Genomic DNA, 72,089 nt, shown 5'->3' with positions numbered 1-72,089 from the left:
GTATAAATGGCAGGGGTTCTCAACCGTATCCAATATTTACGTATTTAAATTGAAAAAAAAAAACTTTTTAATCGTATTGCAGATGTCATTGAATTATATGTATATATATGTATATATATATATATATATATATATATATATATATATATATATACATACACCACCAGCAGCATAAAACGGAACGCTTGTGAATTTTGCGACATACGTGTTTGTTCTAATCATCACTTCGTTATTTGTAAATTTATCTTAGTTATTTCTTCTGTATATTGGTAAAAAAACGTAATTCTCTAAACGTAACTATGTACAAAATACAGTTATCTTGTATGTATGCAAAATAAAACAGACTTTGGTACAAAAAACCCGTAATATACCTGCTAAGGGTACGCCTTTGTTCATTGTGCGTCAAATGCTTTCAAACATTGAAAAGATCATGCTCAGCTGAGACCTTTTGCTGTATGATTGTTCTAAGGGTAATTATGGGTTTAATAGTTTTTTTTTTATAAAATTGATGGATTTAATATTTAATTTTGAATTTTTAAATTAACAATATCGATTCTTCAGAAATTGGTCGCTGCAGGGATATTTACGCCGAAAAAAAACTTTGATATTTGAAAGCGAAGAAGGTGTCCATGCGAAAAATTGCCAGAACAGAGTGTTTCGGTAAACACAGTTTCGAGAATAACTCCGGAGTTTAGTTCTTGTACTAACTTCTCGGTTTTGGCTTGGAGACCTTGAAGGGCTTTCAAGAACTTCCACAGGTTTGGAAATTGGGCTCCAATTGTATAGCCAACTTTCATATGGAAGCCTTCCACTTCGTTGTCCGTTTTTCCATAATTATGTAATATTCGGTCTCGAACATTCCATATGTCTATGGAAGCTACACGAGGTTCACGTCTGACATATGGCCAAATGCGCAAGTAACGGGTTGCTTTTTCCATCTGTCCCAAAGTACCTACAGAAAAATCCAGGAATTGGGATTATCTGAATTTTACGATAATCAGGAAAATGCAATTAAATTTAAAATGGTATTGGCATTAGCATTTGTTCCTCCAGAAAATGTAGTCGAAAGCTGGGAGGAACTCCTCCAAATTCTCAACCCATGGCTATTGGCACAAGAACGAGAAATCCAACAGAAGGTCGATGATTTCCTCATGTATTTTGAGGTTAATTACATTGGGAAAATCATTTAACCATCCCTAACTACATAAAAAATGTTAAGATTCCTAGAAAAAGATTTGGTCGAAGCATATGCGCTTCAATACTTCGAAGACAATAGGTTCTTTTGAGCTGAAAAATAAAATTCGATTTACAATCATTTTATTTTAACCATGCATTTTTTTTCTCAACGTGTGAATTTGATTAGCAAAAAGTTGAATTTGATTTACAAAGGAGTGAATACGTAATAAATAATAAATGTAATTATTTAAAAATTCATCATTATCAGTATATAATAAAAAGAAGACAGTAGACATTTCCATGTTTTAATATTCATATAAATTATTGATATATTAATTATCTATTAACATATGTACAGTCCATCCTAAAATGCCGATGTAACACAAAACCGGACTACGGAATGACCTTAAAAACAAAATTAATTATGGTTGAAAATTATAATACATTGCTTGAAAGATAGTCTTCTTGATAAATATTGTGGTTCTAGCTTATTTGCCATAATTTTAAAGCCTATAAAATAATTTTTCGTAAACTGGTCAAGTACGGTTTGCATATTGCAAGATAAGGTTTTTTCTATATTCATTGAAGCTCAGGGTGCTGTTAGTGCTAAATTAAAAAGAACCAGGTCGGTGTTTAATTTTTACGACCCCCCCCCTCGGTTTTTTTTTTACTAAAAAAAATTCGGGTGTGACCAACCCATGACTTTATCTATGTATTTGAGGAATATAAGAAGGTAACAAAACAAAATTCGATATTGAACTGATGACTATGATAGCGATACAAATTGAGCGCAAATGTATGGAAACTTGCACAAAACAAAAAAAGTTCTACTTCCGGTTGTCAGATTTTGTTCAAATTTTTTTTATTACTAAAAATCACTATCAGTATTATACTCATTAAATATCAAGAAAATAAAAATAATTTTAAGGGTCAAAATAAAATAATGAAATATTGTTTTAAAAAAAAATACTACTTCCGGTTTACAAATTCTGACCAAAACCCTACCAGCTCTAAGTTAGTACATAAAGGATAGAAATATAAATTTTCAGCTTAATACGTTCAGGGGTGTGGACAGAGTAGTAGCAACATTTTCAACCTTTCTAAGAGGAAAAAACCCACTTCCGGTTTATAAAATTTAATAATTTTTTTTTCTTTTCATCAAATTGCTACAAGAATTATACTTGAATTTTTTGTGACGAAAACACATGTTAAAGGGGTCGAAAAAAATAGTGGAAGAAAAATCGTACAAGAGTAAACTGCCACTTCCGGTTGACAGATACTTATTAAATTTTATATATAACTTGGTATTAAGCTTAAACTTTTAGATATGAAATTTCAGTTCAATAAACCAAAAGGTTTCTGAGAAAAACATAAAAAGCCTCGATTCTCTAGAGTAAAAGTACTACTTCCGGTTCAGATAGAAATATTTAAAAAATATAAGGTTATAAAAATTATTATTTCTATCATATTTAAAAAAAAATCAGTCTGATTCAGTTAGTGGTTTGGGAGATAATTGAATTCAAAAACTTAAAAAAAGAGGACACCTATAAGGGGAGGTACCATTTCCGGTCAACTTAAAAATTTGAAAAAAAATTACGACGTGTCGATAAGAATTTCATTAACCGATACTAAGTTTCATTTCGATAGGACTAACGGTGCTAAAAATATCCCCAAAATACACACACACACACACACATTTTTTCTAGATCATGAATACCTGATCAGCGATCGATTGAGTTCGAATCAGTCAAAATCTCGAGTTCGAATTTTCGTATGATCACAAAACTTCATCTATTATTACTAAGTACATAGATAAAGTAATAAGTTGTATCCTAATATTGGTAGTTCAAATATTTATAAAAAAAATCAAATAATAATAAATATTCTCACTTGAACTAATCTCTTCAACATCTTTGATTTTGCCTAATCCTCTTCAACATCTTTGATTTTGCAAAACCCGTGTTTGTGTGTCAACAGTAACATTTCCTTTTAGCAATTCTAAATCCATGTACATATGTCAAAAAACTATCAAATTTTAACATGTGAATTTAGAGATCAGTATTCATTTAAGCTGAGTTCCCTCATTTTATGTATCCTCAAGTGTGTATGGTCAATAGTTTAAAGAATGTTTTCTTTCGAAGTTTTGGGTGGTTTTAGATAAAAAAGCCAATAAATTTCACTAAACGTCTTTTAAGTTTTGAATGTGCTCAGATTACTATTCGAGTGTTAGAACGAGATTCTGCTCACAATATTTGGAATACAAAATTTTATGTGAAATTTTAGTCAAAATATTTTTTAATTGTACTCGAAAAACAATGTTTATATCAATCAAAGTGCCAGGGTGGCGATTTGATTTAAAAGTTATATTATTAAACTTTCTAGCCATAACAATAAAACAATAACAACAAAATATTTCTTAACAATAACAATAAAACTTGACTCTTATATATAGTTCAATGCACGACATTTTATAATACATACACTTTTTTTTAACACGCTTTTCACTGTGTCAATAGAATGCGAATTGCGAAATGCGAATAGAATGCGAATGCGCTCATCTATCCACTGAGGTTTATGTAATTAATGAGAACACACGTTCAACATAGGCATTTTGCGGTGGGATGGTGAACAAGTATTGTTAACTTGATAACCTTATTAGAACTTTATAATACCAGAGTAATTATAAATTAATTATATACATATATGTATATTTTTCTATAATAAATGTGATCGAGCTTATCAACTGTGAATAGCTAAAAATTATTATTCCATTGCTACAAACCGACGTTGAAGAGGACATTGAAGAGATTTCGAACCCACCATTTGCCTATTGTCCTAGGGTTTTACGCAAAGAAAAAAATGCATTCAATAGCCTCTAACATGAGGGTAGTAAAATTTTATAACCCATTTGTCTTTTTACATATTTTCGTCCATTTGTGTAGACAATTCATCTGTCAATCATAGAACTAATTTCAAAATATATTATTGTTTTGCCATCTCTATTCAACGCGCGTGATTTTTTTTACATTTACATTTTAATTGTCTTTTACATGTCAAAATTAAATTTTGTATGCAACCCTTACGCATAATAGTTAGTTGTAAATGATGCAATATTAATGTGAAACATAAAGGAGGTATGTAAAAATAATTTTAGCTGTAAATTTCTAATGTCTGCCTTTTTTACATACCTCCTTTTTTCTACAATACAATGTCCGATTCATACATTTGTTTTTTGCTAAACACTAAGTAAAATCTCTCCATCGTTAATCCGAATAGTCGTAATTCGAGACTTGACTGTAAAATAATACATTAAATTTATCTAAATTAATATTTGATATTCTTGCCTTATAATTGTATAATGAAATATTAAGTTTAAAAAAAACTTTCATTATACATATAGCTTGCGAATGTACACTAGAAGACTTATTTGCAGAAGAAATAAAATAATTGCATTTTTAAACAAAATTTTGGAAAAAAATTATGTGAATTTGATTTAGAGACGCCGTAAAGGTCACATTCAATGTTAAAACTCGAAGTACACGTGACCGCTGGCTGGGAACTGTTTTATCAAAATAAAACGTGGCGTTCAACGTTTATTTATTTATATATTATCTTAGCTATAAAGCTAATTTTAAAAATACATCTTAATTACTTAACTCTAAATAACTCTAAAATTTATAATTATCTTATATGTACTGTCCCTCACAGAGGTCTTCGCACCTCTGTGAGGGTGTTAAACTAATTCAATGACATACGCTTAAAAAGTAATTTTTTCAATTTAAATAAGTAAACATTGGATACGGTTTAGAACCCCTGACATTTAAACTAATTCATTGACATCTGCAATACGCATAAAAACTTTTTTTTTTCAATTTAAATAAGAAAAAATTGGATACGGTTGAGAGCCAATGTCATTCATACTAATTTAATAACGCCCGCGATGTGTACGATAAAAAGTAAATTATTTATTTGAAATAAAGTAAATTTTGGAGACGGTTGAGAAGCCCTGCCATATAAACTAATTCAATGTAATCTGCAGTTCATACGCTTAGAAAGTTTTTTTTTTTCAATTTAAATACGTAAATATTGGATACGGTTGAGAACCCCTGTCATTTATACGAATTTAATAACGCCCGCGATGTGTACGATAAAAAGTAAATTATTCAATTGAAATAAAGAAAATTTTGGAGACGGTTGAGAAGCCCTGCCATATAAACTAATGCAATGTAATCTGGAGTTCATACGCTTAGAAAGTTTTTTTTTTCAATTTAAATAAGAAAATATTGGATACGGTTGAGAACCCCTGACATTTATACTAATTCAATGACATCTTAAAATGATATTCAATGAGTCACAATGACATTCGCTTAAAATGTAATTGTTCAATTTAAATAAGAATATGTTGGTACGGTTGAGAACACCTTTAATTTATAATAATTTAATAACATCCGCGATCTATACGATAAAAAGTACCATATACATCGATAAATATAATACAATAAAAAGTTACTTTTGCCATTAAAATAGGATAATTTAGGATTTTTGAACATTTTGTCGCTTGAACATTTTTTCCGTTTACATTTTGTCGCGGGTACATTTTGTCGCGGGTACATTTTGTCGCGGGTACATTTTGTCAGTGCACTAATTTTCGGGTACATTTTGTCGTTGAACATTTTGGACTTGCACCAATTGTCGCGTCCCCCCTCGCGCCCCCCCTTCGCCCACTTGAGCAATTAGTCGAGAAATTAGAAGCTCTAGTCTCAATTCGTCAATATATTATATGTATATATGTATAATATGTATGACAGTTTGGCTTGCCTATATATTTCATAAAATTCTCGGATTTTTTATAATTAAAGTACAGATAATCACAAATTACAAATATTAGTTGCGAGCGTGTCGCGATTTGAATAGGAGTTTCAGGAAAAAGTGGCAACTTTGAATTCTTATTCGCTGTGAAGAAACCAAAATTAATTTCTAGCCATAGCCTAAATACGAAGGAGCGCGCACCGGTGGGCTTATGATAAACAATCCAATTTCACTGCAATAGTTGACTATTGGGCGATCTTTTTAAATTTATTAATCGCCGAATTTGTTTGCGTCTGATTTTGAGCTAACTCTGGTTCATATGACTTTGTTTAACTATCAATACAAGTAATATTTTCCGGCTCTTGTAATATTTTCCGAAAGCAACTCTCACTGTTTTTTTTTCTTGCATTTTTTAGAACTTTGGAGTGGATGAGCGCTGCAACCGAGTCCTGCAAATGAGCCTCGACCTTGCACTCAGTTGAATAAAGTAAGTTCTACATTCAGCATAAAATTAAAATGAACTTTAAGGGGTTATTCTAAGAGTCTAGAGGCATGAATTGTAGGTATTTTATTTATAAATGTTTGAAGAGTACATAAAAAAAAATTCAAAATTCAAAAAGTTACAGGCTGATGAAGTGGCGCGTCAAAAGGGCGCGTCAAAAAAATGGCGCGCCCTGGTTTACACGATTCCAACGTTCATAGTTATCTGATATAAAAAAAAAATGAATTCTTAATCCAAACAAATGCTGCAATCGAAATAATTTTTTTCGCAAAATAATGGCTGTTTGAAATGAAAAGACCATTTTTAACCAGTTTTTTTGACTTTTCTGAATTTTTTAAAAATAGTAAAAATTTTAATTTTGTTATGGTTCTAGTTCGTGCGATAGAGTAATGTATAGAGAAGCCTCACACCAAATTTCAAGTAAAACTTGAGATACCATGTCAACCGTCTCGAAAAAAGTACTTTCGAGAAAAACGCGTTTAAAGTTTCGGGTAAGGTTACGCGCCGGTTAGATGCCACGTCACTGAAGCAGCGATATCTCCGAAAATAATTTGGATTTTAAAAATCCGCTTAAACATATTCTTAAAGGTTTAAGCTCTGAAAATATGAAAGAAAAAAAAATCGATTTTTTCAAATTTCTAAACTAGAATACCCCCTTAAAAAAACTAAGACTGACTATAAATATATGTATTACATGTATACTTGTTTTTTTTATATACAGTATCCGAGTCAATCAATAACAGTAAATATTTTTTTAAATATGGAAAGCAGCTTGTCGTGTTTAGAAGAATTAAGAGTCTTCGCATCTTCAAAAAGCAGATCAAATGTTGCATAATACAAAACGAGCGCATTTAAAAGGTAGTCAAGATTTCTCGTCATTTCTTTAATCGTGATTTTTCGAATGCCTCATTGTTATCGGATGATTTCTACATGTGTGCGAGTCGATTCAATTTTGTCAACCAGAAATTTAGCTAAAATGTCTCATAACACTACATATGTGTTTACCGGTTCGGTGATTACTGGTCACAAAGACACTAAAATCTCTAAAACGCAACATCTGGCAGCCGAAAAGTCCATCATACTAACGATAACTATAATACTAACGAGAACTTGAGTGCCAAATATTGTGTATTCGCGATTTTAATGGCAAAAATTGTCTTTGTGACCACCGCAATGTGACTAATAATCCAATTACCATGTGTTGACCGTACATGTACGGACAGTTTCTGTTGCAGAAACTTCAACGAATGATCTCTTTCCATTACTCATTATTACAATGAATGAATATATGTACATATGTATGTGTGTATGCTGTAACATTGTAAAAAAACGTAGTTTTAACTAATATTCGATGACAGTCAAGAAGTATCATGTGTTAAAACATGTGTGTATATACTTATGCAGTTTCAAATTATGAAAGTCACCAAGTTGTCTTAGATGTGTAAATACATATTTTCGCTGTCTGTATGTATGTATGTAAATCTACAAAATATTAAGGATAGAAAAAAATGCCTTTGTGCATCCATATATTCTATACCCATACATATATTCTCAATAACGAGTTCATCATCAGTAAAACATGCTATGTAAAGTTTAATGACAATAGTTTAGTGTATACATAAAGAGTAAGGTCACAGAAATCCTGAATGTATGTAAGAATTGCATAATATATTTTACTTTAATCTATGTAAATATAAACATATGTATCTACATACTTATTATGTATAATATAGAAAAAAGTTTCAATCACAAATTCGATCTTGTTGCTCTCAAACTCTTCTTTGTCTTTGGAGCTGCAGCTTCGGATACAGAATACAATCTCGATTTAGAATCACTTCGTTCTACGAAAAGATTGCGTTAATTTTTAAACATTGGTGGTTAATTGTGAGTAAACTTTCAAATTCTGAAAGACACTGTCTGTCATTGAATGAAATTAATCAAAATATGTATGGTCAAATGTCCGGTTTACACTCAATTCTCAATCGGTTAATGTATATAGTATTTTTTCTTAATCGTATAAAACAATACTGCGAGTAATATCGGCATCCGGCGTTATCATGACTTATCGTTATCACCATCGAATGTACATACTAAGGTGATGTCACGATATCATAATTGCTCTCGATATTGGAGGTGTCTAGACTTAAAGCTGACGTAGTCATATTCTGCTCTCGAAACATTCTAGTCGTTCTCACTGTATTATAATGTGATGTGCGATTTACTATTTATTTAGTGCGTCTTTCGTTTTGATGCTAGTAATATAATGAATAATATGGGATGTACATGTATGTATGTGATTTGATAAAATACATAACATGAAAGCACTAAGATCGGCACCTCTGGCCGATCACATTTGTATGCTTTTATCTTAACATGCAATTTTTTATTTAAGCTTACTTGGGACAGTATTTGTACACCATTTTTGTAATTAAATTTCGACTTTTCGATGATAGATAAGTCCAAATCGATACATAGAAAGACAAGTCCAATCAAGTAAACGAAGCGTTGTAGTTGAATTATACTTATGCAACTACAAAAATAAATCGAGTAGATGATTTTAGACAAATTTCACATTTTTGTACTTTTATCCTGGCATGCAATTTTTTATATTTCTCGAGTATAGGTTTTTGAGTAAATGATTTCACACTTGTAATGCTTTTCACAGTTTTGTTGTGGATAATTTTCTGTGCGAAGATTCCCTTAGGAGTGTGTGTTTATCTAAAAACATATCCAAGACGAGGAGTGCCTCCATTTCAAAGAGGCTATGCAAAGAGGCTATGCATAATGTTATCACATGAATATTATTTACGTTTCCAATAGATTCAATACATATTTGAATCTAGTCGATGGAAGCTTCGCTCTATATAGCCTCCATAACGAAGAAGCTGTCTGGGCTTCAAGCTCACTTAAGACAGTATTTGTACACCATTTATGTAATTAAATTTCGACTTTTTGATGATAGAAAAGTCCAAATCGATACATAGATAGACAAGTCCAATCAAGTAATCGAAGCGTTGTAGTTAAATTATACGTATGCAACTACAAAAATAATCTGACGAAAACAAACGTCATCGTCGAACGTTCAAATCGGACAATTATCGACATAACAATGAATCTCTTCTGCTAAAAGTAGATTCTGTAGCCCTATTGTTGTGATATTTACTACAAGGGCAATCAGCCAATCCTTAAAGGTCACTTTCTTTTTCTCTTTTGATACGATTGGATATGCAATGTCCTTAAAAATGGAGCAAAGTGTAACGGGTTTACGTGCACTCGTGTCTCTGTCTCCTCGCTTGTTGAAATATGCGTACAAGCTTGATCAAATCGTGATCTGTGAAATTCCATAGATTCCAAATATTTCAAAGTGATCCATTATTGAAACAAGCCAGAGAAACGTTAGCTGTTTACATTTCTTCGAGTTTTTCGTTACAAGATGAATCAAAATTGAATAAATCGTCCACAAAACGGACAATTTTCAATCTTTAAACTTGAAACGTACTCTCGTTCTCAGTTTAATGGATACGTGTCGTCCTCATTCGTGTAAACAATACTGCGAGTTGTTTCGACATCATCTGTTTTCATGACTTATAAACATCTGATGCAGGTGATATCACGACATACCAATTGCTCTGGATACTGGAGTTGTCCAGAGTTATCAAGTCGACGTTGTCTTGTTCTCCTCTAGAAACTTTATAGTCGTTCTCATTTAATTATAATGTGACATGCAATTTACTATTAATTTAGTGCGTCTTTCGTTTTGATGCTAGTAATAAAATGAATAATATGGGGTGTACATGTATGTATGTGATTTGATAAAATACATAACATGAAAGCACTAAGATCGGCACCTCTGGCCGATCACATTTGTATGCTTTTATCTTAACATGCAATTTTTTATTCAAGCTTACTTGGGACAGTATTTGTACACCATTTTTGTAATTAAATTTCGACTTTTCGATGATAGATAAGTCAAAATCGATACATAGAAAGACAAGTCCAATCAAGTAAACGAAGCGTTTTAGTTGAATTATACTTATGCAACTACAAAAATAATTCGAGTAGATGATTTTAGACAAATTTCACATTTATGTGCTTTTATCCCGGCATGCAATTTTTTATATTTCTCGAGTATAGGTTTTTGAGTAAATGATTTTACACATGAAATGCTTTTCACAGTTTTGTTGTGGATAATTTTCTATGCGAAGATTCCCTTAGGAGTGTGTGTTTATCTAAAAACATATCCAAGACGAGGAGTGCCTCCATTTCAAAGAGGCTATGCAAAGAGGCTATGCATAATGTTATCACATGAATATTATTTACGTTTACAATAGATTCAATACATATTTGAATCTAGTCGATGGAAGCTTCGCTCTATATAGCCTCCATAACGAAGAAGCTGTCTGGGCTTCAAGCTCACTTAAGACAGTATTTGTACACCATTTATGTAATTAAATTTCGACTTTTTGATGATAGAAAAGTCCAAATCGATACATAGATAGACAAGTCCAATCAAGTAATCGAAACGTTGTAGTTGAATTATACGTATGCAACTACAAAAATAATCTGACGAAAACAAACGTCATCGTCGAACGTTCAAATCGGACAATTATCGACATAACAATGAATCTCTTCTGCTAAAAGTAGATTCTGTAGCCCTATTGTTGTGATATTTACTACAAGGGCAATCAGCCAATCCTTAAAGGTCACTTTCTTTTTCTCTTTTGTTACGATTGGATACGCAATGTCCTTAAAAATGGAGCAAAGTGTAACGGGTTTACGTGCACACGTGTCTCTGTCTCCTCTCTTGTTGAAATATGCGTACAAGCTTGATCAAATCGTGATCTGTGAAATTCCATAGATTCCAAATATTTCAAAGTGATCCATTATTGAAACAAGCCAGAGAAACGTTAGCTGTTTACATTTCTTCGGGTTTTTCATTACAAGATGAATCAAAATTGAATAAATCGTCCACAAAACGGACAATTTTCAATCTTTAAACTTGAAACGTACTCTCGTTCTCAGTTTAATGGATACGTGTCGTCCTCATTCGTGTAAACAATACTGCGAGTTGTTTCGACATCATCTGTTTTCATGACTTATAAACATCTGATGCAGGTGATATCACGACATACCAATTGCTCTGGATACTGGAGTTGTCCAGAGTTATCAAGTCGACGTTGTCTTGTTCTCCTCTAGAAACTTTATAGTCGTTCTCATTTAATTATAATGTGACATGCAATTTACTATTAATTTAGTGCGTCTTTCGTTTTGATGCTAGTAATAAAATGAATAATATGGGGTGTACATGTATGTATGTGATTTGATAAAATACATAACATGAAAGCACTAAGATCGGCACCTCTGGCCGATCACATTTGTATGCTTTTATCTTAACATGCAATTTTTTATTCAAGCTTACTTGGGACAGTATTTGTACACCATTTTTGTAATTAAATTTCGACTTTTCGATGATAGATAAGTCAAAATCGATACATAGAAAGACAAGTCCAATCAAGTAAACGAAGCGTTTTAGTTGAATTATACTTATGCAACTACAAAAATAATTCGAGTAGATGATTTTAGACAAATTTCACATTTATGTGCTTTTATCCCGGCATGCAATTTTTTATATTTCTCGAGTATAGGTTTTTGAGTAAATGATTTTACACATGAAATGCTTTTCACAGTTTTGTTGTGGATAATTTTCTATGCGAAGATTCCCTTAGGAGTGTGTGTTTATCTAAAAACATATCCAAGACGAGGAGTGCCTCCATTTCAAAGAGGCTATGCAAAGAGGCTATGCATAATGTTATCACATGAATATTATTTACGTTTACAATAGATTCAATACATATTTGAATCTAGTCGATGGAAGCTTCGCTCTATATAGCCTCCATAACGAAGAAGCTGTCTGGGCTTCAAGCTCACTTAAGACAGTATTTGTACACCATTTATGTAATTAAATTTCGACTTTTTGATGATAGAAAAGTCCAAATCGATACATAGATAGACAAGTCCAATCAAGTAATCGAAACGTTGTAGTTGAATTATACGTATGCAACTACAAAAATAATCTGACGAAAACAAACGTCATCGTCGAACGTTCAAATCGGACAATTATCGACATAACAATGAATCTCTTCTGCTAAAAGTAGATTCTGTAGCCCTATTGTTGTGATATTTACTACAAGGGCAATCAGCCAATCCTTAAAGGTCACTTTCTTTTTCTCTTTTGTTACGATTGGATATGCAATGTCCTTAAAAATGGAGCAAAGTGTAACGGGTTTACGTGCACACGTGTCTCTGTCTCCTCTCTTGTTGAAATATGCGTACAAGCTTGATCAAATCGTGATCTGTGAAATTCCATAGATTCCAAATATTTCAAAGTGATCCATTATTGAAACAAGCCAGAGAAACGTTAGCTGTTTACATTTCTTCGGGTTTTTCATTACAAGATGAATCAAAATTGAATAAATCGTCCACAAAACGGACAATTTTCAATCTTTAAACTTGAAACGTACTCTCGTTCTCAGTTTAATGGATACGTGTCGTCCTCATTCGTGTAAACAATACTGCGAGTTGTTTCGACATCATCTGTTTTCATGACTTATAAACATCTGATGCAGGTGATATCACGACATACCAATTGCTCTGGATACTGGAGTTGTCCAGAGTTATCAAGTCGACGTTGTCTTGTTCTCCTCTAGAAACTTTATAGTCGTTCTCATTTAATTATAATGTGACATGCAATTTACTATTAATTTAGTGCGTCTTTCGTTTTGATGCTAGTAATAAAATGAATAATATGGGGTGTACATGTATGTATGTGATTTGATAAAATACATAACATGAAAGCACTAAGATCGGCACCTCTGGCCGATCACATTTGTATGCTTTTATCTTAACATGCAATTTTTTATTCAAGCTTACTTGGGATAGTATTTGTACACCATTTTTGTAATTAAATTTCGACTTTTCGATGATAGATAAGTCAAAATCGATACATAGAAAGACAAGTCCAATCAAGTAAACGAAGCGTTTTAGTTGAATTATACTTATGCAACTACAAAAATAATTCGAGTAGATGATTTTAGACAAATTTCACATTTATGTGCTTTTATCCCGGCATGCAATTTTTTATATTTCTCGAGTATAGGTTTTTGAGTAAATGATTTTACACATGAAATGCTTTTCACAGTTTTGTTGTGGATAATTTTCTATGCGAAGATTCCCTTAGGAGTGTGTGTTTATCTAAAAACATATCCAAGACGAGGAGTGCCTCCATTTCAAAGAGGCTATGCAAAGAGGCTATGCATAATGTTATCACATGAATATTATTTACGTTTACAATAGATTCAATACATATTTGAATCTAGTCGATGGAAGCTTCGCTCTATATAGCCTCCATAACGAAGAAGCTGTCTGGGCTTCAAGCTCACTTAAGACAGTATTTGTACACCATTTATGTAATTAAATTTCGACTTTTTGATGATAGAAAAGTCCAAATCGATACATAGATAGACAAGTCCAATCAAGTAATCGAAACGTTGTAGTTGAATTATACGTATGCAACTACAAAAATAATCTGACGAAAACAAACGTCATCGTCGAACGTTCAAATCGGACAATTATCGACATAACAATGAATCTCTTCTGCTAAAAGTAGATTCTGTAGCCCTATTGTTGTGATATTTACTACAAGGGCAATCAGCCAATTCTTAAAGGTCACTTTCTTTTTCTCTTTTGATACGATTGGATATGCAATGTCCTTAAAAATGGAGCAAAGTGTAACGGGTTTACGTGCACACGTGTCTCTGTCTCCCCTCTTGTTGAAATATGCGTACACGCTTGATCAAATCGTGATCTGTGAAATTCCATAGATTCCAAATATTTCAAAGTGATCCATTATTGAAACAAGCCAGAGAAACGTTAGCTGTTTACATTTCTTCGAGTTTTTCATTACAAGATGAATCAAAATTGAATAAATCGTCCACAAAACGGACAATTTTCAATCTTTATACTTGAAACGTACTCTCCTTCTCAGTTTAATGGATACGTGTCGTCCTCTTTCGTGTAAAACAATACTGCGAGTTGTTTCGACATCATCTGTTTTCATGACTTAATAAACATCCGATGCAGGTGATATCACGACATACCAATTGCTCTGGATACTGGAGTTTTCCAGAGTTATGAAGTCGACGTTGTCTTGTTCTCCTCTTGAAAATGGGCAAAGTGTAACGAGTATATGTGCACACGTCTCCCTGTCTTCTTTTTAGTTGAAAAGTAGATATATCGCCATATTTGCGAATGTTGCCGTTTCGGTTACATCAAATGTGATCAATTAATGCATTTCTCGATTGCAGAATTCTCATTTTCCAACATGTATTGCATGATATACATATACATATGTATAATAATATTGCATGATATATCACCAATCTGTTATATCAGAAGTTGAGCCTTTTGGTCCTATATAATTGAATTAGTTTTTAAAGATGCACTAAAATTTGGTTGTAAAAATTTTGCGCGGTTCGCTGTCTATTCGATTTATCAAAAATTTAATAAAAACATGTAACTTTCCATACGTAGGTACATATATATAATTGTACGCATTTGTTTTAGTATTTTGCTCACATTGATTTTCATAAAAATAATGTCACCAATTAATTTTATTAATTTAATCTTCGTGCTTCTTTACATAAGTAAATTTATTTTAATCAGTGAATACCAATGTACTGCTATACAGTTTGTTAATATTTTTCCTATATGTTTAATACAAATGTGAAATGCTGATGATAAATTGTATTGTCTGGAGTATGTTTGTAAGTTAACCATAGTGTTGGTAACCAATAGAGAGGTCATGGGTTCAATTCCCGGCCGGAATTGAGAAATATGACTTACAGACTTATGTACATACAATTTTCCATTTTCATTTAATTTAATATTTTGTGTCCGATAAAAATCGATATCCTCTGTTTCCTGCAAATTCGTAGCTATCGAATTTTTTGGTTGTTAAATATGCTTACCTACATACATATATTGTAGAATTTGTTAAGTACAACTTTGCCCTTATATTGTTATGCGTTTAGAATTACTTAGTACTTACATATGTATGTATAAGGTTTGGCCATAGGTGTCGCTTTGTGGCAACTTATCATGGCACATATGGTAAACATGTAGAAATAAAATAGATAATAAGATTTTAATATATTTAATGTATCTATGGATGTATGCGTATGCATTTTCACTGTGAGATTTTGGATATGTGGGTAATAAATTAATTACAAAAAAATATATTATGGATTTTATTTTACCTTATAAGCTTGGTGTCGCAATGTGTGGCCGTTTGCACAACTCCGTGCTCTAATCCGTGCACAAATCCGTGCTCTAATCCGTGCACAAATCCGTGCTCTACTAATACGAATTTTTTGCTCGTAAATTTACAGATTTAAAATTCAGCACACATCCAATTAACCTTTTAAACGAAAACAAAAAATAATTTGGCCAGAACACTATCCTAATAAACATGTTTCAATAGAAAATAATCAATATAATATAGTATTAACAGTGGGAAAAAATCCCAAGTGAAAATACGTAATTTTGACTTTTGATTTAAAATGGACGACTACTTAGAGAGATTTGAAAACTGAAAAGTACTACAAATGAAAGATAAAATACTCGACTATAGATTCTGATATTCATTTTGAAAAGGAAATTAACAGATTTTGAGAAATCGACCGAACAGCACCAAGATAAAGAAAAATCGCGCGATTTAAAAAACACATACATATATGTATGTATGTATCTCCGAATCTCGAGCCAATCAACACTTTTTATTACCAGATTCGTATTTACTGGGCATAGATCTATAAGAAAAGTTATATCTCGTCTCTGAACCAAATAAAAAGTCGTCATTTGTCGAACAGTGTATTCAGTGGGAAGAAATATATCATAAAATTAAATAGAAAAAATAAAAATATATAAGTTTCAATGATGATAAAAAAGAGGTCAAAATTTGTTTATTGGTGTCGTAATAATTATCAAAATAATGTTAAACGTAAAAAATTAAGGCAATTTGTGGTAGCAAATATTTTACAGATTCTTATAGATAAATAATTAATTAAAATCGAGTAGAAACTCAGGGGTGGATATTCCAATCAAAAAAGCAATTATATTTTTGGTAAAATTTTGATTAAATATATTAGAAGCTACTTTTTTGAGTACTACTTGATCAAACAACATTTGGGCGAATGTTGAGCATATTAAGAACTACACGAACACAGTAAGTATATCACAAGAAATTTTTAATTATTCATAGGTGTTGAAAGTAAAAAAAAATACTAACCCAGGCGAAGCCGATCACTCTCACTTACATTTCGTGGATGACATCAATTATCATTATTAAGCTCCATGCATCATTCTTCAGCTTCGGATTCCACTAACATACATATGTACATAAATAGTTATAAGTGCATATCTATACATATATTAGTCTTTACATATGTATAGATATGTAGGTAAGTATTGAACTTGATACAAATTAATGTTACAGATGTTATCTCAAAATTATTCGATTGGAGTCGTACGATTGTTTCTGAGATCGAAAGATTTATTATATGTATTCGAATTTCAGATATTCTCGCTACTACAAGTATACAAATATATAGCTACATAGATACTCATAATAAAATAATAGAGAAATAAGTTCCTTATTAATTAAAAACCACAAAACTCAAGAGTAAAGATTGTTTCATGGTGGAAAAAAATATGCATAAAAACCTTTTAAAATTATATTAAAGTTACATAACGATTTTAAGAAATACCCTAATGCAGTGGTCACCAACCTACAGGTCCATGGAAAAAATTGATCCAATTTTCCCCCAATCTTTCGATTGAAAAAATTGATCCAATCCCTCAATTTTCATCCGGCCCAAGGAAAAAATTGGCCTGATTTTTAAAAACTAATTCAAATTCCTTCACAATCAGGTCTGATGAAAGTTTTATATATTTTTGATAAAATAGTTACGTTCAGAAAATTGAATACACGCTTTATAACATACAGAATATGAATAACATTTGTTGACAATTTGATAAATATGAGAGGACCATTTTAGGTCGCAAGTGGTGATGATACTTACATAGGTCTAATTGATGTTGGACGCAATTGAGGAACTGAATAACATTATTATTATATTCGGAAAATAATAAAAACAATTTAAACCCGGTTGACCACACCTGATTCCAAATTCGATTCACTCACCAAATATTCAATCGAGTATCGAGTATTCACCGAGTATTCAATCGAATATCGAGTCAAATTGACTCGATATCCGATTTATTATAAATATGGAGCGTTTTATCAACCATTATTACTTTTTTATATTTTGTTTTCGGACTTTTTGTGGCTGGACCTTTAACCGGTTAGACGATTTCGGTCGGACGTTTTATCATCTGGGTTTTTTATCGTCTGGATCACTTATCTGGTGGACATTCTATCGGGAGGATTCTTTTTCGTGGTACCTTTGTGGTTGGATCTTATATCATTGGACCTTATGTTGTGATACGGTATATACATACATATACACGGTTACACGACAACTCGTTCATAGATTTTGTGATACGGTATATACATATACACCTGTATGTAAAAATAATTAAATAAATAAATGTTTTAATTTTAATGATTTTTTAATAGCTACCAACCTTTTTATTTTCGAATTTGTACATAATAACAACACATACATATGTACATAAACATGTGTGCATAATTTAGGTATAAAATCCGTGTTTACACTTTATAAAAATATGCAAGAAATAAATTTACCTCTTTTATTTTTTAAAAAATGTATTCAAGTTTGTTTGAATTGGATTCCAATAAGATTTTGTTTATCCAGGCCCTCCATACATTTCAAAATTCTGAACCGGCCTATTTCTCAAAGGTTGGAGGCCCCTGCCCTAATACATAAAGGTCAATGTCTTGAAGTCGAAATTTCCCTAGCCCTAACCAAACCTTAACAATTTTGAGATAGTACATACATACATAATCATCATCATTAGAGCCACGTATTTTGGGCTCCTATTTCTGTCAATTTTAGCATTTTCATTTTGCATTTTAGCGTTTAAGGGCATTAAAAATGTTCAATTTTAGCTTCTATTTTTATGAAGAGTTTAATATTAAATAATAAAAAATTTCAATTAATTTTAATAAAATTTATATATGTATGTACATATGTATGTATCTATATACAATTTAAAGACAATACAACAATTAAAAAAGAATAGAAAAATTCAAAAATGTTTTGGAATTAAAATTACAACGAAAAAAACATGAATATAAAAATACAAAGACAAATAATATGAATATAAAAATATAATAACAATTAAAGTTTATTAAAACTCAACATGGAGCATATTTCTACAAATTCTTTTTTGAGATTCGTGCGACGATCGGTAACAAATTATATTGTATTTACTAAAATACCTTTCAGAATCCACACTATTGACGGGACACCCAATAGATTTTAGAGCGGCACAAGCAAACTCTTCATATTTAATTTTTGTTACCATCAATAATAGTAATATATCCGGCGTGGATTCACTTTTTATATTCTCTATTACTTGTCTAAAAAATTGCTGATATCCTTCTATACATTGAGCCTCTATTAATACATCAAAGATCTCATAATTCGGTATGCCAGAAAACACCAAACACCGCAAAATGAAAATTGTAAGTCTTTTATCTCTGATTCAACTTGGGTTAAGATAAAATAACGTAAAATACGTAAAAACTAACTGGCATAACATCGACAGAATATCTTGAAAGGTATGCAATATTACATACAGATATTCAAAGGAGTTGTAGGCGGGATAAAGCTAAATATATAAATGACATATGTATGTGAGGAGATTGAAAAACACGCATTAAAGAATCAGGAAGGGATTTTTTTCACAAAGTAAATATCGTCACTCAAAAGTTGTCACACTCATATGATCAATTTAGAATCACGCTTACAGATATTGATGTGATACCCAACCGATGGAAAGAATACTGTTCGGAATTGTACAGTGGTAGTTCGTCGATCTCAATTGTTTCCCCAATTGATGATGTCAGGGAGCCTGACATCTTTACATCTGAAGTTGTAAATGCCATAAAGAAACTGAAATGTAAAAAGTCTCCTGGCTGCGATGGTATACAAGCTGAACTTCTGAAAGAGCTTGGTGAAACTGCGATAAAGGCGCTATGTAATATGTGCAACAAGATCTGTGTAAACCGGTCTCCCTCACGGGCCCGAAAGTGAAACGCCCGAAAACGCAAATATCGGAAGGCAAAGATCGAAAATCGAAAGATCTTAGGAGAAAAAAAAGGGTGGATGGTAAACGGTACATACTCACTTAATTTGCGCGAGCAGGATACAACAGGAACAAGAGGAACAGGCTTTTCCTCCCGTATACTGCGCGCGCACATTAAACAAGGCTGTATGACAAAAAGAGAGATAATTTCACCGCATGCCACTCATATATATTATATTAGTATAAATGTAGTACCATTTATCGTGCTCCCTTTTTTTTTTGATCTTTCGAATTAAGATCTTTCGATTTTCGATCTTTGCCTTCCGATATTTGCGTTTTCGGGCGTTTCGCTTTCGGGCCCGTGAGGTAGTCCGCGGTATTAGCCATCCAAGGTAACTGCTCAAACGATCTTTAATTATTTATTTATTTATTTATTTATTTGGAAAATTTCCAGTTTATTAGAGTTACATAGATTGATAGTAAAAAAAATATAATTATGTTAAGTAAACCATTAATAATTTTCACATATAGGTAAAAAAAAGAAAAGCTCAAACATTTAAAATAAGAAACAAAAATGATAATAGAGTAAGATAGTTAAAGAAAACAAAAAAAAGAAAAAAAAATAGAAATAACAGTATAATAAAAATATCAAAATAATAAGAATAATAATATGATAAAAATTATGAAATAATAAAAAAAATATAATATATAACAAAAAACAAAAAGACAAAATAAATACATCAAAATAAAAATTCATAATCACAATCGTAAATTTTCAATAAAATTAATCATCGAAAAACAAATTTGCTATAATTACTCTAGCTTGTATAGCATTAATATTAAATAAGTCAAACATAGAAATTGTTAAAATTAGTGTGTTGACGGTGGAGCTTGCACGCCAGATGAATGAGCTTCTTCCATAATTAGAAAAAGTATTAGGTATGTAAAGGAGCTCATTACATCTAGTCATTCTATTTGGTACACGCAATGATAGTCTGCTCAATAATTGAGGACAGTCGATCGAGCCGTTAAGGATGTTCAAAATTGTTGAGATGTCAGCTATCTCCCTTCTTTTGACAAGAGGAAGTAGATGCTGACACCTAATTATATACAGCAATACTTTACTAGAGTGGGATATTAAGGCTAAGGTCCTGTAATTCTCGCATTTTTTTGTAGATCCTTTCTTGTGTAAGGGAATGAATATTGAATTGACCCAATCTTTCGGCCATACTCCGTTTACACAGGGGTACCAATACCGAACGAACAAGCAGGGTTTGTAAAAGGCAAAGGGACGAGGGAACAAATACTGAATATACGTCAGCTTATTGAAAAATGTTGAGAGTTTTAAACTCCAGCCGTTCTTTGTTTTATAGACTATAAAAAAGCTTTTGACTTTGTGAACTGGGACTATCTATATAACTTGTATAATGATACAAAATAATACATTTATAACTTGTATAATGATAACTTGTACAATATAACAATGCAGTAGTTCGAATCAACTGGCTAAACTCGACAAATTTTCGAGTACAACGTGAAGTAAGGCAAGGGTGTATACTTAATGTGACCATTTATTTTTATCCTCAAAGCGGGACATCTACCAATTTTTACGTAATAGTATGTGTATTCAAGAACATGCGTATTTTTTCATAGTTTTTATTTATTAATTAAAAGAACAGGAATGAATAATATAAATATAAAAAAATTATGTTGTTTTTTTTAATTTTCTTAAGTATTACTGGGTTGGCTTTTTAATAAGAATGAAATTATTGGCAGGATTTCTTAAAATTGATTTTAATTAACAACATCACTTTAAGAACTGCGACTTGCAATTGCGTTTCTTTGACGCTCGACGAACATAATAAATGAATCGATAAAAAATCATTTTTCGACGAGACGACTTTGCTGCGAGTCGAACCTGCGATCTCAAAAAGCCTCATATAGGTCTAATTGAGTTTCACGGTCTCAACCACGACACCAAACCAGTAATAATAATATTCAACGCTACGAGGTCAATGATCGTTTGTGTATTATCGGAAAATTTTACATTTTGTTAACTTTAATTAACATTTTGTTAACGTTAACTTTAAGAATTGAAAATTATTACAAATATAGAATTGAAAAACTATCTATGAGAGTCTACGAATACGTTTTTTAGGTTTATACGAGTATACATATAATAATTTTATACCCATGCGATGATGTTTCATCGGGCTATTCACTAGTAAGTGAATTTTTATCAAATACTTCTGTATCTTGGTTACAATTAATAAATCCCTTTTGAATCAATATATCCATTACACCTTGAATTTTTTCCCACGTAGGTATTTTGGTTAAATTCACCCATTCAAATATTTCTAATTCTTCAAAGAACAAAGTCAAAACGATACACACTGTATGCAGATACACTTTGTATCAAGCTAGTCAATTTTTTGCACTTTTTTTTAATTGCTACCGTGTGTTGCTCTCTTTTTGAAAACGGGACATTTCGACGTCCCGAAGCAGTGCTTGGGGACAACGGTACAGGCTACCTAAAAACGGGACGGTCCCGTTCAAAACGCGACGTATGGTCACTTTATGTATACTATCTCCAGACCTATTTATGGAGAGTATATAATGCGGAGAGTACTGGTTGGTTGGAAGGGTGGAGTGTCCATCGGTGGTAAAAAAACTATCCAATTTTCGGTATGCGGATGAGACAACGCTCATAGCTAATCATCATGAAGAAATGGCCGAACTGATCCGTCGTGTTGAGACAGAGAGTAATGTGCTTGGCCTCCAGATAAACCGCCCCAAAACAAAAATTATGATAATTGACCCTCAATTATCATAATTTGCTGCAAAACAACAACTGGGCTTGAAATGGTATAGAGCTGGTTGATAATTTTGCAGTGGCGGCTCGTGGGTAAGATATCTGGGGGTGCTGCGGTTGATTAAAAATAAAATAAATGTTTATTTGGATTATATTTTACTATTAACATCAAAATTATCAAAATTAAACATTATGTATTTTATTACATTAAAAAATTGATTCTTCTGTCTTTTTTCCTTTCCCTTGAAAAAAGGTCTATCACCTATTCGTTAAATTTTTCACTGTTCATAATCACTTTTTTTCAATTGACAGCATAGACAAAGCCGTGAATCTTTCCTGAACCATTGTGTTTCTTATATATGTACATATGTCTTTGTTATATTTATTGATGAAAAACACCGTTCTGGCTCAGAGGTAGTTGAAGTTGTAAGCAGAATTTGAATAAGTTTTGTTATTTCCACACGAACTTTACATAAATTGATTCCAAAACTAAGTTTTAAAAATATTAATAAATCATTAATACTATGCATTTCTTTCCTTGAGTAAAACACTTCACTAATTCAGTTTGAAGTTTTTCTTTATCTAGCATTGGATATGATTCAACGGTTAGTAGTAGATCTTCCATTGGCATTTTCTTTCAGTACTTTTCATAATTTTCTTTATTAAATAATTTCACAGCTATTAATCGATTAGAAAAAGTACATTTCTCTTTGATGTCCTTAATAATAACATCGCACATATTTCTGGCTTCTTGAGACTGAGATGAAGACAATTCGCTATAATAATCTCGTATTTGTATAATGGCATTAGTAAAGCATTTTGAATAAAAGTTTTCTTTAATTATTACTAGATTGCATTTGGTTGTAAATAATTTCTACATGCGGTATTAATTTGTTAAAAAGTTCTAACCAAAATAAAAAATTATGTATTCAGTAAATTGGTAGAATCTGTTATTGTTTTATCGGCATTTTCGGAAAAAGATTTAAGGTCTTGAAAATATTGCCTCAACTTCTCTTGATTTCGATACACTTAATTAACAGTTAGAGCCATGATTCTGTTTCGAAAATAGGTGCAAATATCGCTTTTAAAAAAATTAGTTTGCCAAATAAATTAGAAGAAATAAAACTGTTACAGTGAGGTTTAGAAGGAAGAGTAGAAATGTAGAAAGTGTAAGAGGTGTAGAAGGAAAGACGAAAGCAGAAGGAATGAGGAAAAGTGAGAGGTGTCGGGCGCGCGTATCGACGCAAAATACGTCTCGTACAGCCGGGAGTGGCAGTACGAGACCAAGCTTCTAGCGCGAGCTCCCTCCCCGCGCCCCTCCTTCGCCCACTCAGCATATTCCAACGAGAACCGTACTGCACAAAATCATAAACGATGCCTCACTTTCTGATATTAGTACCGCGATGTATGATCATTATTGGATGTATCGGTGTGCGGGCGAGCTTAATATACGCTTAAATAATATTTATATTTTCATATAATATACATACATATGTCCATTTATGTATGTATATAATAATATTATATACATATCTTCTCGCTTGCTTTTCAACTCGCTTGTTAGAAGTAAGCTAGAGTATAATGCAATTGTGTGGAATCCGCACGAAGCAAACTACTCTCTTATTATAGAAAAAGTGCAAAAAGCATTTCTTCGTTTTCTTTATAAGAAAGAGTATGGGTACTACCCATATCTCTATCCTACTCCTTTCCTTTTGGGCATGCTTGGGTATAATTCCCTTGAACTTCGGAGAAACTTCTCGTTAATTCGTTTCGTTCTCCAGCTATTGCGTGGTAATACGTCATGCCCGTTGTTGCTGGAACAGTTGGGACTTTATGTCCCTAATAATTATGTGCGTGGTAGACATCATCATTTAATGGTTGTACCTGCTGCTCGCACAGTTCTTTTTCGAATGGCTCCTATTCCAAGAGCTATTCGACTTCTCAATGAAATCGTTGCTGCTGTCCCTGAATGTGATATTTTCCACCTTGGGGAGCGTAGATTGTCGGATATTATCTTAACACATTTATCTGGTAACCTGCGCTCATCATTACTTTCTTAATTTGAATGTGATGAATGAGTGGAATCTTAATCTACTCTCTTCCATTTGGGCCTCGCTGTGATTTTATTTTTTATTCATATTTTGTTTTATTTTATTTTATTTTTTCTTTCTCTTTTGTACATTTTTATATACTATTTTAATTTTGATCAGTGTAAACAAAGAATGGGATTTATGGATTTTATTTTTAATTTTTACACTTTTGTTATTTTTTTTTTTTCTCTCTGAATGATGTATTATTTTCCTTTTGTTACTTTTTTTGTAATTTTATTTTACCATGTTTTCTGCTTTTGCTTTTTTCCTTTATTTACAGTTTACTTGTTTTTATATCATGTTTTTATATATTTTTCAAATGTAGGCCATTGTGGCGCATTAGGTTCTTCCTGTAATGCCACAATGGTCCAAAACTATTAAATAAATAAATATTAAATTTTTCTCAATTTCCTTGGGGGTGCTGCAGTACCGCAGTGCGTATGGACGAGCCGCCACTGTAATTTTGTCTAACTGGGGTCACTCATATCCAACAACGGCGGCAGCGAATTGGAAATACGGCGCCGGATTATATTAGCAAAATCGGCAATGTCACAACGAACGAAGATTTGGAAGAATAGAGCCATTACAACTGCTGTCAAAATCCGTCTCGTGAAGAGTCTCGTTTTTTATGTCTGCCTTTATGTAGTCGAGACGTGGACCGTGAAGAAGGCGGATAGACGGAGAATAGATGCCTTCGAGATGTGGTCCTGGAGACGGCTATTACGCGTGCCCTGGACCGATAAACGCACAAATGTGTCTATTCTTGAAGAATTAAAAATTGAGGATAGATTGTCAACAATATGCCTGAAACGTATATTGTTGTTCTTCGGCCACATTGTACGAAGAGGTGAGGAGAGCCTGGAGCGGTTGGTTGTGGTTAGTAGCGTCGAAGGCAGAAGAGCCAGAGGCAGATGCCCCACATCCCCTTGGACTGACCAAGTATCTGCAGCGACGGGCGCTTCCACGGCAGCGATTCTTCGCCTGGCCGAATTTAGAACTGAATAGAGGCAGCTAGTTGACCGGACACTATAGTCACGATCCTCAGTGATGAGGGAACCGATTAATCCACACTTTTAACGGGACACCAAATATATTTTAGAGCGGCACAACCAAACTCTTCATATTTAATTTTTGTTGCCATCAATAATAGCAATATATGTATGTATATCCGGCGTGGGTTAACTTTTTATATTCTCTATTAATTGTCTAAAAAGTGCTGATATCCTTCCAAACATTGAGCCTCTGTTAATATATTAAACAATGGCAGGTTTCTAAAAAACAAAAAATGTTTCTTTAACATTAATATTACACTTTGTACCTGCCACAGATGGATTGAATAGTTTACTCAATGTTTGGAGGAATAGATTTGTCTCATTTAGTCTTGAGTGCGAGTCTAGTTTTAAGACGCTTTTTTGAGCAGCCTTTTGGATACACAGCTCCAACTGTCTTCTTTTGTTTACAGTAGTAGACAAAAGCAGTTGCTTGGTTTTGACAGGCAAAACACCGTCTATGGTAAACTCCAAGCTCTGTTTTATCCCCTCAATTTCTTCACATAAGACCCTTATAAATTGTCTATTAATTTTATAAATATTATGCAAATTTCACTTTTGTTTGTTATTTTCGCATCTATTCGCATATTTTACGAATTTAGCATCTTTTAGCATCTATTCCGAATTTTAGCAACAATTAGGCATTAATAACAAAATGCCCAAAATACGTGTCTCTAGTTATAATAAATTATATAAGTTGTAATTCGATATGTCTAGAATCTCGGAAAAGCAGAATAAATGTATTACAGGACACATTGTTAAACGCAAAACATTATATTTAATATTTTGTGAGATATTTCTCGAAAGGAAGAAAACTTTCAAATATAACGGCTCATATTTACATATATTACATAAAATAATTTTTCAAATGTCAACTTTTAGCTTGAGGTAAATGAACTCATACAAACTCGGACTTGAAAGATATCAAAAGGTGTTGTTTTAGTGAGGTTATCGAAAGTAACCCCAACACAACGGTTAGGATTCTATTCATGCTATTTCTGCTGATTATGAAATTGAAAAAATAATCAACAATAACAACTTATAATATTAATATTTTATTATTTTTTCAGCCGACAAAGATTTTCTTTTGAAGCGACAAAAAATCTTCGACCTGTTGAACCATGTCAACCAAGAATTCGACGATGAATACGTCAAAATCGCCAAGGAGTATTCCATCGAAGACCACATCGATCAATACACCGTACATTAATTGAATTAATATTTCAAATATATTAACTTTTCAATATTTATTAATTATATAATTTACTTTCAGAACGTTAAGGCCGTTAAGGAATTCGTGAAATTCTACAAGCGTGGATTCGTTACCAAGTTCAAGCTCTTCTGTCTGACTTTCGACAAACATAGGGATGAAGCTGTTGCTCTATTCAATGTCTTCTACTATGCTAAGGATTTCGAAACCTTCTACAAGACCGCTTGCTGGGCCCGCGAATTCATGAACCACGGAGTCTTTGTCTATTCCTTCACAGTAGCCGTTCTCCACCGTGAGGATTGCCACGGATTCGTCTTGCCAGCAGCTTATGAAATTTACCCCTTCTACTTCGTCAGCAGCGATGTCCTCGCAAAGGCCAATTACATCAAACAACAAGGATACGTTCAAGATCCTAAACTCGCCGAGTTTTATGGTATCCAATTCGAAGACAACACCTACACATTCTACGACAACTACACCCAAGGTTATGACTTCTATGATCAAGAACGAAAAGTATCTTACTTCACCAACGACATCGGATTGAACTCGTACTACTTCTACTTCCATGCTGACTACCCATTCTAGCAAGGAGGCGAACGATTCGGATTGAACAAGGATAGACGCGGTGAGCTGTACTACTTCACTCACCAACAACTTTTGGGTCGTTACTACTTGGAAAGATTGTCCAACGGATTGGGAGAAATCCCTTAATTCAACTGGAAGTACCCAGTCAAGACTCAGTACAACCCCAACATGAGATACCCCAACGGATATCCCTTCCCAAGGAGGCAAGAGAACTACTACGTCAACACCGATAACAACCAGTACCTCGTCCAGGAAGTCGAAGATTATGAAAGACGCATCCGTGATGCCGTTACCCAAGGATTCGTGACTTTGGTGAATATTTAGAATCTGGTGAATTACTTTTAAATCATTTGAGATAAATTTTAATTTTATTTATTATTTATTTTCAGTTCGATGGAACCAAATTGTTCTTGAAGGACTACAGTGACATTGAAACCCTCGGACGCTTCGTGCAAAGCAACCCTGACTTTGGAGATATCAGATTCTATGACTACCTCTCTGTCATCGCTAAATTATTGTTAGGTGGTGCTGTCAAACCTTACGACACGTAAGTTTTTTTGTCTCGCGTTATTATAATGGTTGTGGCTATTTGCAGGTACTATATCTGCGACAGACGCAAAGCCTTCTGCGCATGCGTGTGAACTGTCACTGTCAACGTGTTTACTGTTAAAATTTTGTTTTAAACTCTTAAAATTTAGTTCGAATTCGTAGAGTAAAACATATAATCCAAATTAGAAATTTATTTGCCTCACGTATAATGAACGATTGCTTAAACAAGTAAAGCATACATTAAATGTAAGAAATTATAATCAAATTATAAGAAGTTCACGCGCATGCGCAGAAGGCTTTGCACCTGTCGCAGATATAGTACCTGCAAATAGCCAATAATTCACAGATATAGTACATGCAAATAGCCACAACCTATTATAATTACTAAAATTCCAAAATTTCTTACTAATATTCTTACTGATATTTTTCAATAGGATTGACTACGTACCATCTGCCCTAGAACAATACCAAACTGCTATGCGCGATCCCGTTTTCTATCAACTGTATGTACAAGCGCTTCATGAGCTACTTCTTCCGCTTCAAGCAATACATGCCTTCTTACACCAAGGAAGAATTGTACGTACATTCCAGGCATCAAAGTAGAACATGTTGAATTCACCCGTTTGAAGACATACTTCGAAAACTTCACGTACGATAACACCAACGGCGTATACATGGACAAACAGGAATTGAGCCAACATAAGGAGAAATACGTGTTCCAAGCCAGCCAAAAACGTTTGAACCACCAGAAATTCAATGTCAACTACGAAATCAGCTCCGAAAAAGACACAGAAGCTTCCTTCAGAGTATTCTTCGGACCTAAATACGACAGCTTCGGCCGTCACATCAAGTTGAACGACAACAAGTACAACTTCGTCGAAGTTGACTACTTCGTGTACAAACTGAAATCTGGCAAGAACTCTTTCGTTCGCAAGAATACTGAATTCTCCAGCACGCGAGCTCTACAAGAAGGTCCTCACCGGCATCGCTGGCGAGGGAGAGTTCAAACTGGACCAGAGTGAAGCCCACAGTGGATGGCCACTAAGGTTATTGGTACCCAAAGGCAGACGTGGAGGCATGGTCTACCAATTCTACGTGATCGTGACTCCATTCAAGCAGGCTAAGGTACGATTCGGCTCCACCTTCCCCTACCAGTACAGCGCTGGTGTTGGCAGCGGATCTCGATACTACGAGGACCTCCCATTCGGTTTCCCCTTCGACCGTGAAATCGACGAAACATACTTCTACACACCCAACATGTACTTCGGAGACATGATCGTCTACCACTCAGACTCGTACTCCAAGAAGAACGATGTTGCCCACCGCTTCGAAACCGAAGAACACTAAAAATTCAATTGATTTCTTTTACTTACTTTTAATTCAATCTCTACTAAATTACCAACTTGGATACATACAATGAATTTTTAAAATAAAGTATGTTTTGAAACCGATCAATATATTTTTATTTTTACATATTTTATGAATTGCAATTATTAATTATAATATTTACATTACATATACTTTACAATACATAACATACATACATACATTATTTACAATACATTTGTTAAGTCAGAACTGAAAATCCCCTCTGGAGATGGAAAGTCTGAAATGGCAGTCAGTAATAAAATATTTAGGAGTAACGTTCGATAAAATAATGAGATGGGCACCTCACATTGAGGGAGCGAAATGCCAGTCGATAATTATGGTTTCATTTTGAAACTTTTGTTTTAGTGAGCTATCGCATGATAATTCTATTAATTTTTCTTTTTCGATGGTTGTCAGTTCGAATTCGTCTTCTTCATTGTAGTTAAATGGATTCTGTATACACAACAACTTTGAGAAATCAAGGTCTTTGAAATAATTGGAAAAATGCAGCACTAAACCATCCAAGTGCTCAGTAAAAAGATTTTTACTTGCTTCAATATTGGCTGTGGCCCAGAAATCTTTGGAAAGTGAAAACATATCCAACTGATTCTTTTGTAAATTTGATTTCCATAACTTCAACTTTTTAATGAAAGCTTTTACTTTGTCTTTTTGAACAAGTGGATGGATCTGTGATCCCTGCATTGATTTTTTTTTATTGGACCATCGTGGCATTACAGGAAGAACCTAATGCGCCACAATGGCCTACATTTAACAAAGATAATACAAGTAAAAAAAAAAACAGAAAAATTAGAAAGCAGAATAAAAAAAAAGAATAAAAAGTAACAAAAGGAAAATAATAATACAAATAAAATAGTACATAAAATGTATAAAGGAGAAAGAAAAAGTAAAATAAATTAACAAAATATGAATAAAAAATAAAATCACAGCGAGGCCCAAATGGAAGAGAGTAGATTAAGATTCCACTCATTCATCACATTCAAATTAAGAAAGTAATGATGAGCGCAGGTTACCAGATAAACATGTTAAAATAACATCCGATAATCTACGCTCCCCAAGGTGGAAAATATTACATTCAGGGACGGCAGCAACGATTTCATTGAGAAGTCGAATAGCTCTTGGAATAGGAGCCATTCGAAAAAGAACTGTGCGAGCAGCAGGTACAACCATCAAATGATGATGTCTATCACGCACATAATTATTAGGGACATAATGTCCCAACTGTTCCAGCAACAACGGGCATGACGTATTACCACGCAATAGCTGGAGAACGAAACGAATTAACGAGAAATTTCTACGAAGTTCAAGGGAATTATACCCAAGCATGCCCAAAAGGAAAGGAGTAGGATAAAGATATGGGTAGTACCCATACTCTTTCTTATAAAGAAAACGAAGAAATGCTTTTTGCACTTTATCGATAATAAGAGAGTAGTTTACCTCATGCGGATTCAACACAATCGCATTTTACTCTAGCTTACTTCTAACAAGCGAGTTGAAAAGCAAGCGAGAAGACAAGGGGTTGGAGAATAATCTAGCATATCTTAAGACAAATCCAAGTCGACGAAAGGAAACGTCAGCGACTGTCTTGATGTGGTTGTGAAAGGTGAATTGAGGATCAAAAGTGATACCCCAAAAGTGACCATTAATTCCACACACTTCAACAATACGGATCCAATGGAATATCCGTGACAATAAAGCGAATTCGCACGTCTTATTTAAACCCCTCAATTTTCCAAAAATCTCAACCAAATAGGCAAGTTTAACAATTAAATTATTGAGAGGTTTTCTTCGAGAAAGGTTGCTAATTAAATTTGTATATAAAAATGAAAGAAAAATAAAAATAAACATTCAAGCATTGAATTTTTACTGTTAAGCTACGATATTAAGTTTTATTTATTTGTAGATATTATGGTATGAAAATTATTTTATTAAAAAGTTTTGGCGCCTCCCCTGGCAATAGTCCGCGCCTCCCCAGGGAGGCGCGCCTCCCAGTTTGGAAACCACTGGCGCAGATGATCCAGCTGTAGATTTGGAATAGGGTTGCCAATAATTCCGGATTGAACCATGTCGTACTGTCACTGTCATAGGTCAAGCCTGTTTAATTTTTTTTTTCCTGAAACGTATGTTCTGTGATGTGGGGAAAATATATATTCTATATTCCAGCTTTCCTATTTAAATTCAGCATGTGTATGTATGTACATATATTGATAATACCATACTCGTTATGCAAGTGCCGAAGAAATCTCTTCTGCACTATCTCGATGAATAAACTTAGTTAGTTACTAGGTGGAAAGTCAAAATTATAAACTGAAATGAAGTGTTACGGGGACGAGTAGGAGATGGTATATGCAATTTATAAAAAAAATTAATGTTTATATTTTATTTTCCAAAAGAAGCATTTTGTGTAGACGAGATCTATGCAGACATGTTTTGAGATGCGTGATACAAGTCTCAAACACAAAATTACCAGTTACAAGTTACCAGTTTAATTCGGCAGTTTAATCACAAGTGGGTTTCAATATGGCTGACATGAGTAGATATACAACAAGGATATTAATTTCAACCAATGACAGAATTTTAGTAAAACAACTGGCATTCATGCGTAAGTTTTAGTATTTGATATATTTGTCCTTTGGGGGTATCACGAAATGATTGAATAGAAACACACAATTAGTCATACAGATTAACCCTTTGAGTGCTGACGACTTTTCTGTTGAAAGCCCGCCACGCTTAAAATTTCGCCAACATTTCCAACTAGAATTATTTAGAAATCCAATAGAAAGCAGGTATAAAAAGTGTAGCTTATTCAAACAAACACTAGATATCTACCGCTGAGGATTTCGAGTTTTGTAAATGTGTGTTTAAACTCTTTAATATATCTTGAAACAATCTAATCTATAATTTGGAAAGAGACTTTGTATGTATCCTTGGTCGTCGTCGTCGTCGTCGTCCGTAGATCGGTGACGTCATCGAACACGTGATTCGATTTTTTTTTTCGATCCATGGGCGCCGATTTGTTTTTTTCGTTTCAATAGATTCACCCCCGCGGGGGCGCAAGGCGAGTAGCTTCATGGGGCCTCGCCAGGGGCGCCACAAGGGGCGCAGCCCAGTGGGGCCCCGAAGGGGGCCCGGAGGGCGCAGCCTTATGGGGCGCAGCCCCATGGGGCTCAAAAGGGGGCGCAGCTTTATGGGGCACAGCCTTATCGGCCGCAGCCTTATGGGGCGCAACCTTATGGGGCGCAGTCTTATGGGGCGCAGCCTTATGGGGCGCTGTCTTATGGGGCGCAGCCTTATGGGGCGCCGCCTTATAGAGCTTAGCCGCATGGGGCCCCGAAGGGGCCCCAGCCTCATGGGGCGCAGCCCCATGGGGCCCCAAAGAGGGCGCAGGGGGGCGCAGCCGCATGGAGCTTAGCCGCATGGGGCCCCGAAGGGGGCGCAGCCCAATGGGGCCCCGAAGGGGGCGCAGCCTCATTGGGCCCCAAAGGGGGCGCAGCCTCATGGGGCGAAGCCCCATGGGGCGCAGCCTTATGAGGCGAAGCCCTAAACGGCAACTGATCATGGGGGCGAAGCCCTAAAAGGCATTAACTAAGGGGGGCGAAGCCCTAGACGGCAATTTATCATGGGGACGCGGAGGAGCGAAGCCCTAAAAGGCAACTGATCATGAGGGCGAAGCCTTAGACGGCATTTAATCATGGGGGCGCGGGGGGGCGAAGCCCTAAAAGGCATTAACTAAGGGAGGCGAAGCCCTAGACGGCATTTAATCATGGGGACGCGGAGGGGCGAAGCCCTAATAGGCATTAACTAAGGGGGGTGAAGCCCTAGACGGCAATTAATCATGGGGGCGCGGAGGGGCGAAGCCCTAATAGGCATTAACTAAGGGGGGCGAAGCCCTAGACGGCAATTAATCATGGGGGCGCGGAGGGGCGAAGCCCTAAAAGGCAACTGATCATGGGGGCGAAGCCTTAGACGGCATTTAATCATGGGATTGCAGAGGGGCGAAGCCCTAAAAGGCATTAATTAAGGGGGGCGAAGCCCTAAACGGCAATTAATCTTGGGGGCGCGGGGGGCGAAGCCCTAAAAGGCAACTGATCATGGGGGCGAAGCCCTAGACGGCATTTAATCATGGGGGCGCGGAGGGGCGAAGCCCTAAACGGCAATTTATCTTGGGGGCGTGGGGGGCGAAGCCCTAAAAGGCATTAACTAAGGGGGGCGAAGCCCTAGACGGCATTTAATCATGGGGGCGCGGAGGGGCGAAGCCCTAAAAGGCAACTGATCATGGGGGCGAAGCCCTAAACGGCAATTGCTCATGGGGGCGTGGAGGGGCGAAGCCCTAGAAGGCAAAGGCTCAGGGGGGCGCCGAGGGCGAAGCCCTAGAAGGCAAAAAAAAAATTTGATTTTTTTTAATTTTTTTTTTTGATTTTGTTTTTGATTTTTTTTTTATTTATTTATTTATTTTTTTTTAAATTTTTTTTTATTTTTTTTTAAATTTTAAAATTTTTTTTTTATTTTATTTAAATGTTTACTATTAGCTTAGTCATGTTTAAGCGGTTTATATTATAAACACTGAGCGAAGCCGGGTAATACAGCTAGTATAAAATAAACAAAAGAAGTCTATTAATGAATGTGTTTTTCCAAAACTAGTTTGTGCACGCAACGTATGTATATAATATAATATAATATTACAAAGGTAGGGCAAAAGTCAATATTTGATTTGAAATTTTTCAGTGTCTGATTACATTGTTATCTATTTTTTACATTTTTGATTTAAAATCAAGACCTTGAATTTTATTATGTGTAATTATGTATATGCATGTATGTACTTATGCATATAATATTTTCTTACAAAAACAATAATAATATACTCGTTTGAAGTTATTATAAACAATTATATCCTTAAGCCGGTCTGTACGATCTCAACTATGCTTGGTTTAATTTGAATAGTATTGTGCAATACTAGACATTTAAAAACAATATTGTATCAACCACTGGCAAAAGATATATAATTACATGGATAAATCAGTAGTTAGCGAGGTCCCGGGATCGAGCCGTAATTAGACCCCGATTGAAACTAATCATACATTGTAATCATGATTTGAAGTAATAATCATACATTATTTTATTTACAATTGCCAGTGACATTTCAGACTTGTTCGTAGTCGTCAGTATGGCTAATAAAAAAAAAAGAATACTCTTAATAAACATTAATTAATTTATTTAACCACTTAATCGCCGATTCGATTATTTTATTAAACATAATATGTGTTTAGTGCCAACACTTGACACTACCTCTTGAATATATCACAAACCAACGAAAAATATTGACTTTTTATTTCAATTTCATTAGTATCACAGGATGTTTTTAGATGTCACTGTGAAGAAACCAAAATTAATTTCGAGTCACAGCCTTAAATACGAAAGAGCGCGCACCGGTGCGCTTATGGTGATGAAGTGGTTAAGAATACTTGGGAAAGGAACATAGACGATGGACCTATACAAAAACTACTATACAAAAAAAACTCGGACGTGACTAACCCATTACTTTATCATACATTTATGTATTTGAGGAATATAAGAAGTATAAAAAAAAAATTCGATAATGAAACATAGTACATACACGTTCACACATACCGGCTATGAGAGAATTTTCGATATAAATGTATGAAAAAGTTACAACAGGACAACAGTTCTACTTCCGGTTGTTGAATTTTGTTTAAAATATTTTGGTTACTTAAAATTACTATAAATATTATAAGCACAAACTATCACTAATATAGAAATAGTTTAAAATGTCAAAATAAAATAATGAAATATTGTTTTAAGAAAAATTACTACTTCCGGTTTACGAATTTTAATCAAAACTTTATCAACTTTAAGTTAGTACATGAAGAATACAAATATTAATTTTCAGCTTCATACGTTCAGTGGTGTGGAATAAAGTTACATAAAGCAAAAATAATAACGACAAAAATATAATCGAAATAAATTCAAAATAAGAGAAAATAAATGAAGAATTAAAAACAGAAAATAATATATTGATAAAATGAATAACTATAAAAACCCATTAATTTTAAGGAAATCATCAAGTTTTTTTATTAAAAGGTTTAGATTACTAGAAGTTACCAATTCAATAAATATATTATTCAAAATATTAACCATTATGGACGCAAAAACGAAATAACATATAGACATATAAAAAATGAAAAAAATAAATCAATATACGTATATAAAAAAACAATTACAACATAAGAACACATATACGATTTCAAGTCATACAATCGATCAAATTGAATCAAACGAAGCGATCAAATTGGTACGTGCGATAGGATAAGAGAAAAAATTGCGGCATCTATCCAAACCTGTCAACATCAATTCAAACCCGTGTTGATAGGTTTGAATTGATCAACAAGTGTCGATCTGGAGCAGCTATGGTGAAAATGAAAAAAAAGAATATAATACAATATTGCTAAGCAGAAGCTTTACAACAGACAGATTTACCGACAGATCGCTACGTTCACGGGCTATTGTCTAATCTCACCTACAAATACACACATACGTATATCCTGAAAATAGTCGATATATTTTATATGATAGAAAGGTGGTAGACTCATTTCAAATTATTTCCAATATACCAGATATTGAACGCACGACTTTCGTTCTATTCTTTTTATACTACTTCCATATATGTATGTATACATATTTAATATAAATTCGGTACATGGAGGGCTTTCCCTCAACGGTGAAGAAATTACTCTTCAACGCGATGTGGAGATGGCAACATAGGGTTATTTTAATCAACGTTAAATTAACGAGGGGCGGGGGATATTTTGGCATAATTTTTGCGGCAAGTCGAGACATGTTTGCGTACACACGTACACAATTACATGTCGCCGAAAATAAGATAACGGGTGTTATTGTGGCGAAGTGTGGGGTCAGATAGACCACGGGTGTGCGATTACGGGTCGGGGTCACGGTCTGGGGTCACGCACATCCGCCTCGACACGGAGTCACGTGAGGGTTGTGTCTTTTAATCGGTTCGGAGTCAAATGTATATCTCTGTCTGTCTGTATATACATACATATATAAATTATAAAATATAGAGTGAAAAAAGAAAAATTTATAGGCGTTTAAACAATTAAAATCTGACATAGCGAGAGGGTGGCGAAAAGGGAAAAAACGATCGGAAGAGTGTGGATAAATATGGCAATGTGGATAATGGTAATTGGATTAATAGTCACATTGCGGTGGTCACAAAGACTTGGCACTCAAGTTCTCGATAGTATGATAGTTATCGTTAGTATGATGGACTTTTTGGCTGCCAGATGTTATTTTTCACCATTGTAATGGTGGATTTGATTTCCACATATATTGATGACCAAACCGAGCAAAATGGCAAAGTTTGAAAACGATCGGATAAGAACCCAAATTTCGTCACACGAAAAAATCGAAAGCGAAGTAAGAAGAGGTTAGTGACTAGTAAAAAAAAAAATATTTGTTTGCCAGCTATGAAAAAATATATAATTTTTAACTTAGGACCACCAAATTTGCTATACTTTCTCATTGTGAAATGTATGGTAGACTGGTTTTGGAAGGGTTTTTTTCTGGCTTTGAGCAAAGCTAGTAATTTATATTATAGCCAGAAGTATAGCTCGGTGGTTGCGTTAATGCTAACCACCGAGAGGTTCCCGGGTTCAAGCCCTGGGCTAACCTCGATTGAATTGAATTTATTCAGAAGTATTTCAGACTTGGACATTTGTGACTCCGAATCGATCGTTTCCTTTCACAGTTTACCAACGTGTCTGATTTAAATTGGCAAAATCATTCCTACACACTGTCACCACTATTTGAATATGATTTCAAAAAATTTTAATCTATAAATTTATATATGGACAAGTTGGTCCAATGATGCCGCTAAAGGTAATAGTTATATGTACATAAAAATGTAAATAAAAAAAAAAATACACATGTAGTTAAAATATTGAGTGTCGGTAAATAAACGTGTATTTCAAATTAGAATAATGTATTGTCTGGGTATGTTTTTGCATCTGTGTAAATACGCCAAAATGGAGAAGCTGGGAGCTTACGCATAAATCAGTTGGGCTTTCTATCCTTATTTGAGGTTTGTGGTTATTCAATATTTCAGTCAAAGTCAACATCATTGTGGTTTTCGATCGTTTATTGTTGTTCTTATTAATTAATCGGACTTTCAAAAGCTTACAGTTATATTTCAAACATTTGCTCGGTGGAAATATTTCAAATTTATTTTGAAAAAAAAAATAAGTAAATATATAAAATAAATAAAAAAACAATTAAACCTGTAAAATTTTTATCCTGAAATATTTCTATTCAAAAATTTATTCATAATTTAAAATATATTCAAATGCCAGAAAATGGTTTTTAGAATTAGATTATAAAGAATGTAAAGGATTCTGTTTGAGGAGTACGAATTCGATTAAAATCAACCAAAATAATATTAAAAAAAACAGGCTGACTATAACTCGTTATTCCATCCACAAGTCTGCAAAGAAAGAAAAATAAAAACCACTACAACGCAATCAGGAATCAATAAAAGATACAAATCAGTCAAAATCTCGAAATCATTTGCCACTTCGTATATTTTATTTTTATTTATTATATTTTTAATTTTTAAACATTGAAATTAAAAACATTGCAGTATTTTTTATTACATAAATCGCTGTATTTCGAGAGGCTGAAGAGCAATTAATTTATTACATCTATGTATTTAGACTTGTACATAAATTTTTCATATTGTACATTAATCAAATTCAGATATTTGTGACAGCGGGTAGGATGATGTTTGCCAATCTGATGGAGGAACTCAAATAAATTGACAAACTCTGATAGGAAACAATCGACTTGGAGTCACAAATATCCAAGTATGACCAGCAGCATTAAATATTAGCACGGGATCGAACCCGGTAACCTTTCGGTGCTAAACATAAAAGCAACTACCGAGAAATACTGCTGCCTATATATATATATATATATATATGTACATAAAAACCTACATACATATGTTAATAAAATAAAAATCTAATTGAGAATGCAAAAGCAAAGCAAAAAAACACAAAATACATACGTATTTTGTATTTTTATTAAAACCATTTATCAATAATAGAAGTATGACAGAAAAGTAGATAAATATATGAAACTTTGAGCATATTATAATTGTGACTCGAGCATATATATATATGTGATTTGAGCATATATATATATATATATATATATATATATATATATATATATATATATATATATATATATATATATATATATATATATATAATATATATATATATATATATATATATATATATATATATATATATATATATATATATATATATATATATATATATATATATATATATATATATATATATATATATATATATATAATAATTGGACTTGCAAAAACAAATTTCATTAAAAACAATCATTTTTATATGGTGGTACAATTAAGCATTATGTACTACCAAGTGGTACGCGAGTCAAAAAAGGTTGGGAAACGCTGAGGGGGCCATGTATTGTTCAAAGGTTGTAAATGCGCTCAGTTCGAGGTGATACTTCGCCGAGGTGACATGTTACTACCGACCGCTTCCTGACACCTGAGATGTCCTGCAAATGACTTCCTGGGAGACGATGGAACTCACCAGTGATGGTCAACACACTTAGGTATTTATCCTTACCATTGCAAAAAAATATATTGTCGCCATTTTGGTTATGCATTTTGTTTCCATCGTTTTTGCGATTACTTTAAGATTGTGTGCATTTTTGTCGGGAACTCTGCGCGAAAAAGATGTCACCACACAGTGTGATTGCTTAGAGCCGCTTATCATATGACGAATTCACAATAACGGGCGCTGTATAATATTGTATGTATATTCAATTTGATTCGGCCATTTTTTATTGCGCAGTTTGCAATTTCTTTGTTTGCGTTTTTACAGGTATTCCTCGACTTTTATTTTTGGATTCAGTGTGACAGCATGCTATACACCTATTCACATACACTACGCAAGCGCATTTGTTCGCGACAACTCTCAATAACAGACCTATACTAACCGTGACCTTCAGGTGACACCGTCCATTAAATCGATTACTTGCCTGTAGGGGAGAAAAGTCTATGTTGACATGCGCTTCTGAGCTCATGGCAACAAGGGGCGGGGGAAGCCGGGGTTGCTTTAATCGGTACAGTGTCTGGGTAAATTTTCAGGACCACCCCATGGCGCAGGTCAGATCCAGACGAGCCTTCAGCGAGAGAACATCTTTGTGGAAGATAATGGAGCTCAACAGTGATGGGGCCGCACACATACAGGTATTTACGACTGCAACTGCGAAATCAAAAATATTTTTTCCTGTCGCCATTTTGGTTGTGCGTTTTGTTAACGTCATTTCTGCGTTTCTTTTTGACTGTATCATATTACGCATTCACAATAGCGGGCGTTCTACAATATTCGGTGGCATTTTGTTTCGGCTTTTGGGTGCGTTATCTGGTAAATTGCTATTTTTTACTTTATCTATGTTTTTAGTTGTATTGTTTTAAATTGGGAATTTTGGGTTTCTTTTGCAATTTTGTTCATTGCAAGCAACCGCAATTGTATGTAGTTGTAGCTGTACTTTTTTACTTTATCTATGTACGTAGTAACAATAGATGAAGTTTTGTGATCATGCGAAAATTCGAACTCGAGATTTTGACTGATTCGAACTCAGAATCGATCACTGATCACGTTTTCATGATCTAGAAAAAATGTGTGTGTGTGTGTGTCTGTGTGTGTCTGTGTGTGTGTCTGTGTGGGTGTGTATTTTGGGGATATTTTTAACACTGTTAGTCCTATCGAACTGAAACTTAGTATCGGTTACTGAAATTCTTATCGACACGACGTAAATTTTTTTCAAATTTTTAAGTTGACCGGAAATGGTACCTCGCCTTATAGGTGTCCTCTTTTTTTAAGTTTTTGAATTCAATTATCTCCCAAATCACTAACTCAATCGGACTGATTTTTTTTTAAATATAATAGAAATAATAATTTTTATAACCTCATATTTTTTAAATATTTCTATCTGAACCGGAAGCAGTACTTTTACTCTAGAGAATCGAAGTTTTTTATGTTTTTTTCAGATCTTCATATCTAGAAGTTTAAGTTTAATACCAAGTTAATTATAAAATTTAGTTAGCATCCGTCAACCGGAAGTAGCAGTTTACTCTTGTTCGATTTTTCTTCCACTATTTTTTTCGACCCCTTAAGCATGTGTGTTCGTCACAAAAAAATTCAAGTATAATTCTTGTTGCAATTTGATGAAAATGAAAAAAAATTATTAAATTGTATAAACCGGAAGTGGGATTTTTTTCAAAATGTTGTGAAAATGTTGAAAATGTTGTGCCCACTACTCTGTCCACACCCTTGAACGTATTAAGCTGAAAATTTATATTTCTATCCTTTATGTACTAACTAAGAGCTGATAGGGTTTTGGTCAGAATTTGTAAACCGGAAGTAGTATTTTTTTTAAAAACAATATTTCATTATTTTTTCATTATTTTATTTTGACCTTTTAAATTGTTTGAAGCTTCTTGATATTTAATGTGTATAATAAAAATAGTGATTTTAAGTAAAAATAAAAAAAAAATTACTTAATTTAATGAACCGGAAGTGGGATTTTTTTCCTCGTAGAAAGGTCAAAAATGTTGTACCCACTACTCTGTCCGCACCCCTGATCGCATTAAGCTGAAAATTTATATTTCTATCCTTTATGTACTAACTTAGAGCTGGTAGGGTTTTGGTCAGAATTCGTAAATCGGAAGTAGTATTTTTTTTAAAAACAATATTTCATTATTTTTTCATTATTTTATTTTGACCTTTTAAATTGTTTTAAGCTTCTTGATATTTAATGTGTATAATAAAAATAGTGATTTTAAGTAAAAATAAAAAAAAAATTACTTAATTTAATGAACCGGAAGTGGGATTTTTTTCCTCGTAGAAAGGTCAAAAATGTTGTGCCCACTACTCTGTCCGCACCCCTGATCGCATTAAGCTGAAAATTTATATTTCTTTCCTTTATGTACTAACTTAGAGCTGGTAGGGTTTTGGTCAGAATTCGTAAATCGGAAGTAGTATTTTTTTTAAAAACAATATTTCATTATTTTTTCATTATTTTATTTTGACCTTTTAAATTGTTTTAAGCTTCTTGATATTTAATGTGTATAATAAAAATAGTGATTTTAAGTTAAAATAAAAAAAAAATTACTTAATTTAATGAACCGGAAGTGGGATTTTTTTCCTCGTAGAAAAGTCAAAAATGTTGTGCCCACTACTCTGTCCGCACCCCTGAACGTATTAAGCTGAAAATTTATATTTCTATCCTTTATGTACTAACTTAGAGCTGGAAGGGTTTTGGTCAGAATTTGTAAACCGGAAGTAGTATTTTTTTTTAAAACAATATTTCATTATTTTATTTTGACCTTTAAAATTATTTTTATTTTCTTGATATTTAATGAGTATAATACTGATAGTGATTTTTAGTAATAAAAAAAATTTGAACAAAATCTGATAACCGGAAGTAGATCTTTTGTTTTGTGCAAGTTTCCATACATTTGCGCTCAATTTGTATCGCTATCATAGTCATCAGTTCAATATCGAATTTTGTTTTGTAACCTTCTTATATTCATCAAATACATAGATAAAGTCATGGGTTGGTCACACCCGAATTTTTTTATATATTACCTCAATTTATGATATTTCAAATGATTATTTGTATAAATGCACTAACTGCTAAATTTGAATTCAATAGTGTTAGTTGATATTTTTACGTTGCTAGTTTAAATTTTTGACACTCTTCAAGTAAGGGCGAAATCATACAGCGGTGAATGTGGGACTTGGGGTTTTTTTTAGATAGTTCAAAACATATAGAAAAAATATCGCGTTTGTGGTATAGTCCTTTGAAAACGATACATTCGACCGTTCGTCGTTGAAATTGTATGGTAGTATTTATCCTTGCTTTCTACATATATTTTTTTATCAAACTTCTCTTTGACTGTTACTAGGAAGGATAGTTCCGAGTGCAGACTGCAGACACATTATACAGTTAGTTTTGCTTGTGCATAACGGAAAAAAAGATATTTTCTCTTGAACTGCTACGTACTAAACTGCGACCTTTTTATATATATATATATATATATATATATATATATATATATATATATATATATATATATATATATATATATATATATATATATATAATATATATATAAGTCTTATATAATATATATAAGTCTCAGACTTACGAGAGCTGAGACTTATGTTCTTGACGATGTAAAGCGAAACTGAAACGAAATGTAATTGGCCATCGCGGGTCGAGTGGGGGGTGATTGCGATCGAAGTCTCATCTTAGATCGGTTTATTTTTATTTATGTAAGTCTCATCCTAAATTTTATTAACGCAAATATTTCAAAATACGAACCACGAACTCAAAAATAATAAAAAATAAAAGTCAAATTCTGCCGACCGCTATACGCACGAACAATGTTGTATTTTTGACCAAAATGCAATGCCTTAGCATTGAAACGTAATGTAATTGGCCATTGCGAGTCGAGTGGGGGTGAATGCGATAGCATGTATCCATGTACATATGTATAATACTGTAACGTAGAGATTAGGTGAGTGGCGCTCGTGGACTGATGGTTCACGACCGCGGATCACCTGATCTCTCGTTCCCGCCAAAAAGGCCTCCACGAATGAATCAGCCCTATGCAACGGCCAAAGGCATCGTCTGACTCATCGACCAATGATTGTTGAGATATGTATGTATGTGTACTGTGTCCAGCGAGTATAAATATGGGGCGTTCTCGGCATGGAATTCATTCCAGCCCGGACCGCCGCCAAGAGAGCACGAATAAACCGCTACTACCCATCTTCCTGCGTCTTTCTCCGATTCTGGAAACCCCCCCCCCTTTACGTCCACGCAACAATACCTTTTACGTAAGTCTCAAAACTAGATCGTTTCGACTATAAGGCAATAATTAAATGACTTTTTCCGAATATGAGACCAGGGACAAATTCTGTAATAGAGATAATGAATGATAGTAGCATTATAGAAGATATTTTATTTTTAGGTCTTGATTCTAGACCTACATATACATCGGTACATTGTGTTATTATGTTCTTCTAAATTCTAGAAGAACAATTGAAACGATCCATCATCCATAGCGTAACTCCAAATTTATTTCAAGTACATATGTATACATAATTGATGATTACTCTCAATCATTATCAAAGGAAATAAACGTATATAAAGTAACGGGAAAATTACAAAGAAATTAAAATAGCCCTTATAAGACAAATCCATAGATTGTTTGTGTTCTTTAAAAAGTTTTACTAATTTACAGAAATTTTTTTAATGCTTATTAAATTTAAAAAGATAATAATAAATAATCTAAAATATATTTTTTTGTCATTTTGATTTTTATATATGTCCATTATAGGCAGTGGCGGCTCGTGGATAGGATATCTGGGGGTGCTGCGGTTGATTTTACTATTAACATCAATTTTATGAAAATTAAACATTATATGTATTTCATTTCATTATAAAATTGATTCTTCTGTATTTTTTCCTTGAAAAAAGATCTATCACCTTTTCGTTAATTTTTTTATTGTCCGTAATCATTTTTTTTCAATTGACAGTATAGACAAAGCCGTCAATCTTTCCTGAACCATTGTGTTTCTTATACTCGTATACATATGTATATCTTTATTCTATTTATTGATGAAAAACACCGTTCTGGCTCAGAGGTAGTTAAAGTTGTAAGCAGAATTTGAATAAGTTTTGCTATTTCCACACGAACTTTGCATAAATTGATTGCAAAAATAAGTTTTAAAAATATTAATAAATCTTTAATACTATGCATTTCTTTCCTTGAGTAAAACACTTCTAATTCAGTTTGAAGTTTTTCTTTATCTAACATTGGATATGATTCAACGGTTAGTAGTAGATCTTTCATTGGCATTTTCTTTCAGTACTTTTGAAAATTTTCTTTATTGAATAATTTCCCAGCTTTTAATTGATTAGAAAAAGTATATCTTTCTTTAATATCCTTAATAATAACAAAGCACATATTTTAGGTTTCTATAATATGTGCGTAATATATGCATCACATATTATTGGCTTCTATTTTTTCTCGTATTTGTATAATGACATTAGTAAAACTTTTTAAGGTTTCTTTAATTGAAAATGCATCGACATTACTAGATTGCATTTGGTTATAAATAATTTCTACATGCGGCATTAACTTGTGAAAAAGTTCTGACTAAAATAAAAAATTGTATTCAGTAAATTGGTAGAATCTGTTATTGTTTTATCAGTATTTTCGGAAGAATATTTAAGTTATTGAAAACATTAGCTCAGCTTCTCTTGATTTTTATACCATCTTAAATACAATACTTAGAGTGACGTATAGAAGGAAGTGTAGAAAGATAGAAAGTGTAAGAGGTGTAGAAAGAAAGACAAAAGGTGCAGAAGAAATGACGAAAAGTGAGGAGCGTGTCGAGCGCGCGACGCCGCACACGAACGCAACAAGAAATGTGTATAGCACTGTTGGGAGTGCAGTACGGACCAAGCTTCTAGCTGCCCTCGCGCCCCCCCTTCGCCCACTTGAGCAATTCCATCGAAAACCGTACTGCACAAAATCATAAACGATGCCACACTTTCTGATATTAGTACCGCGATATATGATCATTATTGGATGTATCGGTGTGCGGGCGAGCTTAATACACGCTTAAATATTATTGATATTTTCATATAATATACATACATTTATGTATATAATAATATTAATTTTTTCTCAATTTCCTTGGGGGTGCTGCAGTACCGCAGTGCGTATGGACGAGCCGCCACTGATTATAAGTAACTTTTTAGGGAATTCTTGAGACTCAAATATTCCAACAAAATGAGTTTCTCGAATTTCGAGATTTTTATATATTTACATATTCCGAAAAAATGATATTCTGTAATCTTGAGAATCAAATAAAGTCGAGAAATTAGAAGCTCTAGTCTCAATTCGTCAATATATTATATGTATAATATGTATGACAGTTTGGCTTGCCTATATATTTCATAAAATTCTCGGATTTTTTCGGCTTTTTTTTATAATTTAAGTACAGATAATCAAAAATTACAAATATGAGTTGCGAGCGTGTCGCGATTTGAATGGGAGTTTCAGGAAAAAGTGGCAACTTTGAATTCTTATTCGCTGTGAAGAAACCAAAATTAATTTCTAGCTTTAGCCTTAAATACGAAGGAGCGCGCACCGGTGGGCTTATGATAAACAATCCAATTTCACTGCAATAGTTGACTATTGAGCGATCATTTTAAATTTATTAATCGCCGAATTTGTTTGCGTCTGATTTTGAGCTAACTCTGGTTCATATGACTTTGTTTAACTATCAATACAAGTAATATTTTCCGGATCTTGTAATATTTTCCAAAAGCAAATCTCAATGTTTTTTTTTCTTGCATTTTTTAGAACTTTGGAGTGGATGAGCGCTGCAACCGAGTCCTGCAAATGAGCCTCGACCTTGCACTCAGTTGAATAAAGTAAGTTCTACATTCAGCATAAAATTAAAATGAACTTTAAGGGGTTATTCTAGTCTAGAGGGATGAATTGTAGGTATTTTATTTATAAATGTTTGAAAAGTACATAAAAAAAAATTCTAAATTCTAAAAGTTACAGGCTGATGAAGTGGCGCGTCAAAAGGGCGCGTCAAAAAAATGGCGCGCCCTGGTTTACACGATTCCAACGTTCATAGTTATCTGATATAAAAACAAAATGAATTCTTAATCCAAACAAATGCTGCAATCGAAATAATTTTTTTTCGCAAAATAGTGGCTGTTTGAAATGAAAAGACCATTTTTTACCAGTTTTTTTTAATTTTTTAAAAATAGTAAAATTTAAAATTTGTTATGGTTCTAGTTCGTGCGATAGAGTAATGTATAGAGAAGGCTCACACCAAATTTCAAGTAAAACTTGAGATACCATGTCAACCGTCTCGAAAAAAGTACTTTCGAGAAAAACGCGTTTAAAGTTTCGGGTAAGGTTACGCGCCGGTTAAATGCCACGTCACTGAAGCAGCGATATCTCCGAAAATAATTTGGATTTTAAAAATCCGCTTAAACATATTCTTAAAGGTTTAAGCTCTGAAAATATGAAAGAAAAAAAAATCGATTTTTTCAAATTTCTAAACTAGAATACCCCCTTAAAAAAACTAAGACTGACTATAAATATATGTATTACATGTATACTTGTTTTTTTTATATACAGTATCCGAGTCAATCAATAACAGTAAATATTTTTTTAAATATGGAAAGCAGCTTGTCGTGTTTAGAAGAATTAAGACTCTTCACATCTTTAAAAAAGCAGATCAAATGTTGCATAATACAAAACGAGCGCATTTAAAAGGTAGTCAAGATTTCTCGTCATTTCTTTAATCGTGATTTTTCGAATGCCTCATTGTTATCGGATGATTTCTACATGTGTGCGAGTCGATTCAATTTTGTCAACCAGAAATTTAGCTAAAATGTCTCATAACACTACCTACATATGTGTTTACCGGTTCGGTGATTACTGGTCACAAAGTCACTAAAATATCTAAAACGCAACATCTGGCAGCCGAAAAGTCCATCATACTAACGATAACTATAATACTAACGAGAACTTGAGTGCCAAATATTGTGTATTCGCGATTTTAATGGCAAAAATTGTCTTTGTGACCACCGCAATGTGACTAATAATCCAATTACCATGTGTTGACCGTACATGTATGGACAGTTTCTGTTGCAGAAACCAACGAATGATCTCTTTCCATTACTCATTATTACAATGAATGAATATATGTACATATGTATGTGTGTATGCTGTAACATTGTAAAAAAACGTAGTTTTAACTAATATTCGATGACAGTCAAGAAGTATCATGTGTTAAAACATGTGTGTATATACTTACGTAGTTTCAAATTATGAAAGTCACCAAGTTGTCTTACATGTGTACATACATATTTTCGTTGTCTGTATGTATGTATGTAAATCTACAAAATATTAAGGATAGAAAAATATGCCTTTGTGCATCCATATATTCTATACCCATACATATATTCTCAATAACGAGTTCATCATCAGTAAATCATGCTATGTAAAGTTTAATGACAATAGTTTAGTGTATACATAAATAGTAAGGTCACAGAAAACCTGAATGTATGTAAGAATTGCATAATATATTTTACTTTAATCTATGTAAATATGAACATATGTATCTACATACTTATTATGTATAATATAGAAAAAAGTTTCAATCACAAATTCGATCTTGTTGCTCTCAAACTCTTCTTTGTCTTTGGAGCTGCAGCTTCGGATACAGAATACAATCTCGATTTAGACCCACTTCGTTCATCGAAAAGATTGCGTTAATTTTTAAACATTGGTGGTTAATTGTGAGTAAACTTTCAAATTCTGAAAGACACTGTCTGTCATTGTATTAAATTAATCAAAATATGTATAATCAAATGTCCGGTTTACACTCAATTCTCAATCGGTTAATGTATATAGTATTTTTTCTTAATCGTATAAAACAATAATGCGAGTAATATCGGCATCCGGCGTTATCATGACTTATCGATATCACCATCGAATATACATACTAAGGTGAAGTCACGATATCATAATTGCTCTTGATATTGGAGGTGTCTAGACTTAAAGTTGACGTAGTCATATTCTGCTCTCGAAACATTCTAGTCGTTCTCAATGTATTATAATGTGATGTGGGATTTACTATTTATTTAATGCATCTTTCGTTTTGATGCTAGTAATAATATTAATAATGTGGGGTTTATGTATGCGATGTGCTAAAATACGATATAAAATATGAGTTTACTAAGATCGGCACCCTTAGGGTGATTTTAAGTGCGAATATTCTCTTAGGAGTAAACGAAGAGTTTTAGTTGAATTATACGTATGCAACTACAAAAATAATCTGACGAAAACAAACGTCATCGTCGAACGTTCAAATCGGACAATTATCGACATGAATCGCAATGAATCTCTTCTGCTAAAAGTAGATTCTGTAGCCCTATTGTTGTGATATTTACTACAAGGGCAATCAGCTAATCCTTAAAGGTCACTTTCTTTTTCTCTTTTGATACGATTAGATATGCAATGTCCTTAAAAATGGAGCAAAGTGTAACGGGTTTACGTGCACACGTGTCTCTGTCTCCTCTCTTGTTGAAATATGCGTACAAGCTTGATCAAATCGTGATCTGTGAAATTCCATAGATTCGGAATCATGTTTCAACGAAACCAAGTTGACCTTTTGGTCGCGTTGCTCCCCAGCAACTATTTTGTCCTTTGGGTTGTCACTCTGAATACTGGGGAGTCCAGAGTTATGAAGTTACGAGCAGTTTTGTCTATGGCATTAATTAAAGTCTTTAAAATCAGTACATAATTCATGTATGTTCAAGTTAAAGTTTTTAAAATCGAACATCAAATTGCGATTATCGACATAACGATTCTGTTATCCGTGTCCTGTGATACTACAGAGGCACTCAACATACTTTGAAAGTTTCAAACGTCACTTTCTTTTTCTCTTTTGATACGATTGGATATGCAATGTCCTTAAAAATGGAGCAAAGTGTAACGGGTTTACGTGCACTCGTGTCTCTGTCTCCTCTCTTGTTGAAATATACGTACATACATAGATATATCGCCGAACTTGCGATTGCATTGATTTCGTTGTATTCAACGTAGTCACTTGAATATACATAATTAATATTTCAAAGTGATCCATTATTGAAACAAGCCAGAGAAACGTTAGCTGTTTACATTTCTTCGAGTTTTTCATTACAAGATGAATCAAAATTGAATAAATCGTCCACAAAACGGACAATTTTCAATCTTTAAACTTTAAACGTACTCTCGTTCTCAGTTTAATGGATACGTGTCGTCCTCATTCGTGTAAAACAATACTGCGAGTTCTTTCGACATCATATGTTTTCATGACTTATAAACATCTGATGCAGGTGATATCACGACATACCAATTGCTCTGGATACTGGAGTTGTCCAGAGTTATGAAGTCGACGTTGTCTTGTTCTCCTCTTGAAACTTTCTAGTCGTACTCATTTAATTATAATGTGATATGCAATTTACTATTAATTTAGTGCGTCTTTCGTTTTGATGCTAGTAATAAAATGAATAATATGGGGTGTACATGTATGTATGTGATTTGATAAAATACATAACATGAACGCACTAAGATCGGCACCTCAGGCCGATCAGATTAAATTTTTAAAATTGATCTCTAAACGAATCGCGTTGGAATAATGTTTTGAATATTTTTGACAGCAAATTTGCTTCCCAATTAATTGATGTTCGCCGAATGACTTTGTCTTCTTTGAATCATCTGAGCGCAGTAAGTCCAAGAATTGGTCTCCACTGAATACATTTGTAGTCTATTTGTGGATACATATTTTCCACTTTTATTATAAATATTATAAATGTTTCCAATTGATTCAAAACATATTTGAATCAAGTCGATGGAAGCTTCGGTCTATAGTATAGCCTCCATAACATATAAGCTGTCTGGGCTTCAAGCTTACTTTGGACAGTATTTGTACACCATTTTTTTTTTTTTTTAAATGCTTTTTATTATTACGAAATTATTTTCACAATACATCTTATATCTATTTTAATAGCTACTGATCTACTGATCATTTTCTATTTTACAATTTAATTTAATTTGCTTATTAATCACAGTATTATATTATTCTAATGTTAATCTACAGCATAATAGGAAAAATAGCTCAAAAACCTATTTGCAATCCTTATAAATGTTCATAATACATCTAATACATAATATTAGTTAAAGACTCTCTAAAGTCGATGATCTAAAGCAAATTGTGTTTAGGTAATCTGTGTTTATACCTGAAGGGTATAGACATTTTGTTGTAATCACCGAGACTCTTCACAAGTGTGTTAGTATGGTTATTAGTGATTCTTTCATAGAATCTACTGGTTAGTTTGTTAGTAATGTCTGTTACAAACGGAATATTATATATGGAATGCAGTTTTTTCAGGTTAGTATATATGGGTGTATTATAAATTATATTTAGGGATTTATTTTGTATTACTTGGAGCTTGGAAAGGTTAGTATTCGAGGCGGTATTCCATACAGGTGAAGCATAGGCTAATAATGGTAATATGAGCGCGCGATACAATTTTATTTTATTTATTGTTGATAAAGAACTATGGCGATTAAATATTGGATATATTGAGGATACACCCCGCATCGCCTTGCATTTCGCTGCCTCAATGTGAGGTGCCCATCTCATTCTTTTATCAAACGTTACTCCTAAATATTTTATTACTGACTGCCATTTCAGACTTTCTCCAGAGGGGATTTTCAGATCTGAACTTGGCTTATGCTTTCTAACACTAAAGAATATGGCGTCTGTTTTGGTTTGATTAATTTGAATTTTCCACTTAGTGAAGTGTTCAGTCATTGTTTTAATTGCAAATTCAAGATTTTTAAGAATAGTGTCTGGTTTTTTGCTACTTGTGAAGCAAGCTGTATCATCTGCATATAGGGCTATGTGACAGTTTTTTGGAATAGGTATGTCATTTATATATATGGAGAACAAGAGTGGGCCATGCAAGCTCCCCTGCGGAACGCCAGCTGTGATTATTTTTGGAGACGATATATCATTATTTACGCTAACCACTAGCTTTCTACCAGTTAAGTACGATTTGATGATGAGAATTAGGTAGTTTGGTATTTTGTTAATAAGGAGCTTATGAATGAGTCAATCGTGCCAAACCGTGTCGAAGGCCTTTTCTATGTCGAGACATACCATTCCGGTACTTCTCTTCATATTAAAGTTCTTCGTCACGTGTTCAGTTAGTCTTGTTAGTTGTTGGATCGTGGAATGTCCAGTGCGAAATCCAAGTTGTTCATTTATTAATTTCTTATTTACGACTTTAAGTAAACGAGTGTATACTATTTTTTCCAGAATTTTTGAAAGCGTGCAAAGTAAGCTAATGCGGCGATAATTGGCCGGGTTTTTTGAGCTTTTATCGGGCTTAAGTATGGGAATTACGTTGGCTGTTTTCCAGTATTCTGGAAAATACCCGGTGAGTAAACATGCGTTGAATATTTGAGATAGTGAGACTAAAGCTTTAAACGGAAGTTGTTTGATTATGATATTATCTATTGAATCTCGCCCAGGTGCTTTTTTTATTTTTTAAATTACGTATTATATTTTGGATTTCACACGGATGCACCAATTTTATATTTTTAGTACTGTTAGTGGGAGTTTTTGTGATGATTTTAATGGACCGGTTGACTTTATTATGCGTCGGTATGTGATTGTAATGTTGTGTGAGTGTGTGATGTTTTTGGAAGGATTTTGATAATAGTTCTGCTTTGTCGCAATCACGCGTCACTGAGATTCCTGCATCATCTAATGGAGGAATCGAGTTTTTTGTCCTGCGAATCGCTTTAGCTAATTTCCATAGAGAGCCATCAACTGAGCTTAATTTTTCTAATTTTTTAGACCAAGCTTCATTTTTTATTTCTTTGATTCTAATTTTAATTTGATATGTGAGCTTATTTATTAATGTTTTCAATTCTGGATTTTTTGATGTTTGCCAAATTTTACGGAGTTTATTTTTACTTTTTATTTGATTTGCAACAAAGTCAGTTATCTCTAGTTTGTGTTCAATGTATTGTGTCTTAGGTATGTGACGGTCTTTGGATCGAGTTATTGATTCCGTCAGGTGTATTATGGAGCTGTCGATTTCTGTTTTGTTTGTGAGTGTGGTAGAAGTTAGAATAGTTTTGTCATTTATGTACGACTTGAACTCTCGCCAGTTAGCTCTCCCGTAATCCCAACTATGCTTGATGATTTCCTCGGGTTTCCCGTCGATTGAGAAGATTATCGGGAGATGATCAGACGACAGGGTTTGAAGGGCATTTGGTGTCGATATTTTTGGGCAGTTCTTGACGAGGACAAGATCTAGTGTGGATTGTTGTGAGTTATTTTTGGGATAGTGTGTGTATGTATCCGGATGAAGTTTGATTGTATCTGTTATTTGAATGTATTTAAAAAGAGTTGTGCCTTGTTGGTCAGTGTTTACGCAACTCTATAGCGGATGTTTGGCATTAAAGTTACCAGCTACCAATGTTAAATATTTTGTTAACAATGAAATCAGAGAAAATTGGCAATTTCTGATAGGAAACGATCAACCTGGAGTCACAAATCCAGGTCTGACCAACAGCATACTCTGAAAAATTCATTTTCAATCAGGGATAGAACCCGGCACCTTCTTGACGGTGAGCAGAAGCTTAACGTCCGAGCTATGCTGCTGGCTCATTAAATTTCGACTTTTCGATGATAGATAAGTCAAAATCGATACATAGAAAGACAAGTCCAATCAAGTAAACGAAGCGTTTTAGTTGAATTATACTTATGCAACTACAAAAATAATTCGAGTAGATGATTTTAGACAAATTTCACATTTATGTGCTTTTATCCCGGCATGCAATTTTTTATATTTCTCGAGTATAGGTTTTTGAGTAAATGATTTTACACATGAAATGCTTTTCACAGTTTTGTTGTGGATAATTTTCTATGCGAAGATTCCCTTAGGAGTGTGTGTTTATCTAAAAACATATCCAAGACGAGGAGTGCCTCCATTTCAAAGAGGCTATGCAAAGAGGCTATGCATAATGTTATCACATGAATATTATTTACGTTTACAATAGATTCAATACATATTTGAATCTAGTCGATGGAAGCTTCGCTCTATATAGCCTCCATAACGAAGAAGCTGTCTGGGCTTCAAGCTCACTTAAGACAGTATTTGTACACCATTTATGTAATTAAATTTCGACTTTTTGATGATAGAAAAGTCCAAATCGATACATAGATAGACAAGTCCAATCAAGTAATCGAAACGTTGTAGTTGAATTATACGTATGCAACTACAAAAATAATCTGACGAAAACAAACGTCATCGTCGAACGTTCAAATCGGACAATTATCGACATAACAATGAATCTCTTCTGCTAAAAGTAGATTCTGTAGCCCTATTGTTGTGATATTTACTACAAGGGCAATCAGCCAATCCTTAAAGGTCACTTTCTTTTTCTCTTTTGATACGATTGGATATGCAATGTCCTTAAAAATGGAGCAAAGTGTAACGGGTTTACGTGCACACGTGTCTCTGTCTCCTCTCTTGTTGAAATATGCGTACAAGCTTGATCAAATCGTGATCTGTGAAATTCCATAGATTCCAAATATTTCAAAGTGATCCATTATTGAAACAAGCCAGAGAAACGTTAGCTGTTTACATTTCTTCGGGTTTTTCATTACAAGATGAATCAAAATTGAATAAATCGTCCACAAAGCGGACAATTTTCAATCTTTAAACTTGAAACGTACTCTCGTTCTCAGTTTAATGGATACGTGTCGTCCTCATTCGTGTAAACAATACTGCTAGTTGTTTCGACATCATCTGTTTTCATGACTTATAAACATCTGATGCAGGTGATATCACGACATACCAATTGCTCTGGATACTGGAGTTGTCCAGAGTTATCAAGTCGACGTTGTCTTGTTCTCCTCTAGAAACTTTATAGTCGTTCTCATTTAATTATAATGTGACATGCAATTTACTATTAATTTAGTGCGTCTTTCGTTTTGATGCTAGTAATAAAATGAATAATATGGGGTGTACATGTATGTATGTGATTTGATAAAATACATAACATGAAAGCACTAAGATCGGCACCTCTGGCCGATCACATTTGTATGCTTTTATCTTAACATGCAATTTTTTATTCAAGCTTACTTGGGACAGTATTTGTACACCATTTTTGTAATTAAATTTCGACTTTTCGATGATAGATAAGTCCAAATCGATACATAGAAAGACAAGTCCAATGAAGTAAACGAAGCGTTGTAGTTGAATTATACTTATGCAACTACAAAAATAATTCGAGTAGATGATTTTAGACAAATTTCACATTTTTGTACTTTTATCCCGGCATGCAATTTTTTATATTTCTCGAGTATAGGTTTTTGAGTAAATGATTTTACACATGAAATGCTTTTCACAGTTTTGTTGTGGATAATTTTCTATGCGAAGATTCCCTTAGGAGTGTGTGTTTATCTAAAAACATATCCAAGACGAGGAGTGCCTCCATTTCAAAGAGGCTATGCAAAGAGGCTATGCATAATGTTATCACATGAATATTATTTACGTTTACAATAGATTCAATACATATTTGAATCTAGTCGATGGAAGCTTCGCTCTATATAGCCTCCATAACGAAGAAGCTGTCTGGGCTTCAAGCTCACTTAAGACAGTATTTGTACACCATTTATGTAATTAAATTTCGACTTTTTGATGATAGAAAAGTCCAAATCGATACATAGATAGACAAGTCCAATCAAGTAATCGAAACGTTGTAGTTGAATTATACGTATGCAACTACAAAAATAATCTGACGAAAACAAACGTCATCGTCGAACGTTCAAATCGGACAATTATCGACATAACAATGAATCTCTTCTGCTAAAAGTAGATTCTGTAGCCCTATTGTTGTGATATTTACTACAAGGGCAATCAGCCAATCCTTAAAGGTCACTTTCTTTTTCTCTTTTGATACGATTGGATATGCAATGTCCTTAAAAATGGAGCAAAGTGTAACGGGTTTACGTGCACTCGTGTCTCTGTCTCCTCGCTTGTTGAAATATGCGTACAAGCTTGATCAAATCGTGATCTGTGAAATTCCATAGATTCCAAATATTTCAAAGTGATCCATTATTGAAACAAGCCAGAGAAACGTTAGCTGTTTACATTTCTTCGAGTTTTTCATTACAAGATGAATCAAAATTGAATAAATCGTCCACAAAACGGACAATTTTCAATCTTTATACTTGAAACGTACTCTCCTTCTCAGTTTAATGGATACGTGTCGTCCTCATTCGTGTAAAACAATACTGGGAGTTGTTTCGACATCATCTGTTTTCATGACTTATAAACATCCGATGCAGGTGATATCACGACATACCAATTGCTCTGGATACTGGAGTTTTCCAGAGTTATGAAGTCGACGTTGTCTTGTTCTCCTCTTGAAAATGGGCAAAGTGTAACGAGTATATGTGCACACGTCTCCCTGTCTTCTTTTTAGTTGAAAAGTAGATATATCGCCATATTTGCGAATGTTGCAGTTTCGGTTACATCAAATGTGATCAATGAATGCATTTCTCGATTGCAGAATTCTCATTTTCCAACATGTATTGCATGATATACATATACATATGTATAATAATATTGCATGATATATCACCAATCTGTTATATCAGAAGTTGAGCCTTTTGGTCCTATATAATTGAATTAGTTTTTAAAGATACACTAAAATTTGGTTGTAAAAAATTTGCGCGGTTCGCTGTCTATTCGATTTATCAAAAATTTAATAAATACATGTAACTTTCCATACGTAGGTACATATATATAATTGTACGCATTTGTTTTAGTATTTTGCTCACATTGATTTTCATAAAAATAATGTCACCAATTAATTTTATTAATTTAATCTTCGTGCTTCTTTACATAAGTAAATTTATTTTAATCAGTGAATACCAATGTACTGCTATACAGTTTGTTAATATTTTTCCTATATGTTCAATACAAATGTGAAATGCTGATGATAAATTGTATTGTCTGGAGTATGTTTGTAAGTTAACCATAGTGTTGGTAACCAATAGAGAGGTCATGGGTTCAATTCCCGGCCGGAATTGAGAAATATGACTTACAGACTTATGTACATACAATTTTCCATTTTCATTTCATTTAATATTTTGTATCCGATAAAAATCGATATCCTCTGTTTCCTGTAAATTCGTAGCTATCGAATTTTTTGGTTGTTAAATATGCTCACCTACATACATGTATTGTAGAATTTGTTAAGTACAACTTTGCCCATATATTGTTATGTGTTTAGAATTACTTAGTACTTACATATGTATGTATAAGGTTTGGCCATAGGTATCGCTTTGTGGCAACTTATCATGGCACATATGGTAAACATGTAGAAATAAAATAGATAATAAGATTTTAATATATTTAATGTATCTATGCATGTATGCGTATGAATTTTCACTGTGAGATTTTGGATATGTGGGTAATAAATTAATTACAAAAAAATATAATGGATTTTATTTTACCTTATAAGCCTGGTGTCGCAATGTGTGGCCGTTTGCACAACTCCGTGCTCTAATCCGTGCACAAATCCGTGCTCTAATCCGTGCACAAATCCGTGCTCTACTAATACGAATTTTTTGCTCGTAAATTTACAGATTTAAAATTCAGCACACATCCAATTAACCATTTTAAACGAAAACAAAAAATAATTTGGCCAGAACACTATCCTAATAAAAATGTTTCAATAGAAAATTATCAATATAATATAGTATTAAAAGTGGGAAAAAATCCCAAGTGAAAATACGTAATTTTGACTTTTGATTTAAAATGGACGACTACTTAGAGAGATTTGAAAACTGAAAAGTAAAGATAAAATACTCGACTATAAATTCTGATATTCATTTTGAAAAGGAAATTAACAGATTTTGAGAAATCGACCGAACAACACCAAGATAAAGAAAAATCGCGCGATTTAAAAAACACATACATATATGTATGTTTGTATCTCCGAATCTCGAGCCAATCAACACTTTTTATTACCAGATTCGTATTTACTGGGCATAGATCTATAGATAAATATCTAATTAAAATCGAGTAGAAACTCAGGGGTGGATTCTTCTTCTTGTTAATGCCTTGTCCGCATCCGGACGTTGGCGACCACCTCGTCGATTATTTGAATATATCCGCATCGGTCTTCAGCGGCTCGGAATAGCTCTTCGGCGCTCATATCGGTCCACATGCGCATGTTTCGAAGCCAAGATAACTTTTTCCTGCCAATCCATTTTTTTCCTTCTATTTTCCCCATGGTTATCAAACGGAGAAATTCGTATTTTGGACCCCGTATCATGTGTCCGAGGTACTCCATCTTTCTCCGCTTGATGACAGAAACAAGTTCCCTGCCTCTCCCCATCATGCCGAGGACAGCTTCGTTTGATATCTTTTTGGTCCACGGAATCTTCAGCATACGCCTATAGACCCACATCTCAAAAGCTTCAATGCGGCCGATCATCTTGGTTTTCAGAGTCCACGTCTCACATCCGTGTAGTAATACTGTCCAGACGTAGCTCTTCGCGAATCTCAACCGCGTATGAAGATTGAGATGCTTGTTTGTAAGGGCCGCCTTCATTTTTACAAATGCTGTTCTAGCCATCTCGATGCGGATTTTTAGATCTTCATCTGGGTCCATCTCTTCATTCAGCCAGGTACCCAGGTATTTGAATCTTTTTACTCTTTCTATCACCTCTCCATCCAAGGTTAGATTCCCGGTGTCTGTTTGCATTCTATCTACTATCATAAATTTTGTTTTCTTTAGATTTATGCGCAGACCTCTTCGATTGCTTTCTTGATGTACACGGTCTAGAGATCTTTGCAGGTCTGCTAAATTTTCAGCGACTAGTGCCGTGTCATCAGCATATCTTATATTGGTGATCGTCTCGCCGCCCACCTTGATGCCCTCCGCCTCTTGGAGAGCATCGTGGAAGATGGATTCGGTGTAGGTGTTAAAAAGAGTAGGTGATAGGATGCATCCTTGCCTGACGCCCCGTTCTATAGGAATCTCATCAGTGAATTGATCATCGACACGTACTACTGCAGTCTGATTCCAATAAATATTTCGTAGCAATCTGACATCTCTGTCATCCAGGCCAATATTTTTTAAAGTTTCCATCAGGCGAGCGTGTTGGACACGGTCAAAGGCCTTTTCAAAGTCTATAAAGCAGATGTACACAGGTTTACGGACTTCTCTGCATCTTTGGAGTAGTGTTTTCATACAGAAAAGGGCCACTCGGGTACCCAAGCCTTGTCTGAACCCAAACTGCTCTCTGCTAATCGCCTCTTCACACCGTGAGTAAATTCTGCCCTGTATTATCTTTAGTAGGATCTTCAATGTGTGACTCATTAGGCTAATTATTCTGAAGTCGCTACACGTCCTCGCGTTACTCTTTTTGGGCAACGGGATAAATATGGATTGTAACCAATCGCTAGGTACTTCGCCTGATAAATATATTTTATTATAGAGTTTTGTTAGATTTTCTATGTTATCGTCGTCCAATAACTTGAGAAATTCGGCAGGAATCAGATCCGGTCCAGTAGCTTTCCGACTCTTTGCTAGTTTTATAGCATGTTCCACTTCGGATTTCAATATATATGGTCCCGTTTCTGGATCTTCAATATGCCCTCCGGTTTCTCTTTATTTCTTTCTTTATTCCTAAGGAGTATGAAATCTTTTTTTCTGAATGATCCTGTTGCTTCTTTTAGTTTTTTATGTACGTTAAATTCGTCGTGTTTTTCTTGTAATTTTTCAATTTCGTTACATTTATTTTCCATCCATTTTTCTTTGATTTCTTTAATTTTCCTTTGTATTTGGCGGTGAATATTTTTATATTGTGTTGGATTATTATGTTTGTGTTTTCTACGTTCTTCCATTAAATGTATAATTTCATCCGTCATCCAAGGTTGTTTTTTATTAATTATTTGATTTGTTTCAAGAAACTTTTTCCCAGATTGGGTCATTGCTGATTTCATACCTTCCCACTTTAAGTTTACATTACTATTTTCTTCAATACATTTTTGTTTAAAATTAAAAATAAAAACAGGGGTGGATATTCCAATCAAAAAAGCAATTATATTTTTGGTAAAATTTTGATTAAATATATTACAAGCTACTTTTTTGAGTACTACTTGATCAAAAATTTATCAATAAAGCTTTTAATTATATCCCAAGTGACCTCCAACCTGAAAGTCCAAATCTATCTTTTAGTACATACATATGTATATTTATTACAAATACAAATCTATATAGTTGCATAACACGAGTCACAAGTTTGATCAAGTGTGACGGATTTTGACACGAATAAATAAAATTTTATTAATAGTTCATCAAAGTACAATACTCGTCAATATATAACGATGATATTTTAATAGTTTTTCGGGAAAAAAAAAGTCGTGAATGTCCAGGCAGATCTACACACGGCCACACTGTGCGTTGCCTGAATATACCTTCATACAAATGATGAAATATTAAATGTATGTAATTGTATCGCCTTTTTACAAACTGTTCCTGCGTCTACATAAGAAAAACACAAACACACTTCCAATTTCATCTACCTAGGTAATGTATTTAGACGTACTGCACATTCAAATAGTACATATGTACATACATATATCGATATGCTGGTTGGAGTTTCATTCCCTGCAGTATATAATATACATATATTAGATGAAAGAAAAAAGTCCATTTGGGCGAATGTTGAGCATATTAAGAACTACGCGAACACAGTAAGTATATCACAAGAAATGGTGTTGAAAGTAAAAAAAAATACTAACCCAGGCGAAGCCGATCACTCTCACTTACATTTCGTGGATGACATCAATTATCATTATTAAGCTCCATGCATCATTCTTCAGCTTCGGATTCCACTAACATACATATGTACATAAATAGTTATAAGTGCATATCTATACATATATTAGTCTTTACATATGTATAGATATGTAGGTAAGTATTGAACTTGATACAAATTAATGTTACAGATGTTATCTCAAAATTATTCGATTGGAGTCGTACGATTGTTTCTGAGATCGAAAGATTTATTATATGTATTCGAATTTCAGATATTCTCGCTACTACAAGTATACAAATATATAGCTACATAGATACTCATAATAAAATAATAGAGAAATAAGTTCCTTATTAATTAAAAACCACAAAACTCAAGAGTAAAGATTGTTTCATGGTGGAAAAAAATATGCATAAAAACCTTTTAAAATTATATTAAAGTTACATAACGATTTTAAGAAATACCCTAATGCAGTGGTCACCAACCTACCGGTCCATGGAAAAAATTGATCCAATTTTCCCCCAATCTTTCGATTGAAAAAATTGATCCAATCCCTCAATTTTCATCCGGCCGAAGGAAAAAATTGGCCTGATTTTTAAAAACTAATTCAAATTCCTTCACAATCAGGTCTGATGAAAGTTTTATATATTTTTGATAAAATAGTTACGTTCAGAAAATTGAATACACGCTTTATAACATACAGAATATGAATAACATTAGTTGACAATTTGATAAATATGAGAGGACCATTTTAGGTCGCAAGTGGTGATGATACTTACATAGGTCTAATTGATGTTGGACGCAATTGAGGAACTGAATAACATTATTATTATATTCGGAAAATAATAAAAACAATTTAAACCCGGTTGACCACACCTGATTCCAAATTCGATTCACTCACCAAATATTCAATCGAGTATCGAGTATTCACCGAGTATTCAATCGAATATCGAGTCAAATTGACTCGATATCCGATTTATTATAAATATGGAGCGTTTTATCAACCATTATTACTTTTTTATATTTTGTTTTCGGACTTTTTGTGGCTGGACCTTTAACCGGTTGGACGATTTTCGGTCGGACGTTTTATCATCTGGGTTTTTTATCGTCTGGATCACTTATCTGGTGGACATTCTATCGGGAGGATCTTTTTTCGTGGTACCTTTGTGGTTGGATCTTATATCATTGGACCTTATGTTGTGATACGGTATATACATACATATACACGGTTACACGACAACTCGTTCGTAGATTTTGTGATACGGTATATACATATACACCTGTATGTAAAAATAATTAAATAAATAAATGTTTTAATTTTAATGATTTTTTAATAGCTACCAACCTTTTTATTTTCGAATTTGTACATAATAACAACACATACATATGTACATAAACATGTGTGCATAATTTAGGTATAAAATCCGTGTTTACACTATATACAAATATGCAAGAAATAAATTTACCTCTTTTATGTTTTAAAAAATGTATTCAAGTTTGTTTGAATTGGATTCCAATAAGATTTTGTTTATCCAGGTCCTCCATACATTTCAAAATTCTGAACCGGCCTATTTCTCAAAGGTTGGAGGAATAGATTTGTCTCATTTAGTCTTGAGTGCGAGTCTAGTTTTTAGACGCTGTTTTGAGCAGCCTTTTGGATACACAGCTCCAACTGTCTTCTTTTGTTTACAGTAGTAGACAAAAGCAGTTGCTTGGTTTTGACAGGCAAAACACCGTCTATGGTAAACTCCAAGCTCTGTTTTAACCCCTCAATTTCTTCACATAAGACCCTTATAAATTGTCTATTAATTTTATAAATCTTATGCAAATTTCACTTTTGTTTTGTTATTTTCGCATCTATTCGCATATTTTACGAATTTAGCATCTTTTAGCATCTATTCCGAATTTTAGCAACAATTAGGCATTAATAACAAAATGCCCAAAATACGTGTCTCTAGTAATAATAAATTATATAAGTTGTAATTCGATATGTCTAGAATCTCGGAAAAACAGAATAAATGTATTACAGGACACATTGTTAAACGCAAAACATTATATTTAATATTTTGTGAGATATTTCTCGAAATGAAGAAAACTTTCAAATATAACGGCTCATATTTACATATATGACATAACATAATTTTTCAAATGTCAACCTTTAGCTCGAGATAAATGAACTCATACAAACTCGGACTTGAAAGATATCAAAAGGTGTTGTTTTAGTGAGGTTATCGAAAGTAACCCCAACACAACGGTTAGGATTCTTATCATGCTATTTCTGCTGATTATGAAATTGAAAAAATAATCAACAATAACAACTTATAATATTAAAATTTTATTATTTTTTCAGCCGACAAAGATTTTCTTTTGAAGCGACAAAAAATCTTCGACCTGTTGAACCATGTCAACCAAGAATTCGGCGATGAATACGTCAAAATCGCCAAGGAGTATTCCATCGAAGACCACATCGATCAATACACCGTACATTAATTGAATTAATATTTCAAATATATTAACTTTTCAATATTTATTAATTTTATAATTTACTTTCAGAACGTTAAGGCCGTTAAGGAATTCGTGAAATTCTACAAGCGTGGATTCGTTACCAAGTTCAAGCTCTTCTGTCTGACTTTCGACAAACATAGGGATGAAGCTGTTGCTCTATTCAATGTCTTCTACTATGCTAAGGATTTCGAAACCTTCTACAAGACCGCTTGCTGGGCCCGCGAATTCATGAACCACGGAGTCTTTGTCTATTCCTTCACAGTAGCCGTTCTCCACCGTGAGGATTGCCACGGATTCGTCTTGCCAGCAGCTTATGAAATTTACCCCTTCTACTTCGTCAGCAGCGATGTCCTCGCAAAGGCCAATTACATCAAACAACAAGGATACGTTCAAGATCCTAAACTCGCCGAGTTTTATGGTATCCAATTCGAAGACAACACCTACACATTCTACGACAACTACACCCAAGGTTATGACTTCTATGATCAAGAACGAAAAGTATCTTACTTCACCAACGACATCGGATTGAACTCGTACTACTTCTACTTCCATGCTGACTACCCATTCTAGCTAGGAGGCGAACGATTCGGATTGAACAAGGATAGATGCGGTGACCTGTACTACTTCACTCACCAACAACTTTTGGGTCGTTACTACTTGGAAAGATTGTCCAACGGATTGGGAGAAATCCCTTCATTCAACTGGAAGTACCCAGTCAAGACTCAGTACAACCCCAACATGAGATACCCCAACGGATATCCCTTCCCAAGGAGGCAAGAGAACTACTACGTCAACACCGATAACAACCAGTACCTCGTCCAGGAAGTCGAAGATTATGAAAGACGCATCCGTGATGCCGTTACCCAAGGATTCGTGACTTTGGTGAATATTTAGAATCTGGTGAATGTCAAATAAGTGATGGTAAGCCTAGAGAATGTCAAATAAGTATAAACTTATTTGACATTCTCTAGGCTTACCAACTTTACATTGGGCCGTGCTTTTAGGAACAAAAGTGCGACAACAGTTTAGAAATAATCTACTAGTTTTTTTTATTCCAGAAGTATGGGTGTAATAAATATTTTCAAGTTTTGTAGTTTCAATTTTGATGGAATCCAAATCTCGTAAAAATCACTCAACGTCATTTGCTCGGTTTGCAATTTTATTGTGGATTCTTTTAATGGCCGTAATGTATCAATGATGACATTAATTTTGATCTATTTACATTTATTCTAAGAAATAGTACTCCGTATTGATTTAAACTATTTTTGAATAAAATTCTTTACATTACAATAAAGAGTTTAACATATCAAATGTATTATTCCATCTATTAATACAGTCTATTGCATTTTCGTTGAATTTCATTATAAGACAACGGATTCTTAACTTTTTAACCAAGTCGCGAGCATCACATATAATTGTATTTAAATCGGAATCGTTAATAGAATCTTTGATTGTTAATTGTAAAGTATGTGCCACACATTTTATTCCGATGAGATGAGGGAGAGAACAGTTTTCAATGGAAGAAATCAGGTCCATTGTCTGTTTTGACAGAGTAGATTTGTATGATATCGATATTATATTTTTCTAAATGTTTCAAAAACATATTTTAAATTTGTATTCCTGTATGTTTGTCCATTAATTCTATCATTCCCAAAGTGTATATAAATTTTACCGAACTGAAAAAACGAACCGCCAAAAAATATCGGTTCGGTTTCGGTTTTTGTTTTCGGTTCGGTTTCGGTTCAGCTCCCTGGTTTTTATAATATAATTAACAATTATTTATGTATTATTGAGACATCTGTAGTTGAAAAATATATTTATCAAATTGTATATGTACCAACTTACTTTATATTTTGGTTGAAATCTTTACTAAATTAGAGTTTTACATTTCAAAACATTTAACTAGATAAATTAATCATTTAATTTTTTTAATGTTTTGAAATTTAATACTCCAATTTAGCAAAGGTTTTAACCAAAACTTATAAACATATTTTTACTCTATAGATGTCTCGATAATACATAAATAGTCATTTATTGTATTATAAAAATTTTTAATTAATTAAATTATTTTTTATTGATTTATCAAAAAAACTTTTATAAAATTGTTTTTTCTCGCGTGTACGTATTTTTGTATGCAATATAAAGTATTACATATACATATAAATCTACATCTTTGTATTAACTTTTAGAGAGCTTGAGTTCTGTAGTTGGCAAGCACAAGTGAGAGCTTAATTGATCGGGTTTTTTTTACCATACGGATATGTTCTTTGTTGCTGACGAAATAATGAAAAATCGATTTCTACACCTGCATATGAAGCCTATTTATTTTCCTGGTATTAATTAAAAAGATAAAACATTCCAACTTTTTATTTACCCTTTTAACCCTCCCGTACCGATATGGAGTACATCTCAACGTCAAAATTCTTGTTTTTTCAACCATTTGTTAAATAGTAATAGCATCTATCTTAAATTTATTGTATTCCACAAAGATATCCTAATGAATCAACAACAAAAAAAAAATACTCATGGATAATGTCAAAATGATTTAGTATGTGCGTAGTAGTGAAGTGAGTACGCGGCCCTTTTTACTTACCTCCTTTACGTTTTTTGTCACTGGCAATGACCAATCGATACCGACAGTGGACGGGGCCGAAATCTTTTGCTAACGGAAGTTTGGTATCGACTGGGTCTGATGGTGCGTACGCACCAAGCCAACGAACGGCCCACAGGCCGAAAGTCTATGTGTGAAATGTTTGGCGATATCTTGTGTACAAAAATGTATTACTGAGCGAATAAGGTATATGTACATAAATATAAATAAATATTATTTTTGTCACTATCACCGGGTGAGACTTGGGTCTGAGGTGGCAACCCTAACCATAATACATTAAAAACATTTTTAACAAAGTTTATAAATGTGTTTTCCAGATGAAGGAGTTTGCGATATAATCGCCAATAATTTTGTTCTGACCTGACTGTCTTGGATGCTTTGCTTCGGTACTCGTGAAATCATCTCTGGAGTGTTTATTTACAAAAATACTACATCAACCGATTTTCCATTAAGGAGTTTTGCATTGATCAACGAGTCGTACGATTTGCAGACTAAGGAAAAACCTCCGGAGAAGTGGAGTGTGCAAAAATACTTTGAAACCCGAAAAAATGTTTTTGTATCAAATTTCAGTCAATCTGAGTGCAGATATGTGACTAGATCAGTGGTTCTCATGTGCGGCCACCAACGCTATATAGAGAAATATTGCGATAGCCCACAATACAGGATAAGCAACAAGGATATCTTTCTGCAGCCAGAAATGCTGGTAACCCTCTCTAAACTGTACCTTAAGTTCTTTGTTTGTGCTTAATCCAATCAATTCTTCTTGTACTGTGTATTAAAACCCGCATTATTTTTATTAAATTTGATTCCATTGATTCCGGTCCGTGGATACCCATTTACATCTCGGGGACCCCTATTTTTTACTAACCTCTTATACGTTTCACATGGTTTTCGTGTAAGTGGTAATTTATTTTTCTTCCTGTCAGGGACCCCCTGGCAGTCCTCACGAACCCCCGAGAGTGCGGTACGTGACGATTGGGCGCCCAGGACGATTGGGCGATCAGTGTTACTCGCCACTGCGACAATTGGACGACGAGACTGGCGGACACTGCGTCAATTGGGCCCTGCGTCAATTGGGCGCCCATCGCACTGGGCGATCATCGAGTGGCCGACGGCGACCGGGCGACCAGGGCGCGTGGGCGACCACCGACACGGCCCGCTGCTGAAGTGGTCGCCAAGCTTACGTAAACTCTGCGTTTTGCAAGGAACGACCGCGAACGGAGCGTTATAGGAATTTCCGATGCACTGACAAATATTCTACCTACATACATATGCTTTATACCGCTTTATTTTTCGTTTCAGTTTTACCAATTTTTCGTAACAACACGAATCATACTATTAATTTTTTTCGCTATATTATATTACATTTGCTGGAATTTTATATTAAACGTACTTTTATAAATACATGTGTAGCACCTTTTCACAAAAAATAATTGTAAGATGACAAATCATATGTACCTACATATTCTCCAAAATAATATAAAAGAAAAATGATCGATTGAATCTTTCGCGCAGTGCTTTTAGTTTTTTTTCAAATGGACACACTTTTTTTTCTTTTAAATGTTATATTTCAGTTTTATCAATTGGATAAATTCACACTCTATTCTCAATTTTCTCAACACTGTATTAGTTATACATAATAACAAAATATTTTCTAATAGCGATTCTCAAAGTTTTCAAGATTATATTTTTTTTCAATGATGAAATACGTTTACGAAAAAAAAGCGCATACTTAAATTCGTTCGCGGAGCTCGAATAATTTTTTTCGGCTTTTCCCATAATTAAATTATTACATCGTTTACGATTCGCAGAGGCAATTCTCGAAAAAAATAGCTTTTTAAAGTAATTTTAAACATCTCCCGTTCTATGGTTATTGTTGAAAATTACATTGAGCCACAAAAAATCACGTTTTTTAGTTACCAGAGCGGAGACTAACCAATCTTTACTAACTTTGACCCACTGAATTCGAATATGATATTGATTTTTGCTGGTTGGTGATTGTTTACGAGATATGAGCGTTTAAAAAAATGCGCGATTTTTACAGTTTTTTGGCTTTTGCGGTCTTTAACTCAAAACCTAGTATTGCTGTGCTCAAAGTGAGTATTGGAATCAATAGTCAGATGTTTTTCCTATTGATTGTGATATTGCATTGCTTTAAAATACTTATAATTAATTGTCTAGCGAATTTTAAAAGTCAAAAAAATATTTTTTTTACGGATTTTTTCTCCGTGCTATTTTGCATTTATTTGGCAATTTTTTTATTTCACCTCGTTTATAAGGATTGGTTTTCTATTTCAATATTTTTTATTTTTATCTAAACGTACTAACTCGAGCGGTAATTGCAATTTAAATGCTTTCGTTTTTGTTGCTCAGTGTTATTATAGTCACATTAAAATCTATATGATAGTTTATAGTAATTAAGGCTCATTTCGTTTATCAATAATTTAATAAGGTATATTTTTACTAATTAATATCTTTCGCTTTTGTAAATTCGAAACATACATACATATGTATAACGAATTATGTTTACATCTATAACTGTCATCCAGCGCTCATCTGTTCATCTAATGTATAATTTCTTTAATAATATTTTATGCGTATAAAATATTACAAAGACCTTACAAGAAATTATATATTTTCAAATATTTGGACCGAATGAACGAACTCATTCAAAACGTTTTTTTTTTACTATGAGTGGCAGTTTTATTGCCTAAAGATAAATAATACCGCGTCTCATAGGCTAGGCTAGAGATGCTCTGCAAGTCATTTTGATAAAAGAGTTCTCAAAACGACTTTTGACAACTGTTTCTCGAACTACTTTTTTTCTTGATTGTTTTACATGACATGTTATACATACATACATATGTAAGGTTTTTTAACGGGTTTTTGCGGTATCATAAATTCATGGCCCTCAAATTTGGTTTCAAATAATGCAATGACGTAAATGATTTTATACCCTTTATCCTTTTATTAAATTCAAATTATTCTGAAATGGTTTTCATCGTTTTTTCAAAACCTCTCCGATAAAATAAACGTTTTTTATTCCAAAAAAAATGGCAAAGTTTCAAAGCGATCGGAAAAGTTTTAGGAGGTTTGTCCAAAACTAAGATAAACCTTGTAATTTTCAAATGTTATAATTAGCATGGAAATAATTTTTTCAATGTATGTATGTGTGTGTTGTATGAATGTACATACATATGTACATATGTTATTTTGAAAATTTTCAATTTAATATTTATTTTCATTATTCATCAATGAAAAGTAAATCAAAAAACTTTATTAATACTATGATTTGATGAATATACTAAATACTGGCGATTCTAGAATTGATCTAATGTTGAGAGTTACAAATTTTACACGTTTCGGATTTTCGTAAGATTAAAAATAAGCACCAATCACACGGTTGATCCCATATTTTTTAAGATCATCGAAAGCCGATGCAATTCGCGCTATTATATAAGTATTTATATTTTTATTTTTGAACATTTAATTTGTACGAATATTTTTTACGTAAATTTGTACGAATATCGATTTTTATATTTTCGGGGCAATGAGAGAATTTGTTCGCAGAAGGGCCAAAGAGGCATTGTATTGCATTAAGACGATTGTATCGTAAAAATATCAAATATTATGTTCTTCCCCTTTTTTTTGTCGAAGGGATCGGTACCTGAAGGGATCGGTCCAAAATATCATCTAATGTTGAATGAATCACTGTTAGAAAATATTTTGTAATTATGTATAACTATTACAGTGTAGTACAAAATTGAGAATAGGGTGTGAATTTATCCAATTGATAAAACTGAAATATAACATTTAAAAGAGAAAAAAGTGTGTCCATTTGAAAAATGTTTGCAATTTTGGGACCGACCATTTATTTCATTGTTTTGGTAGGTAATCGTAAAACCTGCTTCGAGAAGAAAAAAAAATACTGAATGAAAATCGACGGATTGATTGCAAAATTATTTAAGGCTCATTTCGTATTTACTTACCTATTATACAGTTCACATGGTTTTTAATATCTATTGCTTTTGTAAAGTAGCAACATACATACATACATATGTACATATGTACGTGTATAACGAATCATGTTTACATCTACATATGTACATATGTATAACGGTCATCCAGCACTCATCTGTTTATCTAATACAGCGGTTCAGATTTCAAATTTCCAGCAAGAAATTGTAAAAGTAAATCACTTGATCAGTGATATATTAATAATATTAATAATAATTTGAATACGATATTGAAAAAATAATATTGGAATAAATTAAAAAAGGTCGAATAAAACGGGTCGATTTATGAGTTTCTAGAATTGACTACATACCAGCAATTCTAAAATTAATTTAATGTAAATAAATAAATGTCTTTGAATACAAATTTTACATATTTTGGAATTTCGTAAGATTAGGAATAAGCATTTATTACGGTTGATCCACATTTTTTAACAAACAAACCGATGATAGTCGCTCTATTGATCGACTAAATAATAATTAAAAAACACAAATCGCAGCCGAATTGATTACAGTTATACAGGAAAAAAAATAATTACGTAGGTTAATTCTCGCTCGAATGTTTGGTGTTAGTTGGGTATGTTTTTGAGAACAATAAACTGACCATTTAAGACTCAAATTCATTGAAGTATCTACTTCAATGCTCAAATGTGATACGAAAATATCTCCCTACAATAGAAAGTTATAAAAAAAAACTCTCGAATGTTAGACAATACTTTAAACACGTTTTGTATATATTTTCCTTTTTTAATGTTAACTGTATAATTTATTTAAGTTCAGTTATTTTTTTAGTCAAATGAATGGTAAAAAAAGGAAGCAGATGATTATAATGAAAAAATTAAGGTGAAGAAATAGAGAATATTAAATTGATCACCAAAAATACAATGTCGAAAGTCAGTTTTTACGAGCCCAGCTCAAATATGCAAATTCGAAAATATGGCTGCCATATCTACGATAGAAGCTCACATGAATATGATCAATATGCTAATAAGTTACGAAATGTGTTTGATAGATTTAAAGATTTTTCAAAAATAGAGGATATAATATTATTCATGTCATTCCCATTCAATGATGAAATACAAATAGAAGAAATATCAATCAAATTAAAATAATTTTTGGATGTAGGATGAAAAAGGGTAGGTACCTGGGTCAGATTCATTCTCGCTCGGTTTTCGGAACAATAGACTGACCATTTAAGACTCGAAATATCTCCTACAATAGAAAGTTATAAAAAACTCCTGAATGCTAGACAATAACACGTTTTGTATATATATCTATAAGTAGTATTTTTCTTTGATATTCAATGATGAAATTCAAATAGAAGAAATATCGCATGATTTTTAATTTGTGTCGATATTCGTACAAATTTACGTAAAAAATATTCGTACAAATTAAATGTTCAAAAATAAAAATATAAATACTTATATAATAGCGCGAATTGCATCGGCTTTCGATGATCTTAAAAATATGGGATCAACCGTGTGATTGGTGCTTATTTTTAATCTTACGAAAATCAAAAACTTGTAAAATTTGTAACTCTCAACATTAAATCAATTCTAGAATCGCCAGTATTTAGCATATTCATCAAATCATAGTATTAATAAAGTTTTTTGATTTACTTTTCATTGATGAACAATGAAAATAAATATTAAATTGAAAATTTTCAAAATAACATATGTACATATGTATGTATGTACATGCATTCATACAACACATACATACATTGAAAAAATTATTTCCATGCTAATTATAACATTTGAAAATTACAAGGTTTATGTTAGTTTTGGAAAAACCTCCTAAAACTTTTCCGATCGCTTTGAAACTTTGCCATTTTTTTTGGAATAAAAAACGTTTATTTTATCGGAGAGGTTTTGAAAAAACGATGAAAACCATTTCAGAATAATTTGAATTTAATAAAAGGATAAAGGGTATAAAATCATTTACGTCATTGCATTATTTTAAACCAAATTTGAGGGCCATGAATTTATGATACCGCAAAAACCCGTTGAAAAACCTTACATATGTATGTATAACATGTCATGTAAAACAATCAAGAAAAAAAGTAGTTCGAGAAACAGTTGTCAAAAGTCGTTTTGAGAACTCTTTTATCAAAACGAACTCATAGTAAAAAAAAACGTTTTGAATGAGTTCGTTCATTCGGTCCAAATATTTGAAAATATATAATTTCTTGTAAGGTCTTTGTAATATTTTATACGCATAAAATATTATTAAAGAAATTATACATTAGATGAACAGATGAGCGCTGGATGACAGTTATAGATGTAAACATAATTCGTTATACATATGTATGTATGTTTCGAATTTACAAAAGCGAAAGATATTAATTAGTAAAAATAAACCTTATTAAATTATTGATAAACGAAATGAGCCTTAATTACTATAAACTATCATATAGATTTTAATGTGACTATAATAACACTGAGCAACAAAAACGAAAGCATTTAAATTGCAATTACCGCTCGAGTTAGTACGTTTAGATAAAAATAAAAAATATTGAAATAGAAAACCAATCCTTATAAACGAGGTGAAATAAAAAAATTGCCAAATAAATGCAAAATAGCACGGAGAAAAAATCCGTAAAAAAAATATTTTTTTGACTTTTAAAATTCGCTAGACAATTAATTATAAGTATTTTAAAGCAATGCAATATCACAATCAATAGGAAAAACATCTGACTATTGATTCCAATACTCACTTTGAGCACAGCAATACTAGGTTTTGAGTTAAAGATCGCAAAAGCCAAAAAACTGTAAAAATCGCGCATTTTTTTAAACGCTCATATCACGTAAACGATCACCAACCAGCAAAAATCAATATCATATTCGAATTCAGTGGGTCAAAGTTAGTAAAGATTGGTTAGTCTCCGCTCTGGTAACTAA

The 72,089-nt window shown here is 33.2% G+C and overlaps 2 protein-coding genes, 1 long non-coding RNA gene and 1 pseudogene across 4 annotated transcripts; all 4 read left to right on the top strand.

The window, feature by feature from the left end:
* The first annotated feature begins 23,794 nt into the window (after positions 1-23,794).
* LOC143922209 (arylphorin subunit beta-like) lies at positions 23,795-27,649 on the top strand. Its single transcript, XM_077445427.1, is given in 3 exon segments — positions 23,795-23,804; positions 26,799-26,929; positions 27,002-27,649. Coding segments are annotated over 3 exon segments (789 nt in total).
* Positions 27,650-27,691: 42 nt separating this feature from the next.
* On the top strand, positions 27,692-29,419 carry LOC143922208 (hexamerin-1.1 pseudogene; annotated as a pseudogene). Its single transcript, XR_013261570.1, has 3 exons — positions 27,692-27,835; positions 27,913-28,070; positions 28,507-29,419. The product of XR_013261570.1 is annotated as a hexamerin-1.1 pseudogene (transcript).
* A 9,608-nt stretch (positions 29,420-39,027) lies between these two features.
* LOC143922212 (uncharacterized) lies at positions 39,028-48,483 on the top strand. The gene is made up of 4 exons (XR_013261571.1): positions 39,028-39,151; positions 39,690-39,791; positions 45,993-46,063; positions 46,788-48,483. It is a non-coding gene; the product is annotated as an uncharacterized LOC143922212 (long non-coding RNA).
* A 13,917-nt stretch (positions 48,484-62,400) lies between these two features.
* LOC143922207 (arylphorin subunit alpha-like) lies at positions 62,401-63,659 on the top strand (the record flags this gene model as incomplete). Its single annotated transcript, XM_077445426.1, is given in 3 exon segments — positions 62,401-62,541; positions 62,614-63,438; positions 63,624-63,659. Coding segments are annotated over 3 exon segments (1,002 nt in total), but the record flags the coding sequence as incomplete, so codon positions are not given.
* Between the last annotated feature and the right edge of the window lie 8,430 nt (positions 63,660-72,089).

This window comes from Arctopsyche grandis, unplaced genomic scaffold, assembly GCF_051622035.1.
Source record: "Arctopsyche grandis isolate Sample6627 unplaced genomic scaffold, ASM5162203v2 HiC_scaffold_800, whole genome shotgun sequence".
Classification (NCBI taxonomy): Eukaryota; Metazoa; Arthropoda; class Insecta; order Trichoptera; family Hydropsychidae; genus Arctopsyche; species Arctopsyche grandis.
This window is presented reverse-complemented; position numbering and strand designations above follow the sequence as displayed.